This window comes from Cupressus sempervirens, chromosome 10 (assembly GCF_028749045.1).
Source record: "Cupressus sempervirens isolate cs-2001-9-10 chromosome 10, ASM2874904v1, whole genome shotgun sequence".
NCBI classification, from domain to species: Eukaryota; Viridiplantae; Streptophyta; class Pinopsida; order Cupressales; family Cupressaceae; genus Cupressus; species Cupressus sempervirens.
The window spans coordinates 887,923,193-887,995,281 of NC_143127.1; the positions used below are offsets into that span (position 1 = coordinate 887,923,193).

Genomic DNA, 72,089 nt, shown 5'->3' on the forward strand with positions numbered 1-72,089 from the left:
TATGTCCTTGAGAATTGAACATCAAGTTTGTATTGTTGTTTTGGTACCTTTGTTTATTAGATGTTTCTCCTTGGGACATCATATTGACTTGACAATGAGACATGTTCCTTTTGGGAATGGATGTAATGACAATAAGACTTTTATTTTGTATATTGATAGGGATGGTTGCAATTGATGTTTCACATGTTGTACTCATGAGAGGCTCCATATTATTTGACATCATAACATTTGGAAGAGTTAGGAGCAAAGGTGTACTTTGTTGATTTTCATCTAAAGGAGGTATGTTTGGCATACCTAGAGTAAAAGTACCTTTAGGCACATATTGTTGTTTCATCATGTGATTAAGATCAAGTCTTAACATCCTTTCAGGATATTTAGGAAGAGTCTTGTTTACCTTTATTGGTGGTGGTTCATCAAACAAGGGATTAATGTTGATGTGTTCAAATGTACTTTGGAGGATTTCGATGGTTGATTCTTGACGAGACCTTAGAGGTGTCATTATTGTGTTTGAAAACTCCAAATGTTGTTTGCCCTTATCTAGGTCCAAATTGATCATGGGTTGTATGTTTTTAGTTGTTGTGTTGGTTTGATGTTTGGACTTAGGTCCCTTTAAATGTGGATTAAACTTGACAATTTATTGGGCTACCAAAAGTTTGAAATTTTTGCAAAATTTTTTGTCTTGACATGCCCTAGCCATTTGCTCATCAATGATATTGTAATTAGTGTCAAATTCATCACTTAGGTGTATAATACCTTGTTGTGTGTTTGATGTATTAGGGTTAGAGGTACTTGTGTTGGGTTTACTAAATTCGAAGGAGTGTGTTTATTCATCTTCTTGTGTGTTGGTACACTTCCACCTCCGAGTGGTATCAACATGAATATAGGTTCACATTTAGGACTCCATTGAACCATCCCATGTGTAGGGTAAGTTTTTGAAGGAAACCTCATATTAGGTGCATTGCTTAGGGTTTGTTGCACCATCTCTTGATTATGGTGATCTTGCGAATACATCTTTAAGGGGTTCGCAAGTAAAGGTTGTGATGCCTTGATTTGGTCTTTGTCAAATGGTTGTTGGGTCTTCTTACTTTTCTTTTGTCTTGGATGAGGTTTTGATTTTTTTGACACCTCAGAAAATAAGGCTTGATAAAGTTCTTTGGGTCTTTCAGCTGATTGTGTCCTAGTGAGTGCTAGCATGATACCTAAGGATGTAGATGCAGTGAAGGAAAACCTAAATGGACTCCTTGCCTCCCAAGTGTGTACTTAAACTACCAACTATGTTTAGATAGCACCAAGTGCACTCTTGGTACACTTGGGGCCCTAAAGTTAAGAAAAAGGTAAGCAGAAGGTGTGCAGTTGGTAAACAGAGGTGCTAAGGTGACTAAAATGTAGAATATGGATGATTTTCAGTGTTTTCCAAGGTTTAAGGATGCAATGCAAGCTATGGAAGTTCATATTAGGGTTCTAGAACCTAAGGAAAAAAATACCTAATTACCAAATGTGCTCTAAAAATATCAACTACACACTGAAACTACCAACTACACACCTGAAGTGTGCAGTTGGTAAAACAAGGGTGTAAAATAGGTCAAATTTTGATAATTAGGATGGGGGTATACAAGATATGAGTATTTTTTTGGATTTTTAGGTGCTTAGGGATGTGATGAAACCTAAGGAGATGCCAAATGAACTATGTTTTTGATATGAAAGGTGCAAATGTCCTAGGGAAACTATGCAAATGCAAATGTGAATAATGTTGTGAAATCTTGACTAAAGGGTATGAAAAATGAAGATTAGGGTATGCAAAATGAAGGTTAGGGTTGGATTTTTTAGCTTGTTAATGATGCTAGAGGTCGATGTATGCAAGGTGGACTATGAAAGGGATGGTGTGCTAAGGTTGATAATGATATTTGGGTTATGCAAAAAGAGGATAAGTGACCAAGGAGATAAGTTCGTTGATAGACAAGTTGATAGGGTTTGATAGTGGGAATGATGTTAAGGTTTTGAGAAATGCATGATGAGGTTGGATATACCACTAGGGTAAGTAAAAATGATGTTTAAGGACACTATGAATATGATTATGCTAATGATAAGCGTATGTGCAAGGTTTTGAACTTAGGCAAAATCTTTGGAAAGTATTTTTCTAGGAGTTTAACCTTGTGAAGATGGACTTTGAATCTTGACCAAAAAGTGATAAAGGACAAAAAGATCAAGTTGATAAAGAAAAAAAGGTCAAATATTTCAAGAAATAGAGATATTTTGACCAAATAATATGATAAAAAAGACAAAAGTACTTGTCAAGATCCATCATCCATCAATGTTGGGATACCCCAGGACTCATACTTTGTTCAGATTTTTTACTAAATTCAAAGGTTTTGGGTTCAAAATGGTGCTTAAGGGGCTCAAAATGATGGTGATTTTGAGTGAATATGAAATATTCAAAGTTCCTAAGATGCAAAATGAGATTTTGGGTGCAGGGTGTCATTTTGGGTGAGATGTAGAATGAGGACCTACAGTGGCATCTAAATATAGTTTTAGGGTCCCAAAATGTAGTTTGGAGGCCCAAAATAGTCATATAGGTGCCCAAATATGCTTTGAAAGAACCAATTGTGCTCTAATAGTACCAACTAGACCTATGGTGAGTTGGGGCTAGTTTGGGCATAATTGGTAGTTTCATGGCGTATTTGGGAAGCTAGGTTGAATGGTTGTTGATTTTGAGTTGTGTGGTTGCCAAGTTATTCTACCAGGGAGTTAGTATGTTGGGGATGATGTTATGATGGGATAAATGATGTAGAATGAAGGTTACAACCTAAGGAATGATTTCTTAAGTGAAGAAAATGAAGGTTAGGAGGTGCAAAATGAAGATCAGGGCATGTTAATATAGGAGGACTTATCCAGGTACCTAAGGACACCTCTAAAGCCTCTGAATGTTGTCTGGAAGCCCAAACTAGGTACTCAAACCACCAAGTGTGCTCAAAAAATACCAACTATCCCTATGGTGTAGTTGGGGCCAATTTGGTTGCAGTTGGTAGTTTTAGGGTGGAGTTGGTAAACTAGGCTAAAACTAAGGCAATTTTAAGTGCTAGGCTTTCCAGATTGATGTCACAGTGAGCTAAATAGCACAGGACAGTGCTAAGACCAAGATGAAGGAGTAGAATGAAGGTTAAGACACTTGGAATGATGGTTAAAGTGTACAAGATGAAGGTTGGGTATGCAAAGATGCAAGATGGAAAATGCGAAGTGCAATTTTGAGGTTGAAATGCAAAGACTATGGGATGCACACTAAACCCTAATGAATGAAATATCAAAGATAAGGGATGCTAAGTGAGGACTAAAAGATGCAATATGAAGCCTATATGATGCAAGTATGAGGTTCAAACTAAGGTAAATGAAATTGGGTTCTATACAAGGATGAAATCTATGTTATGCCAAGCACATTTAAGATCACAAGTTGCCACGTTTTCCAAGTCTTGAATGTATTGGACCAAAGGTTGCAAAGTTTTGACCAAGGTTGTAATGTCTTTATAGTGTTTGATATTTTGAGAAGGTTTTAGAAATTTCTAGTGTGTAAATTTGCAAATTTTATTTTATCTTGATTAATGTTTTACACACATGCAAGATACATTAAGATAAGAATAGTTGTTGTTAAAAGTGAACAGTCACACCACAACCTAGGCTTTAGGACTATATCCACTGAATTCCTACTTGAACTAAAGTTTATTCATGCTTATCTAGAGTGGAAAACTTAGGATCTTGGCACCATAGGCTCCCCCTTATAGCATACTCACTTCTTAGGGCTACCAAGATCTACTTCCTAAGGGGTGTGACTTCCCAAGGGACTATTATCTCTACTAAGACTACAAGAATGTAGGATGTCTTCATAGGCATGGGTGACACCTTGATCTAGTGGATAGAAAGTATTTTGGCCAATAAAAAAAGGTTTTTAGTAAGGGCATTCTATTTGGAAACTGAATGATAAACTTCCTCAAAAGGTCTCCCAGCCCCAAGAACTAGGGTTTGATGCACCACAAGGGTACTGGAGGAGAGCTATCACGATGTAATACCATTGACATAGCTTTCACCATAATCAACTTTTATATAATGGTTGGAATGTTGACCTAGCTTTTGGCCTATTACTACTCTGAAGTCATACCCTATCATATCCAATATTAGGTATCTTCGTCCAAGGCAGGCTTCCTATAAAAGTCAGACAAAATTATCTTACACCCAAGATCCATGAATGGCAAGGGGAGAGGATACATCCATGTAACCCCTAGGGTTTTAAACACCATAGACACACCAAGAAAAATATAAAAAGTTCATTTTATGCACCAAACGAAGTGATCTCTAATCTAGGAAATCCACACACATGGTTTTGACAAACACATAGGGTCTTCGACAATGTCCTACAAACAAGAATTAGTAGTTTTTAATGATTATGTCTTCATCCAAAAATTTCCACATGCTACAAATAGACCATCAATAACACAAAAAAAACTACTCTAGGTCCTAGAAAGAAATAGAAACCCTAGATGTAGATTATGAGTTATGTATGCTCTTTCTGCGAACCAAGTGCATTCTGACAGAGCAAATTACACGCTAGAAGGTCAAAATGAACTAGAATATCCCCAAGTGCATTTAGATAGTGATAAATATAGCCATGGTGCACTTGGGGAAAAGAAGGGAATAGTTGGTAGTTTATGGGCACAGTTGGGAGACCAATTGCAAAGTGTGGGAAAATAGGCCAAAAATAATACCCAAAAAGTGAAATTTTGAAACCTCCCCTCCCAAGTGCACACAAATAGTGCATACTATTCCCATGGTGTAGTTGGGGCCTAGAAGGTCATATTTGGTGGTTTCTAAGTGTATTTGGTAAGCTAGGAATAGCAGACAGGGGTTATGGTGGCTCCTAGGCTCCTAAAATTGCCTCCTAAGGGTCCCAAGTGCGCCCTGACAGAGAAGAGTGCACCCTAGGATAGCAAGCTAATAGAATGTATTAAAAAAGAGCATAAAATCATATTCTTGAGCCCCCTAATTATATTAGGTGTGATAAAGGAGAGAGAACAAGTCATATACCCCTCTAAGTGAGCTCTTTCCTTGCACCTACAAGTACAAACACAAGAAACCCAAATTAGTTAAGCATGTTCATGTCGAGTTCACCAATTATAAAACTCGAGAATGGGTTGATGTCTAACATACTATGAGTGAATCACAAACTCAATAAACATTCATCAACACCCTCTAGTCTACCATGAAAGCCAAATAAACAAAAACAAAGCAACACAAAGTTAGAAACCCCCTCTTTCATTTATAGCTCCCATGTCCTTCTTTCTTCTCCATGTGATGTAGCTACAAATTGCCTATAATGGATACAATTATGAACCAAAAGCCTATTATAGTGATAATGCTATGAGAATACTAGAAGATGTGATTTAAGCTTGAGAGATAGATCCAAAGACTAAGAAACTAGGGACCTGAAGGACTCAAGGATTTAAGAATTAGGACCAGAAATGAGAGGAAGAATTCTCATTTTATAATCAATTCACTAGATGAGAGCATTGGAATTTTCACCTTGGATATGTGACTTGGAAAGAGATTCTTTTGAGAATCCATGACACATATGACAAAATATGCCAAATGTAGGATTGTATGATGCTTTGGAAGTCAAACGTGGTTATAAATGGAAGAGAATCTATGATGCATCATATGACACCTCAAACCCACTTAAAGCCAGGAATCTATGACAATGGAAACCAAATATAAACATACATAAGGGAATAAGAATATATGGATTATGACATATCATAGCCAAGTGTAAATGGAGAATCCATGATGTGTCATGGCCATGTGTCATGATGATGTCAATATCATGTGAAATATTTGAATTAAAAATCTATTATTCCACACAAAAAGAAATTAGTAAAAAATGGAATTAATGGTAGAAAACATGACTTAGGAAATTAAGAATTTCCATGGTTTATGAATGATGGATCAATTAATTATTAAAATTAATTAATTTAGAAGGTTAGTTAGGAAGAATAATTAGTGAAATGACATAGGATTAAATTATGGGTCATTTAATCCTATAGAGAAAATTAGTAGATGATTGGCCAATTTGATTAAATAAGTGCGACAGTATCCTTTGACAAAATGTGACAATGATGGAGATTGACTAAGATGATGATAGGTAGACCAAATCCATGGTCAAATTTATCGATTGATTGAAATTGATAACATGCCAAGGACACTGGACATGAATTAAAGACATGTAACATTTAACTAACATTGTAAATGCTATAGGATCGAGATTGGTTGATAGGATTGATCATAATAACATCGATGGACACTATCATTGTTATTAAATGGTTGATAATTCCATGATCTGACATTGAGACTCAACAATGTTAAAAATTGGATGACGTGAATGATAGTTTGAACTAGCACTGAGAGCCATGATAGTACTAAGGTCAGATTGATAAGATTTGATAGATTGATAAGTTTCCAAGGCACTGAAAGTAGCAACAATGCCTAGGATTGAATAGATGATGATTGATTTGGGATGTTTGACATGTTTTGGGTTGACTAAGACTAATTTTGAGTGATTTTGGGTTGATTTGGTGTGATTTTGAGTTGATTTGATATGATTTTGAGTTGGTTTGATATGATTATGAGTTGATTTGATATTGATGTGAAAGAGGATATGAATGATAATAGACACTGTTGAGATATGATCAATTTGGCCAAAAGATCAAAGTTAGTGGAATGAGAAAATGGAATGAGTTAATATGAAAATGTGATGAAATCGTAGATGTGAATTATTTTTTAGCATCTACGGTTGGTACTATGGAAAAATAGGTCATAAGAAGAAAGATTTAAGGAGACAAATAAGAAGGAAATAAGGAGGAGAATATTGTAAGTAATAAATCTAAAGAGGATTCTTTGTTTCTTTCCTTAAAAAATGTTGATGATTCATGGGTTCCAAATTTAGGGGCTTCATTTCATGCTACACCCCATAGAAGTTATTTTCTTGAATATGTCCGAGGGGAACTTGGTCTAGGCCATTTGGGAGATAATGAACCTCTTTAGATCATTCAAACTGGAAAAATTAAGATAAAGTTGTAGAATAGGAATCATTGGCTACTACAAGAGGTAAGACATGTTCCAAGGTTGAGTAGGAATTTAATTTTAGCAGGAAAATTGAGTGATGAGGGTTGCAAGATTACTTTTAATAAAAAAATTATAAGGTTCCTTAGTAGTAGAAAAAGGTGGGAAAGTAGGCACCTTGTATCTTTGTATAGGTCATACTCTTCCTTCTACTTTAATTATTACATAAAAAAACTAGTGTACAAGAATAGTTGTTGCAATTGAGCAGGAAGAACATCAAATAGTTGTTGTAGATTCTAAAATAGTACTATGACACAATAGACTTGGGTACATGAGTGAAAAATTTATGAAATTACTTCATTCAAATAAAGTTTAACTAAGTCTTAAATGTGCCAATATAGATTTTTGTGAACTTTGTGTATATGGAAAGAAAAAGAGAGTATTTTTTGTGAAGAGTGGGAAAGAAAAGAAAAATAAGAAATTAGAGTTTGTGCATATAGATGAATGGGGATAATATCAGGTATCTTCTCTTAGTAGCTCTTTGTATTATGCTACATTTATTGATGATGCAACTAGAAAATTATGGATTTCTTTCCTTATAAAAAAATCTGATCTATTTCAAACTTTTAAGAAATAAAAATTCTTGTTTGAGAATGAGACTAATAAAAGGCTAACATGTCTCAGATCTGATAATCCTCTAATGGTATCTATAGGTAGAAAATTGTTCCAAGGACTCCATAATAAAATGTAGTGGCTAAACGCATGAAGAGGACAATAATTAATACTATTGTATATTTAATTAATTGAGGTCCCTCTACTCCTTTGTGTTGTGGTATTCCAAAGGAAGAATGGACAGGTAAGATGGTGAGTTAATATTTTCTCAGAATGTTTGGTTGTGCATTTGCATATATAGATTCTAAAAATAGAACCAAGCTCTAAGAGCTAAATCTAAGAGATGTGTATTCGTTGGACATGGCATTGATGAATTTGGTTATAAAATTTAAGATTTTGAAAATCATAAAAATTTAAGAAGAAAGGATTTCATATAAAGTGAGAAAGTATTGTACAAAAAAATTTTGTTGCGACATATGATTATGTAATACTGGGTGATACTCCAAAAGACAATGCTCTAGTAGTCCCTCATTCTTTGCAAAAATAGAAACAAAAAATACCACACACCCCAGTAAATGTTAGATAGTCAACAAGGCTAAGTAGGCCTCTAGAAATATTTTCTCCCTCTTTGTAATCTATTTAATTACCACATGTAGGTGAACTAGAAAGTTATGATGAAGCTATGTAGCTAGAAGAAATGCACTCCTTTCTAGAAAATCAGAATTGGGATTTATGTAAGTTACCTTGAAGAAAGTAATTGCTTGAGGATCAGATTAAAAATTGAGTGGAAGCATGGGTGATGTGGACAATAGATTTGATGTGGACCAGCCCTAGCCTTAGACTCATGATGGAGTAAAGAGTAAGAGTGGGACTTTGAAAATAAGGATTGGCTACTAGACCATCAAGCAAGATTGGAAGCTTTGGAGAATTCCAACATAGAGGAAAGGTTGGAAGATAGATGGACTAAAGAACTTCCTAAACTGGGTGATCAGATGCACTCTTTTTAGGAAGGAGTTTATTTTCTCAAAGAGGATCGATAGATCTATCATGCATTGTCTCAAGGGGGTGGGAAGACTTCCAAGACAACATGAATTAGTTCCTCTGATGGTGAATGCAATGAAAAAACATTGGATAACTTCTTCTAGGATGTAGAAGAGAATCTAGCATGCACACCAAAATTAAGTGATGGGCTCAAGTCAATGAGATTGCAACTCATTTGAATAGAAACGAAAATATTTGGTGGAAAACTCATTGAGTAGAGAAGCGTACATGAAAACCAGTGAAGTCAATAAAGAAATGGGAAGAGTTGAAGAAAGCATTGTATGATCAATTTAGGACAGGTAATTTGGATTGGATCATCCAATCTCGCTTTGATGACTTGAAGCACACTAGCACCATTTGAAAATATGTGAAGACATTCCAAGTTTTGGACCTGGAGTGCACTAAGCTTAGATACTCTAAGAAGTTTTTCCTTTTTACCAAGGGTTTGCAACCCTAGGCCAAAGATGAATTGAGGTGTCAAAAGGTAAAAACCCTTGCCAAAGCTATCATAGATCCATATGGATTTCTTGAGTATAAGGGTGACACAGCAAAAGGCTTGGGTGTTGTTTGATTTGAGAACCATAGGAAGAAGTTTCACTATAATGACAAGGGTGGCACCTCTTTGAATCAAGGTGATGATCAAATGGGTAAGAAGACTAAAATATCAAATGGTGGAAATGAGAAGAAGGATCAAGCTTTTGTTGAGATGAATAAATATTGTGATCCTTGTTATTTTATTTATGGAAAGAATGACCATTGGGTACATGAATGTCCATATTGAAGTAGTCTCAATGCACTTTTGGTTGAGGAAAAGAAGATGCCTAGGATGAGCCACCTTGCAACTCCTTAACTCAATGCATAGTTCCCCAAGTACATATGTTTCCAATAAGAATGAACTTTTTTATGTTGAGATATTCTTTGGGGGAAAGAAAGTGATGGCGATGGTCAATTCAGGGGTGACCCATAACTACATATTGATAGGGTGAGCTAGAAAGCTTGGCCAAAAAATAGAACCAACCTCAACTCATTTCCAAGTTATTACAATAGCTCCACATAAGGTGAGAGGAGAAATATGGAAGGAGATCATCCTAGTTGGACCTTGGTAGGGTATCATGGACATTGTTTCCATTGAGATGAGTGTGTTTGATCTCATGCTTGGACAGGAGTTCCTAAGGACTATAGTAGTAGTAGTTGTGCCTCACATTGGATGTGTTTTGGTACTCAATCTAGTTAGACCTTGTATGATCCCTATAGTAAAGTGAAAGGATTCTAAATGGGTACTTAGTACACTGAGTGTAAAGCATATCTATAAGACTAGAAATGATGAATTATACTTAGCTATATTGCTTAGAGGATGGAATGAAGGACAATGGTCTAGGACCTCTAGCACCTTAGTTATCCAAAATGTTTACTAAAGTACACAGTTCTCGTGTCTAACAAGCTTCTTGCATTACTTCCATTACAGAGACATGTAGATCATAGGATAGAGCTAGAACATGGAGCAAAACCACCTACAACGGTCCCTTGTCATTTTTCAGGACTGGAGATGGTTGAACTAAAGAGACAGTTGATAGATCTAATTGAGGCTTGATAATTACATCAATCTAGATCTCCCTATTTTTCCTCAGTGTTGTTTCGATGCAAGAAGAAAGGGACACTTAAATTGTGTTTCAATTATCAGGCATTGAACAAGTTGACAATCAAGAAAAAATATCCACTCCCCTCACTACAGATAGTTTCAACTAGTTGGTGGATGCACATGTATTCAGTAAGTTAGACTTCAGACAAGGATGCTACCAAATCAAAATCACACAAGGTTATGAAGAGAAAATAGTCATAACAACTAGGAATGAGAGTTATGATTTTTTGGTTATGCCCTTTGGTCTTACTAATGTCATTGCTACATTCAATACCTTGGTGTACAATGTATTTAGATTTTTTTTGAATAAGTGTGTGGTTGTGTATCTAGATGATATTGATGAAGGGTACTCCCCTTAATATCATAAACCCATAACAGAAACAAAGAAACAACAACAAATGTGAGAACAAAATATGAACTTCTTATTATCGCCGCAAATGTGAAATTACAAAATTCACAACTAGAATATGCTAACACACATGGGCACCTTCATTACAATAATCTACAAGACTAAGTTGTGAACTACCACCTAGAGTTGTCCTAGACAATGTTCAGGCCTTCCTTATAGAGGCAATTTTATGCTACCAAAGAAGGTTCTAGACATTCAAACTTAATACCTATGGCTGAGAGACATTAACAATACATATAGAGTCGGCCAAATACATCTTTGACAATTATTTTAGAAATTTCAAGTAGCCTAACTTTAGAAGGCCATAAGTCTCAAACTATTGCTCTTATTTGCTATTATAACCACTTTTTGGAAACATTAGCTCCTGATCTACATGCTTGGAATGGTGCAAGTGCCCTTCAATCGAGTTTTTGGACCTCATCTGGGCACTCTAAGACCTCCAACAGTGAGCTTGAAGATTTTTCTCCTCAATTTTCCACTGAAAATATGCAATAAATTCTCTGATACTTAAGCTAGAGCAATGAGATTTTTATGGGAGCCTTATAACTCTAAAATGAACCTTCATGTAGAAAATGAGAACATTTTGATCTCGTATGAAAAACTTACTAAAAATAGCAAGTTCCCAAAAATGGCAACCCGTTGTCTACTAGTCCTTATTAAAATAGAAAAAGCTGAAAATAAAAATATTTTTGGGTGATGCAAGATTTCTCATACACCCAGGATGCTCTTGCATTAGATATACTTATGTACAATAGAGCCTTGAATGTACACAAGGGACACCTCAAGAAAGTGTTCAAATTACTCAAAATACATTATTTGTATCTAAAAAGAGAGAAGTGCATATTTTCACAAGAGGAAGTGTCATTTTTGGGTCGCATTATGGGACGTAGTCAAATCCACCTACATCCAAAGAAGTTGGTAGCAATTCATGATTGAGAGACACTTCATAATGTTCATGAGGTGAGGCAATTCTTGGTCTAGCCAACTACTATAGGAATTTTGTAGGTCAGGATATTCCAAGATAACAGGACCCCTTAGTGATTTTCTAAAGAAGGACAAAAGTTGGAGATGGGGACAAAAATAACAACATATATTTGACACCTTGAAGGAGAAGTTGACTAAGGAGCCAGTCTTAGCCTTGCAAAAATATGGTGAATGGTTCAAAGTCCAAACTGATGCATCTGATTATGCCATGGGAGGAATCCTTATGTAGGAGGGACATCTGATTACCTTTGATTCTAGGAAACTCAATGATAGAGAGTAAAACTACTTGACACATGACAAAGGAATGATTGTTATTGTGCATTAACTAAGAATTTGGAGACATTATTTTTTGGGCATCCTATTTGTGTTCAAAATGGATATTATCATCTCGACAAACTACAAGCTATAGTCTAGCTCACCCCAAAGAATGTAAAGTGGAAAGAATTACTAGTGGAGATTAATTTTGAGTTGGTGTACAACCCAGGATGACATAATTTTGTTTCCAACACACTTAGCAAAAAGGAACAACTTGGACAATTGGAGGTGTTGGGCCAAGGCCAAGTTATGTTGTCTAATGAGATGATTGAGAAGATCAAGGGAGGCTTATAGAATGACTCCCAAGTATGGAATTTTTTTTTACAAGCTTGAGCAAGATAAACAAGGTGATTCACAATCCAAGATGGTACTTGAATTATGTCAGCAGTCAATTCTACCTTCTACAATGGGAATATGTTCATAGAGAGGTGCTACATGAGTGCCATGATTCTATTTGGGCAAATCATCTAGGTCAAAGCCAAACAATTCCATTTTTGGAGAGAGGTTTCTACTGGCTCACCACGTGGTATGATGTTGATAGATATGTGAGGACTTGCCTCACTTGCCAGCAAGCCAAAGTAGTGATGATGCAACTTGTAGGAGTGCTACAGCCTCTTCCAGTATTAGTTTGATCTTTAACAAGTGTGAGTATGGACTTCATCAGATAATTTCCTAATGTTGATGGATTTTCTAGCATAATAGTTCTTGTAGACCACTTTAGTAAATATGACATCTTTATTGCATGCAAGATGCCATGTAAAACTGAGGATGTAGCTAAATTATTTTTCAATAATGTGGTCAAGTCTTGGGGCATCCATTTGAACATCGTAAGTGACCGAGACCCACAGTCCACTTCATCTTTTTGGCAAGATTTGTTCAAGATAATCAGAACTCACTTGTTGATGAGTTATGGGTTTTATCCTCAGATTGATGGGTTGACTAAGTGGATAAATAGTATCCTTGAAGACTACTTGAGGCATTTTTTTGAATGATATTAGAGAAATTGTTTGAGGTTTCTTTATGTGGCCCATTTTCCTTACAATTTTCAAATTAGTGAGCCTTCCAAGCTTATTCCTTTTGAGTTGACAATGAGACAATACTCACACCCTATACTATGATGGTCAGATATCAAGGTGTAGATAAGAATGCCATTGAACTATTCCAATCTTGGTTTGAAAGAGTTGATTTGACATGGTATCATTTGACACATGCTTCTAATTGGATGAAGAAGTTTAATGACAACCATAGGAAAAAACTTGAGTTCAATGTTGTTGATAAGGTATTGCTACATAGGGATCCAAATCAGTTCAAAGTGCCCAAGGGATTGAGTGGTTCACTGAATAGATGGTTTGAAGGTCCTTTTGAGGTGGTTGAGAAGATAAGCCCAGTAGCATACAAGATCAACTTGCCTTCTCACTTGGGGACCCATCTTGTCTTTCATGTTTCTCAACTAAGGCAAATCATGTTGATGAGGAGGAATTAATGAGAAACATTGCACACAAGGGGCTAGCCAGTGCAGTTGATAATTCATATCATCATGTAATACATGTGCTTGCAATGAGAACCCAAGGTGGAGGAAAATGGATGTTCATGGTTGTGTTCAATGGACAAGGCAAAGAGACAACCACTTGGGAGCATTGTGAAACATTATGGTGTGATGAGGAAATCATCATGCAATAATTGAGGCAAGGAACCTTTCTACACCTAAGTAATTAGTTCATAGTTGACCACTTGGTGCAAAATAGACTTGCATAGGCATTTAGGGCACCACCACTAGTTTAGTGAGGATGATGTTAGGGGTTCGTTGGTGTTTCAAAACTACCAGGTTGTACAAACCCAATACCAAGATACAAAAGATAAAACTCAGTCTAGGATTAGCTATTTCTTATATTCAACCAATTTTTTCTTAGATCTAAACCAACTTCAATAAAGCACAAAGACTCTTTACACTTTAGGCTCTATAGGGCCAAGATGGGTGTAGCTTAGGGGTTGAAATTATTGGTTATTTGATATTATTCAAAAATAATTCACTCACACTCTTCTTTCACATCTATCCCCTATAGCAGAAAATGGTCAACAATCTTTGTGGATTTTTAATTAACTCCTTGATTATAATAGCCAACTACAACTCAAAGGAAAGCTATTACAAATAAGTAATGACCAACAATTTAATTCTTCATTATAGAAAGTAATATTGATTTTTATTTTAAATGTATTTTTTGTAACCAAATAATTGCATCAGTTTGCATCACAACTTGTGACAAATTCCTTATCCATTGCTATAAATAGTTATACCAATAAATAATTGACCTATTTAATTGACTTGTAATTAGAATTATTAGTTGTTAACCCTTTCAATTTATGGAAGCATTTACTTAATTCCTTGAATTAAAAGCAACAATAAATTGGCATACAACCTATCCTAGCTACATTAAATTGTATGAAATTTTCTCATTCAATTCCAAAATTACAAGCATATGAAAATAGAGACAGAACTCAAAGACATGGACATTTAGAACTCCCTCTTCATATTAATATTCTTTGAAAATAATACATCACTGGTGTAAACTCAAAATATAACTCAAAATATGACAAATTTTGTCATTCACTTTTCATTATGTATATGGTATACAAATTTGAAACAACATATCATTGACACAAAAACTAGACCAACTACAAATAGCATAAACACTAAAAATTATACAAAATTTGGACCCTCACTCCACATCTTGGAAATCCTTTTATAGAAGGATTGCAACAAGCTTCAGATGGGAGAACAAATGTCAAAATTCTACTAGAAAGAAAATATAAATATATTTCACATGTTATTTTTACAAAAATTCTTTGTATTTTAATCAAAACTGATATGTAGTTGCAAAATTGGTAGGTGGCACTTTCTATAGACGTCTTCAGCATATTTCTATTTGTCTTTAACTATCTATTTCTTTCATTGCCCCTTTGTCTCTTCTGCCATTCTGTTGAAATTCTTCAACTGTTCCCTATTAGCAAAGCCTTAATTTCCCCCACCACTTCCCATACTTAAATCTTCCTTTTGGTGGGCCATTCAGTGCCTTCAACTTCATCTAAATCTTTTGTTTCCTTTTTCCACCTGGAAACTATGATGGCTTTTACTTCTATTGAAAATTCATTGAAGTCTATTTCAACTTTGAACAATGAATCAATCTGATTATTAAAAGGGATGTCACTATCATCTTCAAAAACTAATGTTGTCCAAGCTTGAGTTAACATTCAACCAAAATAATCTGACCACTCTTGCTAGTCCTTCAGTTTACTATCAGCATATAAAATTGATGGGATACAAGGTGCAATATGTTGTGACATGATTCTCATTTTGCCTTGTATTGTCTGCAACTTATCAGTAAAGAATCCTATTGATTCTTTAACTATCTCCAGGCCTTCTTTTACCATGATGATATTATCTGGTAAATATGGCTTCTTTTCCATTAACATGATTAGCCTCTCTAAGAATTGTGTATATGGATCCCATAGACTAAAAGTGGGTGATAGCCATGCAAGTGCTTCATTGCAAAGCTTCTTAGCATCTTCCAAAGAAATATAGAGAGCATGAGCCTTTTGAGAAATCTTCTTTAGAGTTTCTACACTATGGCCTATCGTGCTTTTTAAGAAAGTTGTCCTTAACTCGCCACCTTGATATGGAGAGGGAGCATCGATGCTCATCCTTCTAGGTTTTGCTTCTTCTTTCTCTAGCTCTGCAATTTGAGTGGACATTTCCATTGTGACCATGGCTAGTTGTTCCTAGATGCCTTGTACCCTATGTTGCTCTACATTAGCTAGTTTCTCTTTCAAAGATGCAACTTCTACCTCTAGCCCCTAAGCTTTAACCTCTAGTTCTTCTATCCTATATATATAAACATGGCTCTTCCTGAGCTCTTCTTCATAGATTTTCCTAACATCTATATAGTCATGGAATGCTCTAAGTATTCTTGTCTCTATTTCCTCCACTTTAGCCTCATTCATGAATGAGAAGTGTTTCATTGCCTTGGAAATATATGTACCTGAAGTACCCTACACAGTCCAAACTATCATGTTTCCTTGGTCATTACTCTTTACATCCATTAAATTAGGCTTATTTTTTGTAGGAGCCATGCTCCATGCTAGAAACTTGGAATCAATATTGAATCTTGATCCCTTCTGAAGTCCATCAACTCCATATGCTTCATAAGATATAGCATTTTCTTGTCTTCTTATCTAGTCAAGCATGACAGCTTGCTCCAAACCCTAGCCAAGCACTAGAAGCATACCACTTCTATTTACTAGGTCTCTAGCCTCTACAGGAGTCATCACCTCACTCTCTAGGTCATAGGCATGAAGCTTATCAACCAATTCTTGTTTCTTCCATTAGATTCTCCTAGTTTAAGTTCCAATACCAATTCACTCTACTTTACTTTGTAGAGGAAAATTTTAAACTTAGTAGAGTTTATAAACTCATCATCCTCTATAAATTGCTAAGCTTGAATGACCCTTTCATCCAATCTTGTAGTGTCCAGCACTAGATCAATCAGATAATTCTCTACTGCATTCACTCTGTCTTGTACATAACTCTACCTCAGATCAAAAAAATACTAATTTCTTCTAGGCATGATTTGAAGTGTCCTTTGTTTTACCTTTTTAGGTATATGGACCACTTTATATCTTTTGTTACCCTTGGTAACCCATGATACTTCAGCAGGCTCATCCTCTTAAACTTCCAAAGTTACATCTGGCTCTAGGTTATCAAGATTTACTCTTTCCTCCTCTCCAATTGGCCATATAGGCATTTGTGCCATGATCTTAGCATGATCATCCACCATCTTCCTTATTCTTTTTGGATAAGGGATATCCTTATAAAAACCCTTGAAATTTTGATCTACTTTCTTCATCTCACTCTCTACCCTTAAAACATCATCAAATTTAACTAATATTTCAACAACTTCCCCCTTAGCTATAATGTTTGGAATTAGGTCCTCATGTGGTAATTCCTTTCTACTTGGTAACAAATAATTCCTAATTTCTTTCAAGATGTTCCTCATGTAGCCATCTGGGTCATACATCCTATAGGGAATAAGTGACAAATAATAGTGGTAGAGGAAAGAATGGATTTGGTCCAAGGATTCTTTTCCAATTGAAAAGTCTCCTATTTTTAAACACCTACAAATAAATGTGACTTTATGCAACTTAGGACCTAAGTATTCCTTATTTACCAAAATCAATTGCCACATGAATTCAATGATGGCCAATCTGGGAGGGATATATTTGGGCAATATGTGGGGTGGTTGAAGACAACCATATACTCTCATGAGTGAAAAAGTTGGAAACAAGAAAATGTCATCCCAATTATGATCTAGCCTTTTTCTTTTAGGTAGAAGGGTTGGTCTCAATAAACTCTTCAAGATCTCAGGAGCCCTAAAGAAACTAGGGTCTAGCATTCTCATAATCACAGAACTAAAGTTATTGAAAAAAGAAACATGATCAAAGCAGTGATAGAATCTATCCTATAACCATGTTCACAATTGAAGTGGTATCTCTCCATTTCCATCTCATGTTTAATCAATGAAATATGGGCTGATATACCCCACATTCTTATATAGAATCAAAAGCATAAGTAATGAGTAATGGTTGAATCCAAAATTCCTCATTTCTCCTTTCCATGCCAGTTCAATATTACCTTTGATTTTCTCTAGGATAAAATCTACATAATCATATTTTTCACTATGATATGCATCCTGTACATCTCTATAAATAATGTATATTGATCCATATGTTGATCTCAAATTAGTTTTGACAAGTGAGAGTCAACACACTTAAGTCATTACTTAGTTCATGCCAAACTAGCAATACATGTTGAGTATAACATATAAATGTTAGACCATGCTGAGTTGCAATGAGTGTCGAGTCACTCGAGTGTTGAGCAGATAGACCATGCTGAGTGATTCAAGTGTCAAGTAAATAGTGCATGTTGAGCAATTCAGATGTCGAGTCAAAAGTAGAAATACAATGTATGCCAAGCATCAGAGACTTCATATGCCAAGTGACATAGTTTGGACATTTTTTTTGTAATGGCACAAACAACTATGTAAACCATTTTCAAGTTGACTTAAGGATAGACATTGATCTTTGGGAGATAAGGACAAATCTATATGTAGATTCCCTACGTAATTACATGTAGACAATTAGAAATGGGAAGGTTTAAGTAGCGAAATGGATGAATCTCATTCGTAGATTCATACCTAACCCTAAGCCACCAGAGTTTTCTTAAGGAGAACGAAGCCCTAAATCTTAACAATGATGAGAGAATAGTGTACAAGGGGTGAATGATCACATATAGTTTGTAGAGTATTCAAGGTGACTTAGCAATAAGATTGAATTACAAAATTAGCTAAGTGAAGAACAGAGGATAGAGAAGGATACAACATCGATACATCAAATCATGAAGGATCAATCAAAGATTGTGTAGAGGTGATCTATTATTAGGCAAGCAAGTACCAACCTCAGGATCTATGCTAAGACATTTTAACTATTGATTTTAGTTAAATCTCTTAACAGAGTAGTCCCAATAGGCTATATGAAATCCTTTGATAGGGTGCTTACTTAATTGAAAGTTGAAGTCCTCTAACCAGGAACTCTTCTAACAGGGTGTTGAAATCCTCTAACAAGGTGGGACTTAATAGTCTTTGTGAGCCTTTCACAGGGTAGGCCTTTCATAGGGAAAACCATGATTCATGGTCAAACCATTACAACCTTAATTAGATACACTTTATTGATGTAGTAGTGAAAATTTGTGGGTGTCATCCCCACCCCAGTTTTACCTTCTCATTTGGAGGATTTCTGGGTAATCATATCTGGTGTTATGTGTGTGTTTGATTACATTTTTACATGATTGATGCATATATGTTATTTTAGTATATTAATTCATGTAATGTATGAATGGTGAAAGTTTTATGGGTCCAAGTTTAAACTCCTGATTCACCCCCCCTCTCAAAAGTTTACTCTCTTCCCACTTGTAATTCCAACACCATATACCATATCAAAAGCATCTATGTCTAATACTTTTTGGAAACCATACACAGTCTTCACAAAGTAATTCTTGAATTTGTCTAGGGGCATCATCTTATCTACCTTCTTTGGATAATCCCCAACCTTCTTGAGGTCCATTAGGATGTGTTGCATCATAACTTTTCCAATGTAGGCTTTTTTATTTCTCTCAAACTTCTCCTGCAGTTCTTCTAAGTACAGTGGTTTTTCCATTATGCCATCTAACCCAAAAGCTTCAATGAAAGAAGCATGATTCAATCTACACAAAATAGTCCCATCATACATATGAAAAGATTTAGTGGTTGGGTTGTAAGATCTGATTAGGGATTTTACAAGATTAGCATCTACAAATACCTCTAGGAAAATGAGCTTAGCTAGATTCTTCTTTCATGGATTACACATAGAAATCTTATCAAATCTATTATTCTAGAAATATCTAAACATTTCATAACCACCAACACTAGGGAAAATAGAATCCTTGCAAAATACATACAAATCTCTAAAATCATGGTCATATGTAGAGATAGCGTTTGATGGGTTTGGGAACAACTTTATCCATTTATCTACAAATCTATTTGGTTTCCTCTACCTATTTTGCCCTCCTTTAGAAGTAGAATTCTCAATAACTTCCATATATGCAACTTGAATCTCTTTTACTTCTTTATCAAATATCTTGTTTGTGAATTAAAACTCTAGAAACTCTATAATTAGCACTAAAAACTATAAATCCTTTGCATTGAAAACTCTACAACTATTGGAAACCTTTTATTTCTATAAACGATAACCTATTGTTGGCCTGGAGAATGTCTTTATGTTGTGTATACTTCATCAACCATTTCTATGCATTAAACTCCTACATGCATGAGCTTTAAACTTTGTGTTTTCTATCACCTCAATGGACCGTTGACATAACTATCTAGCTCAAAATTTCTTGTACTTTGCTCAAACTTCATTGGCCAAGAACCATGTCACATTTCTAGCTTAGAAAAAAGGCAAAAAGTGTTTTCATGTCTTATTTGAGGGCTTGCAATCTTACAATACACTTTAAAATTAAAACCCTTCATATCCTCGTAAGTAATGAATTCGACCTTTACAATCTTACGATTAAGTCTTCATTATATCGGCGAGGAACCCTTTCAAGTGTCTTATGATCTTACAATTGACATTTATATTGCAAGATTAGAACACTGAACATAATACCTTATCCACAGCTATGATATTATGAAAAGAATTTTACAAACCTTCTCATAGCTTCATTCCCTTACATATAAACCTTTACGATCATACAATCACAACTTTGCATAGCATCAGGCCTTGTCTTTTCTTTTCTTATGATCTCTCAATCACAGTCAACTAACACTCGTCATGACTTCAAAAGCTTTCCTTTAACTGTTGTCTTTAACTCCTGATCATATGTTTGGTGTTATATCCCCTTAGTTGTAACTTCGAAACTCTTGAATTCACTTTATAAATTATCCCTTGTGACCATACACTCACCTGTATTTTATGGCTTCAGAAACCCTCAAAGCTTGCTCCTGTGATTTTAAGCTTTATTGCTCTTTGTATCTTTGAAAGATTCAATTTCCATGTGCTTCAATTTCTTTATGCTTATGTGCCTAGCCCCACCTCTTACCAACATATCACTTAACTTTGACATTTCCCTGCTTATGATCTTACAATCTCCTTACTTTCATATCTTCAAAAGTCTCTTTTAAAACCTTTATGCTTATATGATCTTGCATTCATCGTAAGATCATAACCCTCCATAACCTTAGCATTTCATGTCCTATTATCTTATGATCCTTTTTCTCTTGTATGGTTGAGGATTACCTTTTGAGCCTTTATGCTTATATGCTTTTCATCTTATCCTAACATTGTATCACTTGTTATTTACCATAAGATGCTTATGATGACATAGTATGGGATGATTGTTAGATTGAAAACTTCAAGACACACACCCGTGATGTTGTGATTAAATGGGATACCATAACATTGAGAGACCCAACACCTACCTTTATGACCTTCTGCTAGCCTTTACTTTGTAACATCGGAAGAGGGAAAACTTAGGCTTACGACTAGAGCTTAAAACCCCAATCATAAGATCATAATGTAAGATGTAAAATATGAAAATCACATGTGATCTCCCACTTGAACACAAAACCTATGGTAAAGGTCATGCCTAATCATGGATTTTAGGAAATTTCTCAATGACAGGGTCAAAACATAATCCTTAGGACATCAAAATATCCTACTAGAGAAAAAATTTCAAACTGGGCTAGGGCACAATGGTATTAGGTTAAGGGTTTCACTAAGAAAAGACAACAATATAGAACAAACCCTAATCAATACAACATATTTCAAGATATTTTCATAATAAAATTCCAAAAATGTTGGCATAGTGAAAATAAGGGCTATCAGGGCCTACACTTTGAGTCATCCATGTCAACTCATTTTCCTTGTTTGCACATCTAACTTGGTATCTTTCTTTCATGGAATCCAACTAGCTCCTTCATGTCTTGACTTGGTGTCATCAATATGAGGCTGACCTACATGATTTTGAAGCAAGGTTAATTTTGTCTCATGGTGGGGTTCCCATTCATCCTAGCATCAAAATTTGGTAGCGCTTCACAGAATCATTAAACTTTTTTTACCTTGGAGATTTTTCTTTTGGAGCCAACTGGTGTAGCTTTTATGGCTTCTTAATTAATATAATGTGTGGGATGCATTGATTGAGGAGATGGGACATTTGGGTCGTACCTCATTTTGGCAATGACTAGTTTTTGATGCATACTCAAGGCTTCTCTTTTAAAGATGTCTTTCTCATTCATTTGGGACATGGAAGAGAATTCACATTTAAGAAATGAAGGATTTTGGTAATGGGATTTGGAGCAAAGGACAAAACTGGGTACTCCTAGTAGGCAAGTCTTTTTGTAGCCATTATGTGTATTTGAGCTGAGGCCTCATTTCATTGTAATAAGATTTATGTCAATATTGTCTTGGCAAGACCAAACCTTGGCAAAAATTTATATTTTTGAATACATTATCCTATCCTTGTTATTGCAATATTGGATTGCATGTAACAAAGAAAAAAGGGCATTTTACTCCCCCAAATCTTGGTCCATGTTATTGCAATATTGGATTGCATATAATAAAGACAACTAGGTATTTTTCTCCACCCAAATCTTGTTATGTGTTACTACATCTCTTATTTTGGCATTGTTTTGTCATGCACTACATTGTTTAAGCTTTTGTCTACTTGGGAGCATCCAGTCTGATTAATTGTGCATTCTACATAGGTGCATAAGAGATGTGTACTTTGGTATCTTATTTTGTAAGGTAACCTCTTGCAAATAATGTACATGATAGTCGATGTTGCATAGGCAACTCCCAAAGCCCATGCCAAATATAGTATTGGAATGGATGACCTTTCAAGAAGACTCAAATCTTCACCTTTTGTCTAGATATACTATTTGTTCTCATGAGAGACTAATAATGAAACACATAGTCAATAAGTTTGACTCCAAAACTACACATTTGAACTAAATGATGTTTAGTATTTTTCTTTTTTCTTGTAAACAATAACTGAAAAATTATTAACTAACAATAATATTAGGCAAAAAGAGGGCAAAAATAGAACTTTCTCAATGTTAACTAGTAGGAACAAATAAAAGTGTTAGCGGTGATGGAATATTAAGTGGCATTATCTTTTATATGATTTATATGTTGATACAATGTTAGTGGTAATGAAATATTAAGTGGCATTCTACCTTTCATAATTTATAATGTTGATTCAATTGATATTATTTGTGTATTGATCACCACTTTATCTTTGTCATCATTTGAGAATATAGTTGAACAATATTGAAATTAACAATATAATAAAAAAATTAAATAATTGTATAAATAATTAAATATAAAAATATTAACAAATGACAAAATAAATATATAATATATAAAATATTTGTAAACTATTAAAGATTGACATACACAACAAATTGTTCCTATAAATTGTGATTTTTTATATATTAAAAAGATATTAAAATTATTCATTTATATTACAGGTGACATTTTATAATCCATGAGAATGAAATTCATATAACATGATCTATCTCTATGATAAATTTTAAATTACATTATAGACTTAAATAATTTAACATATAGTAAAATCAAATCATTTGAGATCCTTATCATGAATAATTAAAATATAATATCTTTTAACACTATAAACTATTCATGACCATAATGAAAAATATCCTACCCAAATCTACTTTAAACTATATTTTCAACTACACAGAGAAGTTCATAAAATCCCAACTCTCTCCAAGTTAAAAACCTTAATGGATCATTAAGTAATCAATTCCCCTATGTTGATTGAGATTATTCATTGGATTATAAGATATGTTCATGGATTTAAATGACGTATATAATAGGTGTATTAAGTTGAGTGCTTGACATTTATTTTTGCTTTTCCAAAACAAAAAGGCCCCATACGCACTCACTCAAGTTGCATTGGCAATAAAGGTTGAGGATGTGAAGAAGGTACTTGAGAATATATTCTCATTGTACACCAAATTTTGTGACCCTACACTCTTCATCCAAGAGTCCAGACATCATATTTTGAGCCTGGAGAGAAATCTCAATATATCAGGTACAAGGTTACCTCAAAACCCTGCTCAGAGTTAGAAGCATTTTCATACATTTCTTTAGTCACAAAGTCAATTGGTTGTGTTAATAGTAGAAGAGGTTAGTATAAGAGCCAAATTGACATGTATATGGCATCCCTCACCCCATACATGGAAATATTGCACAAGGAACTAGGTTATGTAGAAACTCTACTGAAGAAAGACCCTAATCTTTCTACTCTAGATGGCCTAGTACACCTTGTTGCCGAGCTTGCTATCCAAATCAAGTCATTGGATGTTGCATGTGACAACTAGAATGCAGCTCTTAAAATCATAATGGAAGTTCATAAATCCTTTTTGAACAAAAACACTATATGTGTATAGCCCATTTGACATGAGTGTCAAAAGCGGGGAGAGATAAACCATTGGGGAGAGATAAATGGGGAGTGATAAAGCATAGATAAACCATGGGGGAGAGAATAAAGAAAAGGGGGGGCCAGAAACAAAGAAATATAGAAAAGGAGTATGAACAAAGGGAGAGCAATGAATAAAAGAAAGGTAGACAATAAAATAAGGTTATATATCATTGGGGTGATATACATATACATTTTTGGAGACACATTTTTGAGGAAAATAGTAAACTAGATATAGATATCAGATCAAATGAAAGAGTATCGAATACAACACATTGAAGTCAGGACAGAAGCATAGATTTTGGATACAAAACAGACACATTAACTCAAGGGGAGTTGTCAAGTTTGAGGTATATAGGTTATTGCAAAATTTTGAAAATTTTAAAGTTTTGTATATAAGTTAAGTCATGGATATGTTATGCTTGAGAAGTTAAGTAGAATATTGTATATTTAAGTGTTTTTGACACTCATGTCAAAAGTGGAGATTGTTGATCTCAGATTGGTTTTGACAAGTGAGTGTCAACACACTTAGGGCATTTACTTAGTTCATGCCAAACTAGTAATACATGCCAAGCACAACATATAAATGCTAGACCATGATGAGTTACAATGAGTGTCGAGTCACTCAAGTGCTGAGAAGATAGACCATGTCAAGTGATTCAAGTGCCAAGTAAAGAGTGGATGTCGAGCAATTCAGGTGTCAAGTCAAAAGCATAAATACAATGTATGTTGAGCATCAGAGACTTCATATACCAAATGACATAGTTTGGACATATTTGTCTGTAATGGCACAAACAACTATGTAAATCATTTTCAAGCCGACTTAAGGATAGATCTCGATCTTTTGGAGATAAGGACGAATCTATATGTGGATTCCTTATGTAATTACATGCAGCCAATTAAAAAATGGGAATGTTTAAGTGGAAAAATGGATGAATCTTAGCCATAGATTCATACCTAACCCTAAGCCACTAAAGTCTTCTTAAGGAGGACGAAGCCCTAAATCTTAACAATGATGAGAGAATAGTGTACAAGGGGTGAATGATCAAATATAGTTTGCAAAGTATTCAAGGTGACTTAGCAGTAAGAGTGAATTGCAAAATCAGTTAAGTAAAGAATAGAGGATAGAGAAGGATACAACATTGAAACATCATATCGTGAAGGATCAATCAAAGATTGTGTAGAGGTGATTTATTGCCAGGCAAGCAAGTGCCAACCACAGGATCTATGCTGAGACATTTTAATAGGTGATTTTAGTTAAATCTCTTAACAGAGTAGTCCTAACAGGCTATATGAAATCCTTTAATAGGGTGCTTACTTAATTGTAAGTTGAAGTCCTCTAACCAAGCACACTTCTAACTGTATATGAGCAATGTTAGTATGCTAATAGAAACCAAATTTAAATAAAGCTTCTACAAACTAAACAAAATTCATAAACTTCAAGATAGACTAAGATGAGCTCTCAATTGAAAATATGAGCCATTAATGGGCTCTCTCAATGAGAAGCTCTCTTGTTGAGTAGCTTTGTCTAAAAAGATAGGATGTATGCTCAATATGCTTCCAAAGGCTTCAATGGATGATTGTGGATTTTTGGTGTGGATAGATGGCTTTAGTATGGATTTGGCTCTCAAAATAGCATTATAACTTTACTTCATGGATTGTGTTCTTTTGTAAAGAGGAAGGATCCAATTTATAGGCAAGAGGCTTGAGGAATTGAGGGCTAAGATGCAAGGATGGGAAAAAGCTTATGGAAGGCTCAGATTGCATGAGAGGAGAGCACATGGATTGTGCTTCCTTAAAGCCAATCAAGGAGTGACACATGTCACATGGTGAGAGGATGGAGGAAAAGGAAAGGATGAGTCAACAAAGGAGGCTCAAGAGATAAAATCTTCATAAAGACCCTCATAATGACTTGTAAGAGCAATAAAAGGGCTTGTAAGAGTCATTTATGACCTAGTGGACTTCATAAAGTTTTATGGTTGAGATATTTTGAGGGTGATGAGAGAAAATTAGACTTGGACTTGATTAGGAAGGTTTTAAGCTTGCTTAAGCTTGTACAAATGATTAGAGGATGGATTAGGATGGTTTAGGATTAGCTTAGGGATAGGCAAGTGGATGGCATTTAATGAGGGTGGGTGAAGGAGGAGATATTTGTTAACTTTGGCTTGGGTTAGTAAGTCTTAACCCATGTTTAGGGAATGTGACAAGGTTAGGAGGGGATTAGGATTAGGTTTAAAGACATCTTCTAGAAGAGTCTAGATTTTGGAGGAGGATAAAGACTTTCTAGAATAGTCTAGAATTTCCTAGGATGAGGATGAAGACTTTCTAGAAGAGTCTAGAACTTCTTAGGATGAGGATAAATTAGATTTTTAGGAAATAAATAAAGTTTTATTTATTTCAAGGGTTTGGGTTGAGGAGATATTTAATAAAACTTTTTTAATAAACATGAGGATTAATATTTAATTTTAATTAAATATTTTGAGTTGGGATTAGGGGTAGGAAATGATGGGATTAGCCTTTAATCAAAATTAAAGAAGGATTAGAAGATTTTGGAAGAGGTTATTGGTCATAAGGAAATTGGCCAACTTTTGGGAAAAAAATAAATTTTTTATTTATTTTAGGATTTTTGGTCAATTTATTAATTAAATAATTAATAAATAAGAAAATAATGTTTAAATAAGATTTAAACATTTTTGGGAGGGATTCCTTAATTAAATATTTTTAATTAAGATAAAAGGATTTAATGGCATAAAAATTAATTAATTAATTAATTAAATAATTAATTAATTAATTAATGATGATGTCATCGAGAATTTTTCAGAAAATAAAAATACTTTATTTTCTAAAGGATTTTTAGGTGTCTACATTTTGCCCCTCTTTGATGTGATGCCGCAAGTGGCATGACATCAAAGATAAGAAAATAAGATGCCCAAGGCTAGAGCAGAAGAGGAGAGAATGGACTATGAGATGCCCCCTCAAGAAGGCAGCGGGGAGAGAAAGCGAGGCTTGGTGGCTTCTTGAAAAATACAAGAATCTGGGATGAGCAAGGAGACTCAAATTGGATTAAGAGAAGAGGTTTAGTTAGCTCAAACTCTTACTATGGGAGAATGATAAAGGGAGAATCAGAGGCACAAGAGGAAGCAAGCTTAAGATCTCAGGGATTGCAGAGGATGAAGGAGCGGAGCGCTATAAAAAAGAATCCAGGATAGGGAGATGGATGAGGGGATTATAAGGATGATGCAACAGGATTTCAAAGAGTTAGATTGGCGGAAGATGGGTTTCGGAGATCCCTAGGACTAGGATTGTGGATCTCGAAAGATGAGGCTTGGTGGGTTGATTTGGATTGGTGGATCCCTAAGACTAGGATTGTGGATCCCTAAAGCTAAGAGTGATGAGTGATTCAAAGAGATACTGATGCATCAGCTGGGGTAGGAGAGACGGATGCTGGATATGGATGGGGGATAATGGAGATGAAGGAAAACCATTGAAGCTTTTTGAGCGAGGGGATACTTCAAAGAGAAGTACCACCATGTAGTTGAGCACTAGATTTGCTATAGGACTATTGGTTAATTGCCAAGGTTACCAAGAACATCAAGGCCTTTTCACCAACCGTCCAAAGGACTGACAAACTAACTCAAAACAAACACACAAGGATTGCCCCAGCATCACACATGAATCCTAAAGGAAGCAGCGTGGAAACGACACTGGAGAACCCACAAGCAGAAAAGAAAAACAAACGAAAGACCTGATCAAGACCTTACGCTCTAATTGCCCCATTCGCAGCATACCATGATATGGAAGATCGTGGCAACCTTGAGGAGGGAACAAGGAGATTGCTTGGAAAAGATACTTCAAGACCCAAAAGGGAAGATCCCAAATCAAAAGAAAGTGAAAATCCAAAAGAGAGCCATTTGCCAACGAGATGGGTAGGACAAGGCACTAACGGACCAAGATCAGACATGAGGAAAGCTATATGATGCAAGGACCTATTAGAGAGCATCGAAGCTGGTGGATTTGGATGAGTGATGCATCTGGCAAGCTGAACTAAGAAAGATAACACTTTGGTGACAGGAAATCTAGCTAAAGGATGCGTTGGAATAGCTAACCAAGATGTGTGATGGGTGCAAGATGCTGATCAAGGACGAACTGACATGAACGCTGGATAGATACAATGGTACCAAGTTAAAGAGGATGTACAAGCTGATGGACCAAGATATGTTACAAATGTACAAGTTTGTTCATGTTTTGGTTTTTGTGAGATGGAAATGTTTGTGAAGGATGGGATGTCTATAATAGGTGATAGGTGGATAGGTAGATGGTTTGCGAAAAGCTTAAGGAAAATGGAATTCTTTGGGTGCATGTGATAGGATACAAGCTAGGATACAAGATTATCTACAATTTGGAGTATGGTACAAGCTTTGGACAAGATTTGGATATACAAGGTATGGTACAAGATTTACAAGCTATAATACAAGCTTTGGTACAAGATTTACAAGCTGTACAGGAGGTATTTACAAGCTTCATCAGATTTTGGATATTTGGTTGGAACACCAAGGGAACAAGCAAGTGTGTCTTATGGGATGGTGGGTAAATGGATGAGGGATAGGATAGTGATAGATAATGGATTAGTCTTTAGTACACAAGGCGCCTGAATTACCAGGTTTTCACCAAGGTGCTTGAATTGCCAAGTTTTCACCATTGGACGCTTGTTTCTCTTTACTATTTTTTTTTCTTTTGTATTTTTCAAAAGCCTGGTATACCAAGGATCTTCAAGCATAGAACTTCTTGAGATGAATGATGTTAGTAGGATCATTCAAGAGTTCTCCTTCTGGTGTAGATAGCTGATAAGCTCCAGAGCCAAAGGAAGCAGTGACAACATAAGGACCAAGCCATGTAGGTTCAAACTTGCCTTTCTTTTCTCGATCTGCTTGGACTTTCATGTTTTCTTTAAGGACCATGTCACCTGGCTGAAAGTGTCGTGGAAGCACCTTCTTGTTGAAATTCCTTTTGAGACGAGTTTTATAGACTATGAGATGATCATAGGCTTGTTTTCGCTTCTTGTCTAAGAGATCTAGCTGGGTGAGCCGAGCTACTCTATATTCTTCATCTGATATTTGCCCTTGCAAAGATATGCGCAAGGAGGGAAGTTCAACCTCTATAGGTAGTACTGCTTCGGCACCATAGACTAGGGAGTATGGAGTTGTGCCTGTGGATGTACGGAAGGAAGTTCGATAGGCCCATAGGGCTGGATTTATTTGTAGGTGCCAATCACGGCCGGAATCATTGACAACTTTCTTTAGAATTTTGAGGAGGGTTTTGTTAGTTGCCTCTTCCTGGCCATTACCTTGTGGGAAATATGGGCTAGAAAAGCGGTGATGGATGCGGAGGGAAGTGCATAATTCTTCCATGTTGAGATTTTCAAAGTTACCTCTGTGGTCAGTGAAGATGGTGGATGGGATGCCGAAGCGGCAAACAATGTGGTACAAGATGAACTTGGAGACCTGAACTCCTGTAGCTGAGACTAGGGGGACTGCTTCCACCCATTTAGTGAAATAGTCTGTAGCTGTTATTATCCATTTATGTCCATCAGATGAGAGGGGTGTGATAGTTCCAACTAGATCAAGGCCCCAACAAGCGAAAGGCCAAGGTGGTGCAATAGGTTGTAGATCCTGTGCTGGAGCGTGCACAAGATTTGCATGTTGTTGACATGGGAGACACTTTCTAACAAAGTCACAGGAGTCTTCTTCAATGGTAGGCCAATAGTAGCCTGCTCTAAGGATTTGTCGCGCTAGGACAATACCACTCGTGTGGGCACCGCAAAGTCCAGAGTGTACTTCCTTTAACACCATCGCGGCCTCATTTTGGTCTAAACATCGAGAGAGAGTATCGTGATAACCCCGACGATATAGGGTATTGGCTATGATAACATAGCGGGATGATTTTCGGATGAGGTTCTGGCGTTGGGTACGTGTGAGGTGAGGGAATATGATACCATCGTTAAGGTAAGCGTGAATCTCATGGTACCAAGGGGATTGGGGACCAACCAAGATACAAACATAGTTTGAATCCTCATTCGCATAGGTGGGTGTGAGGAGCTGCTCCACTAAAAACTCATACTGTGTAGCTGCTTGGGGAATTTCCAAGAGCGAGCCTATAGTAGCCATAGCATCTGTTGCTTTGTTCTGTATTCGAGGCACTTGTGTAAACTGAAGCTTTGTAAAATGTTGGGTTAGCTGATCAACCAGCTCTTTGTAGGGTAATAGCTTTTCATCTTTGGTTTGATATTCATTTAGGGCTTGCTTGATGATGAGCTGAGAATCGCCAAAGATTTGTAGCTCAACAATGTTCCATTCTACAGCTATCTTTAATCCTGCTATGAGGGCCTCATATTCAGCTATATTGTTGGTGCTAGGGAATTGTAGCTTGAAGGCTTTTGGAATGTAATCTCCTTGAGGTGTGACCAACAATATTCCTGCCCCTGATCCATGAGATGTGTATGAGCCATCAAAATAAAGTTTCCATGGGGGTTGTTCTTCAATTAGACAGATATGCTCATCTGGAAATTCTGTGATCAACGGATAAGCATCTATTAGAGGTGCATCAGCTAGGTGATCTGCTATAGCTTGCCCTTTGATTGCCTTTCTATCCACAGACTGGATGTCAAATTCACTAAGGAGCATAACCCATTTGGCCAAACGGCCTGTAAGTGTTGTTCTAGAGAGCATATACTTGAGAGGGTCAATCTTGGAGACTAGTTGGATGGTATGACTTAGCATGTAATGGCGAAGCTTTTGAGTTGAGAAGACAACTGCCAAACAAGCTTTTTCCATAGGAGTGTAATTGAGTTCATAACCAACTAGGGTTCTACTGATGTAGTAGATGGCTCTTTCTCTTTTGTAGTCATCAAGCTGTGCTAGAAGTGCCCCTAGAGCAGTAGGTGTTGCTGATATGTACAAAATTAGGGGACGACCAGGAATTGGTGGAACCAAGATAGGGGGATTGATGAGATACTGCTTGAGATGGTCAAAGCTGCGCTGACATAAAGGATCCCACTTGAAGTTCTCATCCTTCTTTAGTAAATGTGAAAATGGTGTACACTTATCTGCAAGCTGGGAGATGAAGCGCCGAACAGATTGGAGCTTTCCTTGAAGAGAGCGAAGTTGTCGCAGTGTCTGGGGAGGAGGCATGTCTAAGATAGCCTTGACCTTCTTGGGGTCGATCTCTATACCTCGTTTAGAAACTATGAAGCCTAGAAGCTTGCCAGATGTGACCCCAAAGACACATTTCTTGGGATTCAGCATGAGATGATATTTGGCTAACCTATCAAAGACTTTCTCCAAGTCAGCAAGATGATCCATGAAGGTATGAGACTTGACCAAGATATCATCCACATAATCCTCCAAAATGCTATGGATGAGATCATGAAAAATGGCTATCATAGCTCTTTGATAGGTAGCCCCAGCATTCTTTAGGCCAAAAGGCATCATGTTGTAGCAAAAGGTTCCCCAAGGGGTAGTGAATGTTGTCTTATGCTGATCCTCTTCTGCAATCTTGATTTGATTATACCCAGAAAATCCATCCATGAGGGACAAAATTTCATGTCCAGCTGTAAGATCTACAATCATATCTATGTTGGGCAAGGGAAAATCATCTTTTGGACAAGCTTTGTTAAGATCTCTAAAATCAGTGCAGATTCTGATGTCACCGGAAGGTTTAGTGACAGGGACCATGTTGGAGATCCACTCTGAGTAGTCGATAGGTCGGATAACCTTAGCAGCTAACATTCTTTCTAATTCAGCTTTGACCAATAATGCCACCTTGGGGTGCATTTTTCTAAGCTTTTGTCTAATGGGCTTGATCTTTGGATCAACTGCAAGATGATGAACTACAAGCTTTGGATCAAGTCCTAGCATGTCCTGATATGACCATGCAAATCGGCCAATATTCTCTCTTAAGACCTCAAAGAGGAGGTCAGCTTGGTCTTGTGATAGGGATGCAGCAATGTGAACAAGTCTGGGGATCTTTGAAGAACCAATGTTGACTTCTCGAGTATCCTCAATTAGAATAGAAGACACCTCTGGTCGATTATCTTGAGGAGGCAATGCTAAATCCTCATGTTCTTCTTGTGGCTCTAGATTTTCTTGCTGAGGGGTTCTCTTCGTTGCCTTAGCTAGTCTCAGATTCACCTTAGTTCCAGTTTTGGGTGTATCGGAACTAGGTTGGGGATTTTCTCCAAAATACCCCTTGGGATCTAGCTTGTAGATATAGGCAGAATCTGGCTTTGTTTTCTTGTGAGGAGTTTCAGCTCCCATGAATCTTAGAAGTGCCTCCTCTGATGTGAACTCATCGATGTGTATGACACTTGGTTGGTCCCAATCTATGAGTTGTGGATGGGCGAGTGGTAGGTCAATGAGGTGGATGGATAGTTCTTGGAGAACAGAGTCTCCGAGGGAGATTTGGTCTAGGATATCGTCGTAGGCTCTCTTTTCAACTTCCTCAGGAATGTCTTCAATTTCAACAAGGTCGCAGTGAATGTTTGAAAAAGCGTGACCGTTCTCATTGGTGCCCCCAGTTGTGGGTATGCCAAAGCCAAGACCTGACTTCGATTCCCACTTGTGTGCGTCGATGGGGCACTGCATGCCTCTTTCTTCTGGTCCTAGACCACCACCTTGATAGTTCCATTTGTCAGTGATGAGCTTATGTTCTTGGGGATACTTTTGGCTGAAGTGATCAAGGCGTGCTTGATTTCTTTGAGGTGCATCCTTATGTAACCATTTGTTGATATCTGGAGTGAGCTCCTCATGAAGAGGGATTTTCGAGGATACAAAGGTTGTTGGGCCAAACTGTTTGTATCGAGGAGGTGGAATTTCCTTCGCTTTGTGATATGTCGGTCGTCCATGGGCATGTGGATCAAGTGGGAGTGCCCCGACAGCAAATGCATCTGACAGACTATACTCTCCACAACCTTTGTTATTGATCTTCACGGTAGACAGGGTAGAGGCAAGGATGGGAAAAAGCTTATGGAAGGCTCAGATTGCATGAGAGGAGAGCACATGGATTGTGCTTCCTTAAAGCCAATCAAGGAGTGACACATGTCACATGGTGAGAGGATGGAGGAAAGGGCAAGGATGAGTCAACAAAGGAGGCTCAAGAGATAAAATCTTCATAAAGACCCTCATAATGACTTGTAAGAGCAATAAAAGGGCTTGTAAGAGTCATTTATGACCTAGTGGACTTCATAAAGTTTTATGGTTGAGATATTTTGAGGGTGATGAGAGCAAATTCGACTTGGACTTGATTAGGAAGGTTTTAAGCTTGCTTAGGCTTGTACAAATGATTAGAGGATGGATTAGGATGGTTTAGGATTAGCTTAGGGATAGGCAAGTGGATGGCATTTAATGAGGGTGGGTGAAGGAGGAGATATTTGTTAACTTTGGCTTGGGTTAGTAAGTCTTAACCCATGTTTAGGGAATGTGACAAGGTTAGGAGGGGATTAGGATTAGGTTTAAAGACATCTTCTAGAAGAGTCTAGATTTTGGAGGAGGATAAAGACTTTCTAGAATAGTCTAGAATTTCCTAGGATGAGGATGAAGACTTTCTAGAAGAGTCTAGAACTTCTTAGGATGAGGATAAATTAGATTTTTAGGAAATAAATAAAGTTTTATTTATTTCAAGGGTTTGGGTTGAGGAGATATTTATTAAAACTTTTTTAATAAACATGAGGATTAATATTTAATTTTAATTAAATATTTTGAGTTGGGATTAGGGGTAGGAAATGATGGGATTAGCCTTTAATCAAAATTAAAGAAGGATTAGAAGATTTTGGAAGAGGTTATTGGTCATAAGGAAATTGGCCAACTTTTGGGAAAAAAATAAATTTTTTATTTATTTTAGGATTTTTGGTCAATTTATTAATTAAATAATTAATAAATAAGGAAATAATGTTTAAATAAGATTTAAACATTTTTGGGAGGGATTCCTTAATTAAATATTTTTAATTAAGATAAAAGGATTTAATGGCATAAAAATTAATTAATTAATTAATTAAATAATTAATTAATTAATTAATGATGATGTCATCGAGAATTTTTCAGAAAATAAAAATACTTTATTTTCTAAAGGATTTTTAGGTGTCTACACTAACAGGGTGTTGAAATCCTCTAACAAGGTGGGACTTAATGGTCTTTGTAAGCCTTTAACAGGGCAGATCATGATTCATGGTCAAACCATTGTAACCTTAATTAGATACACTTTATTGGTACAGTAGTGAAGATTTGTGGGTGTCATCCCCACCCCAATTTTACCTTCTCATTTGGAGGGTTTCTAGGTAATCATATCTGGTGTTATGTGTGTGTTTGATTACATGTTTACATGATTGATGCATATATGTTATTTCAATATATTAATGCATGTAATGTATGGATGGTGAAATTTTTATGGATCCAAGTTTAAACTCCCGATTCACCCCCCGCCCCGCCCCAACCCTGCCTCTTAGAAGTTTACTCTCTTCCCACTTGTAATTCCAACACCATATACCATATCAGAACTAGAACCATCTCTATCTACTACTTTGTGGACACCATACACAGTCTTCACAAAGTAAATCTTGAATTTTTCCAGGGGCATCATCTTATCTACCTTCTTTGGATAATCCCCAACCTTCTTGAGGTCCATTGGGATGTGTTGCATCATAGATTTTCTAGTATAGGCTTTCGTATTTCTCTCAAACTTCTCTTAGAGTTTTTCTAAGTATAGTGGTTCGCCCATTGCACCATCTAACCCAAAAGCTTTAATGAAAGAAGCATGATGTAGTCTACATAGAATAGTCCCATCATGCATATGAAAAGATTTAGTGGTTGGGTTGTAAGATCTAATTAGGGATTTTACAAGATCAACATCTACAAATACCTCCAGGAAAATGAGCTTAGCCAGATTCTTCTTCCATGGATTACACATAGAAATCTTATCGAATATGTTGTTGTAGAAATATTTGAACAATTCATAACCATCAACACTAGGGCAAATAACATCCCTATAGAATGCATACAAATCTCTGAAATCATTGTCATTTACAGAGATAACATTTGATTAGTCTGGGAACAACTTTATCCATTCATCTGCAAATCTATTTGGTTTTCTCTACCTATTTTGTCCTCATTTAGAAGTAGAAGTATTAATAACTTCCATATATGCAACTTGAATCTCTTTTACTTCTTTATCAAACATCTTGGTTGTGAATTAAAACTCTAAAAACTCTATAATTAGCACTGAAAACTATGAATTGTTCGCATTGAAAACTCTGCAACTGTTGGAAACCTTTTCTTTCTATAATCGGTAACCTATTATTGGCCTAGAGAATGTCTTTATGTTGTGTGTACTTGATCAACCATTTCTATGCAGTGACTTCTTGCATGCATGAGCTTTAAATGTAGTATTTTCTATCACCTCAATGGAGCATCGACATAACTATCCAGCTCAAAATTCCTTGTACTTTACTCAAACTTCATTGATCGAGAACCATGTCACTTTTCTAGCTTAGGGAAAGGGAAAAAGTGCTTTCATGTCTTATTTGAGGGCTTGCAATCTTACAATTCACTTTAAAATTCAAACCCTTTGTATCCTAATAAGTGAGGATTTTGACCTTTATAATCTTACGATGAAGTCTTCATTGTATTGGCGACGAACCCTTTCAAGTCTCTTATGATCTTATGATTGAAATTTATATCATAAGATCATAACACTGAACATAATACCTTATCCACAACTACGATATTATGCAAAGTAATTTACAAACCTTTTTGTATCTTTGTTCCCTTACATATAAACCTTTACGATCATACAATTGCAACTTTGCATAACATTAGGCCTTGTCTTTTCTTTTCTTATGATCTCTTGATCACAGTCACCTAACACTTGTCATGAATTCAAAAGCTTTCCTTCAACTATTGTCTTTAACTCCTAATCATACATTGGGTGTTATCTCCCCTTAGTTGTAACTTTGAAACTCTTGAATTCACTTTATAAATTATCCCTTGTGACATTACGCTCACTTGTATTAAATTGTGGCTTTGGAAACCATCACAGCTTGCTCCTACGATCTTACGCTTTACTGCTCTTTGTATCTTTGAAAGATTCAATTGCCATGTGCTTCAATTTCTTTATGCTTATGTGCCTAGCCCCACCTTATAGCAACGTATCACTTGACTTTGACATTTCCTTGCTTATGATCTTACTATATCCTCTCTTTTGTAGCTTTGAAAGTCTCTTTTAAAACCTTTACACTTATATGATCTTGCATTCATTGTAAGATCATAACCATACATAACCTTAGCATTTCATATCCTATGATCTTATGATCCTTTTTCTCTTGTATGGTCGAGGATTCCCTTTTGAGCCTTTACGCTTATATGTTTTTCATCTTATCCTAACATTGTATCACTTGTTATTTACCATAAGACACTTGCAATGACACAATATGGGATGATTGTAAGATTGAAAACTTCAAGACACACACCCACGATGTTATAATTAAATGGGATATCGTAACATTGAGAGACCAACACTTATCTTTATGACCTTTTGCTAGCCTTTACTTTGTAACATCAAAAGAGGGAAAACTTAGGCTTACGACTAGAGCTTAAAACCCTAATCGTAAGATTGTAATGTAAGATGGAAAATATGAAAATTGCATGTGATCTCCCACTTGAACACAAAACCTAAGGTAAAGTTCATGTCTAATTGTGGATTCTAAGAAATTTCTCAATGACAGGGTCAAAACATAATCCTTAGAACATCAAAATATCCTACTAGGGAAAAAATTTCAAACTAGGCTAAGGCACAATGGTATCGGGTTAAGGTTTTCACCAAAGAAAGACAACAATATAGAACAAACCCTAATCAGTACAACATATTTCAAGATATTTTCACAATAAAATTCCAAAAATTTTGGCACAGTGAAATACAGGGCTATCAGGGTCTACACTTTGAGTCATCCATGCCAACTCATTTTCCTTGTTTGCACGTCTAACTTGGTATCTTTTTTGCATGGAATCCAACTAGCTCCTTCATATCTTGACTTGGTGGCATGAATATGAGGCCGACCTGCATGATTTTGGAGCAAGGGTAATTTGGTCTCATGGTGGGGTTCCCATTCTTCACCTAGCATCAGAATTTGGTAGCACTTAACAAAGTCATGTAACTTTTTTTTACCTTGAAGATTATTCTTTTGGAGCCAACCGGTATAGCTATTATGGATTCTTAATTAATATAATGTGTGGGACGCATTGATTGAGGAGATGGGACAATTGGGTCCTACCTCATTTTGGCAACGACTAGTTTTGGATGCATGCTCAAGGCATCTCTATTTAAAGAGATCTTTCTCATTCATTTGGGACATGGAAGAGAATTCACATTTAAGCAGTGAAGGATTTTGGTAATGGGATTTGGAGCAGAGAAGAAAACTGGGTACTCCTACTAGGCAAGTCTTTGTAGCTATTTTGTGTATTTGAGCCAGGGCCTCATTTCATTGTAATAAGATTTGTGTCAAGATTGTCTTGGCAAGACCAAACCTTGGTGGCAATCTATATATTTGAATACATTATCCTATCCTTGTTATTGCAATATTGGATTGCATGTAATAAAGAAAAATGGGCATTTTGCTCCCCCAAATCTTGGTCTGTGTTATTGCAATATTGGATTGCATATAATAAAGACAACTGGGTATTTTGCTTCACTCAAACCCGGGTTTGTGTTACTACATCTTTTATTTTGGCACTGTTTTGTCATGCACCACACTATTTAAGCTTTTGCATACTTGGGAGCATCCAATCTGATTAATTGTGCATTTCACATAGGCGCATAAGAGAGGTGTATTTTGGTATCTTATTTTGTAAGGTAACCGCTTGCAAATTATGTACATGATAGTCAGTACTGAATAGGCAATTCCCAAAGCCCATGCCAAATATAGTATTGGAATGGATGACCTTTCAAGAAGACTCAATTCTTCACCTCTTGTCTAGATATACTATTCATTCTCATGAGAGACTAATAATGAAACACATAGTCAATAAGTCTGACTCCAAAACTACACATTTGAACTGAATAATGTTTAGTATTTTTCATTTTTCTTGTAAATAATAACTAAAAAATTATTATCTAACAATAATATTAGGCAAAAGAATGGCAAAAATAGAACTTTCTCAATGTTAACTACTAGGAATAAACAAAAGTGTTAGCGGTGATTGAATATTAAGTGGCATTATCTTTTATATGATTTATATGTTGATACAATGTTAGTGGTAATGAAATATTAAGTGGCATTCTACCTTTCATAATTTATATTGTTGATTCAATTGATATTATTTTTGTATTGATCACCACTTTATCTTTGTCATCATTTGAGAATATAGTTGAACAATATTGAAATTAACAATATAATTTTTTTTTAAAAAAAAATTGTATAAACTATTAAATATAAAAATGTTAACAAATGACAAAATAAATATATAATATATAATATATTTGTAAACTATTAAAAAATTGACATACACAACAAACTATTCCTATAAATTACATTTTTATATATATTAAAATTATTTATAAGTGACATTTTATAATTCATGAGAATGAAATTCATATAACATCATCTATCTCATATAACATGATCTATCTCCATGATAAATTATAAATTATATTATAAACTTCAATAATTTAACATAGTCAAATCAAATCATTTGAGATCCTTATCATGAATAATTAAAATATAATATCTTTTAACACTATAAACTATTCATGACCATAATGAAAAATATCCTACCCAAATCTACTTTAAACTATATTTTCAACTACACAGAGAAGTTCATAAAATCCCAACTCTCTCGAAGTTAAAAACCTTAATGGATCATTAAGTAATCAATTCCCCTATGTTGATTAAGATTATTCATTGGATTATAAGACATGTTCATGGATTTAAATGACGTATGTAATAGGTGTATTAAGTTGGGTGCTTGACATTTATTTTTGCTTTTCCAAAACAAAAAGGCCCCACAAGCAAAACTGGTTCCTTTGTTTGCACACCAGATACTCAACAATTCTCTAAGTCTATTGATTCTCCTCTTATATTTCAGTTTCTCTACAATTTGTTAAACGTTATTTGTCTTGTCAAGCTTTGAATGGAAGGCCAAGAAATCTTGTCAGACGGGCTTCATTTTTCAAGAATTTCTAGAACAATCCATTAATATAACCAAACAACTATTGATTTAACAATATTTAATTATATCATAAATACCTTACAGTCATGTCAAATTATATAATTCAAGTAACAAATTATATAATTCAAGTAATAGTAAAGGTTACTAAAAGTACATTTGAAATCTTTTGCAGTTATATTTTTACACATTGTATGTTAGAATAAATTGTTAAATAATTAAAGGAGACAATTATAAAAAGCCTTAAAAAATAATCGTACATGTACTAATAGTTGATCATTTTTTAACTGTCATGGTTGTTGATTAGTCCATTTGTGCAAAAAGTACTATCTTTTTGGTGAACAGCTAGTGGGGATGAACATAAGAGGTTATACTCACCTACACAGGTTCACCAAAACATTCGTAAATTTGGTGTGTGAATTTAGTGTGGGCGACTACTAGGTCGTCTCTCCTATTTCTATAGATGAACTCCAATGTGTGAACTTAAAAGGTACATTTGAAATGTTTTGTAGCTACATTTGTACAACTTGTATATTAGAATAAATTGCTAAATGCATTATTTCTTTAAATAAACCCTATGTGTGAACTTAAAATAATTATAATTAGTTTCTACAACTTCTAAAACTCCACCCACTAAAAGTTTGATTAGATTGCCTTAGACAATTAATAGTTTTGATTGTTTCGGTTCATCAATCTCATCCTTAATATATTTGTTTCTAGATTTGATTGTGTAGAGATTTTTACCATCAACGTTTCGAATCACACTACGTGATCCATCATCAGAATGAAAAGAGAGCAAGAGATGCAAAACAAAAAATGATGGATCACGTAATGTGATTTGAAATGTTGATGGTAAAAATCTCTACACAATCAAATCCAGAAACAAATATATTATGCAATAGATTGTGGAAGTCTGATCTCTTTAATCTCATCCTTGTTAAAATATAGAATAGCTTATCTAAGTTAAAAATAAATAAAAGAACTTCTGCTGTAAAAATGTCTTTCCCTACTTTGCTCTAACTTTTTTTTTGCTCTCACTTTTTTTTTTCCTTATTTTTTCTTTATTTTTTCCTTAGGGATGGTGAGGATAGAATAATAGCAGCATGGAGACATTAATTGGAAAATCAGCATATGCATATATTTTAATGACTTCTGTGCTCTCTGAACTGCGTTTTTGTTTCTTTTGTTTTCTCTCTTCTGAGTAGCCTTAATGAACAAAACTCCAAATCATTGTCTGCTTTATTTCCGTTCTTGGTATTGTTGATTTCATTAGGACTGGGTTGGTCATTATGACAAGAAAATATTTTGAGATGGGCTTCATTTGTCAAGTTTGACCGTAACTACCATTAATTTTTTATTATATAATATTAAAATACTATATTATATTTTTCAACTGCAGGGCAAAAGGGGACAGGGGAATTACAGTTATTACAGTGTTGCAGGATTTTCAGATTGCAAACGTGAGAAATGTGTAAAAATGTGACTCGGCCCCTTGCTATGCTCAACTATATATTAGTAGCATTTTGTCAATAAGGAATTCTCATCTTAAAATCACTGCAATAGGACTATTTTAAATTTTCTTCTTTTGCAACTCTATATGAGCTGCAATCTTTCTTTTGATCAGTAAATTGTTCAAATAAATAAATAAAAATTCTTTCCTTCTCATTTTATTCTAACTAAAAATGTAATAGCCATATCAATGTGTAATAATAGTATATGCAAGTTATAAGACTTTTTTGTATAGGTATATTTAAGGTTATGTTGGAGACCTTATTATGGTCTAATGTCATCAATCTTAGCATCAATGGTAATTGGTGTTATAAATGAAGCTGTTTTTAATGAAGAATGTTTTTTTAAGTATTTGAAAACAAATAAATGAAGTTTTAATGGTGACTTTTTAGATAAGAGTGGCATTTTAGATAAGAGTGACTTTTTAGAAGTTCTTTATTATATATATGCTACATTCTTAGTTAAACATATTTTTTGGTAAACAATGTATACATGTTTTTATATTAAAAGCAGCAAAAGTAGGGTGTTGAACTTTTAACACAAATAGATCCAAGGAAACTTAAGCACTCAATCAACCAAATATTAACACTCTATAGTTGACTAACATCAAATCAAAATATATAAAGAATATTATCTATAGAGATAAAAGTAAAATGATTATGAGTGTTTATTGTATATACCAAAAACTATAGGGACTAAAACTAGCCACCGAGTGGCTAAGTGAACACGTGGAAAGTTGTATAAGTTACAAGATATGGAAATGTTAATAAGCAATAGAGTGTAATTTGGGTGTATTTGGTCATGAGATCAAGATCAAAGAAATTAAAAATATAGATAATATACATAGGCTAAATTGAGAAAATCTCCTTTTTTGCATGGAGGATATATGCCCCTACAATGTCTATTAGCAAAGGTAGGACTAAAATGATATTTTCTCTTTAACAATTTGTCCTGAAAATTCAATTTATATGTGTATTGCATTTTTTTTCAATATCAACTTGCCTTTAAATTGGTGCTAAATCTTTTTGATATCTTAGAGATCTTCCTCTCCCTTAAAACATAGATAGATGCAATTCTTTCATTTGTGAAAAAATGATTTCCATTTAATTTTGAAAGAATACAAATAGCCAACAAAAAGAATTTCTACACAACTATAAGAAATTGTTAGCAATTGCTCATTTTGTACAAAACAAGACCATTTTTAGCAAGCTAATAGTTCATCATTTGAATCTAAAGAAGATAAATTTTTTATTGAATCTTTGAATAATATTTAAGGAAACAAGATGCCAAAGTAGGAAAATTAGAATGTGTTCATTATAGATGAGGAAGATACCCATTATTCATTTATTTGAGTTACCTATATTGCATGTGATATTTGCGGAAGAAAAGGAATGCCATCCATAACATTCTCCATAATAATTATTATTTTTAATAAAAAAATCTCAAAGCTCTCACATCAAACTTAAATAATTATTTATTTAAAATTTATTTGATCATTCTTAAATTTATCTATGACATTATAATGGGGTCTTATAAATGATAAAGTAATATCCATTGGAAAACAATCATTAAGAATTTAAGAAAATAAGATGAGAATTTATAATTTAAGAAGCAACTACAATATATTTAGTACAATACATGAATGATGTTAAATTGCATGGATGTTATTTACATGAACATTGTACTTTTACCTATGAATGTTTCAAAAATGAAAATACTCCACAAGCTTCATTTTCTAGTAATATATATCCATATTAGTGATCTAGCAGCTAGCACTACCTTGCCAATCCAATATGATAGTTCAAAGGGCCTAACATTTTAGGGTTTTGTCAATATTGTCATTCTAATCTTGGCAAATGATATTGTAATGAGATCAATTACAAGGGCCAAAATGAGTATCCAATTTTGCATTAAATTGTGAGGAGAACACAATTTAGGACACTACAAAGGATAATGGAAAAGCAGAAAACTATATAGTGTGTCCTTATCAAGTCACTCAGTATAGCTCTTAATAAATAAACATTGGTATATAAATATTTGAATCAACATAATAAATATTGGTATAAAAAAGATTGTATTTTATTATGTTTTAGACACAAGTTCCAACAAGAAGTTGAGTCTACTTTTTTGTCTAAAAGTAAAAATGTTTACTATTTTTCATAAGTCATCCTAATTGACCTAAAAAAAAATTTTGCCTAAATGAAAGTATTTTTTTGTGTACCATCTACAGGTGATTTTAAAACATAAGATTGATGAGCATATTATTTTTTAAATGTTTTTAATAAATTTTTCTACTATTTTTTTTCCGATGTAATTTCTATTTTCAAGATCCCTTGTGTATGAAAAACATGAGTTGACCTAAAATCATCATTTTTCTTCTTCTTTTTCAAAGTTAAAAAACTTGTCTTTTGTTTGATGTCATATAATTAATTTTTCTAAAAAATGTGAAATTTTTTTTTTAAAAATTATAAAAAACAAGAAGAGCTTTTATTTCACGCTTATGTACCTATATTATTAGATATTATTTTAAAATAGAAAAATCAATCTGACTAAATAAAAATATTATATTCTAAATTTGGAAAATCATATCTATAATGGGTTTTAATTTTGTGAAAAAAAAACCTACAAAACATCTTCCACCAAGAATGGGTTTCATACACAAAAGTTCCCCTAGAAGTGGACTCAACTTCTTGCACTCACCCATAACATCGAGATTCTCATTTATAATACATTCAACACATAATAAGGTTGTTGCATTATTAGATGAGATGTAATCAAGACTTGTAAAACTACTCAATCTTGCAGCCTTTACATATCAACCCACCAACAACAAAAAATATAACAAGAAAGTTTGAATCATATATTCATTACAAAATTCTTAAAGAATAATCACACAAATTCTTCAAGTTTGATTATGTGGAAAATGTCTCCTACTTATCAATTGATAAGCTAAATGGGCTCTATAATGAGTGGTTCATAAAGACAACAAGTTTTTAAGGTTTTGTAAATAGGGTAGCAAGCTAAGAGGGCTTAACCTTAGATGACACTCCATGGTTAAACATGTCCCCGCATTAGAGTAGTATTAGCATGGGTTATCTCCTAGGAAGGCTCAATGCTTCACCTCCATGAGCATCATCTAGATGTAAGATTGCTAACTAGACCATTCACTCTCATAAAAGATGAGTTCTTTCATGAAATATTGATCAATGAGTTTGATTCAAAAACTATATAGTTGAATCTTGGCATTAATATCACATTTATATGAAAAATTATAGTAAAATAAAACATGTAAATTAGATTTTTTTACAAAATTTGAAGCACCTCATGACTTCAAATATTTGAATCCCCTTCAACTTTCTTAGTTACACTCCTATTTAGAAATATCATTTTCCCTTCATTATACAACGCATGGCCTCCTTGAACACCTCCAACACACCTACAAATTTTTCTTCTTCTATGTTTCTCCTCTTGAAAAACTAATTGCCTACACTCTTCATTGCACAATTCTCTAGAAAAGAATACAAGCTTTTTCTCCAACCTTTTTGTTGATGATTTCTACATCTAAACACCATTAAAGGTTGCAATTTATAGCTAGTGTAATACTTTTGAAGAATCAAAAAGAGATATGCAAATTTTCCCTTTCATTTCCCACTAGTCATCTTATGATATTTGATTTGCTTGAAATTCCTTATTGAATGATTTGAAAAGCTTGATAAAATATTTCCACTGACTTGATGTTGTTAATACCTATAAAAATAAATTAAAACAAGAACCAAGTTGTGCTTGTCAACAAATTAAAGATTCTTTAATTATTTTATCAAAAATCACTAGTGTTCCCTTCATTTTAAGCTCTTGAAATCAAAGAATAAAACAAGAAAGGATTTCCAAAGGTCACTTTCCTTCTACAAACATGTATTAACACTAAATTTGAGAAAATGACTAATTTTCATTTCTATAATATGTCAATGTATACATTCAACCCTTAAAACTTTGAAATTCTAAATCATAATACTCTTGAAACCATATCAATCACCCTCATTGTCTCTAATTTTTGAAATGGAAGCTAAGTCTTGAGAAAAGTAATATCTTATTATTCAACACTCTAAAATATGCTCTTGAAGCTCCAATATACACCAATATAGAAAAATCTAAACATAAGGAATTATCTTTTTGTAATATAGAATTGCTTGTGAGCCTAGATGTGCATCTGAATGCCAAATCAACAATATTAAAATCACCACAAAAAACTTTGAAGCAATTCAAGACAATTCTATGAACCAACACCACATGTTAGATCTTTCAATGGTTTCAATTAAAACATAAATATTTATAATAATAATAAAAAATAAAATGTGGTTATCAATATTTGAAAGGGTCTATAAAACATGATAATGGGGTCATAGTCTTAATTAACAAAATTATGTTTTTATCTCGAAGAAATGATAATAGGAACATCATCGTAACTTGATTCATGATCACCACGAATACCATAGTTAGTAGACCATAAATGGTACAACATATACCAAAAAAATTAAAAAGATTGAAAAGCTTGATTCTTTTAAAATTAAAAATGTTGAGGTTGAGAATTTATGATTATAAGGTGCATTAGACCATAAACATTTCATTAAAGAAAACACATGGAGGATATAACTCAAATGACATGTCAACACTCCTTGCTAGCTCATCTAGAGTTTCATGACTATTATTAAAAAAAAAATCTATACTTCTTTTACACAACTTATAGCTTCTCATAGATCAATTTTTGAGCCTTTGGGCTAACACTTATCTAGCAAAATCTTGCTTTCCTCCATCTCATGATTTCGATTGCAAGACCTAATATTTGATTGAACAGAAACTACTAAAGTAGTAGTTTGATAGTAATATTTGATTAAGTTACCCACCTCTTTGGAGGATTGACCCAAACAAGAATTGGAACTTATAGCCCAACAACTTAGTTTTGAAGTCTACTAGAAACTATACCAATTTTATAATGTCACTCACATGTTTGGAGGATGGACCCAAAGAAGTCGTAACACCCTCTTTTTCTTTGCTAAATAGGCTTTGAAAGTTATGAACTAGTAACGTAGTTTTGAGGTCCACTAGAAACTACATTCTTTAAATTGAATTGTTGCAACTACTCTTCCTAATTTCAACTTTGACCTAGCTACCTTTTCACTCTTTTGAGGAACTCCCCTGAAATGCTCACAAATTGGTTTGTGGACCTGTTTTTTAATTTTGAGGTCCACTAGAAACTAGACCCTTCATTCAATTGTTGCAACTACTCTTCCTAAGTCTAATTGTGATCTAGCTACTTATTCACTTTTTTAAGGAGCTTTCCTAAAAGGCCCACGATTTGGTTCATGGATCAACAACTTACTTTTGAGCTCTTGAAGAAACTAGACCACTCTCATTCAATTGTTGCAATTATTCATCTTAATTGTAATTGTGGTCTAGCTAGCTTTTTAATCTTTTTAGGAATTTCCTCACTAAAAGGCTCATAAATTGGCTTAGTTCATTAAATGATGTGGGGACAATCCCTAGTTTTTTGTGCATATAATTCACAATTGCAATACATGCTATGTAAGCTAAGATAACTCTTTGAATAAGATTGAGCTCACCATCTAGGTGTCAACATAATCTATGACTTGTCTTTAGACAAATTGACCTCAATATGTAAAACCTTTCTTAGGAACAAATAAAAAAAATATTTGACCAACATAAACAACATGACTTAGGAGGCAAAAGATAGTGTGGAAAATTCAACATATATTCTATCTTGGAAGGTATAACCCTTGGAGACTAAGAACAAATTGAGGTTATAGGAAATCTAAAGAGCCATGTTTATAACCATTCTGTGCAAATTTTACCTATTCACCTAGGATAACTCAACATATATTCTATCTTGGAGGGTAAACCCTTGGAGACTAAGAAAAAATTGAGATTATAGGAAATTTAAAGAGTCATATTTAAAAACTAGAAATTTAAAGAGTCATGTTTAAAAACATTCTTTGCAAATTTTACTTATTCACCTAGAAAAATTCAACATATATTCTATCTTGGAGGGTATAACTCTTGGAGACTAAGAAAAAATTGAGGTTATAGGAAATCTAAAGAGCCAAGTTTAAAACCATCATGTGCAAATTTTACCTATTCACTTAGGAAAACTCAACAAACATTCTATCTTGGAGGGTATAACCCACAGAGACTACGAAAAAATTGAGATTATAGGAAATTTAAAGAGCCATGTTTAAAACCATTCTTTGCAAATTTTGCCTATTCACCTAGGGAAATTCAACATTTATTCTATATTGGAGGGTGTAACCCTTGGAGACTAAGAAAAAATTGAGATTATAGGAAATCTAAGGAGCCATGTTTAAAAACATTTTGTGCAAATTTTACCTATTCACCTAGGAAAACTTAACACATATTCTATCTTGGAGGGTTTAACCCTTGGAGACGAAGAAAAATTTGAAATTATAGGAAATTTAAAGAGCCCTGTTTAAAACCATTCTTTGCAAATTTTACCTATTCACCTAGGAAAATTCAACATATATTATTCTATCTTGGAGGGTATAACCCTTAGAGAATAAGAAAATTTTGAGGTTATAGGAAAATCTAAAGAGGCATGTTTAAAACTATTCTTTGCAAATTTAATCTATTCTTCACCTAGGCATAATCTTGGCATCATCGCTTATGATCTTGAAGCCTTGCTCTCAACAAGAGTTGATTACTCATGGATTCTTTGCAAATTTAATCTATTCACCTAGGCATAATCTTGGGCATCATCGCTTATGATCTTGAAGCCTTGTTCTCAACAAGAGTTGATTACTCATGGATTCTTTGCAAATTTAATCTATTCACCTAGGCATAATCTTGGCATCATCGCTTATGATCTTGAAGCCTTGCTCTCAACAAGAGTTGATTACTCGTGGACTCACTTGGAACCATTCAACTTCACCAATAAGGCCCATTGATAGTCAACATCTTTTTCATGAAAATGCTATCAATAAATTAATGTTTTCAACTCTACATTTTGTCTTGAAAGTTTAAATATAACGTATGCAAAGAATTAGAAAGAATAATTCTATGCATCAAATAATAATACTATAAAATAAGTTAAAATAACAATAATAAAAATAAAATTTTATAGTAAAATTAATATTTAATTTAATAGATTATGATATATTAAGATTCAACTAAATAACTTTTTAGTCAAAATTTATTAATCTAATTATATAAATGGTGAATCATATGAATAATTATAAGGATTAGATAAGAATAAAACCATGCATCCATAATAAAATACTTAAGAATTAATTATAGAAGTAATATTTAATTTAATAAATGAAGATGTTGTTATCAATATTCAACTACATAACTTTTAGTCAAAATTTGTTGACGTAATTTTATACATGGTGATTCATATGATTTTATCTCTGTCATGAAAATCAATAATCCGTGAACTTCTCATAGTGATCTGATTCAACTTTATAGTCAATTTAACTTTTCCAACTACTACTTCCCATTTCAACAAGAAACGAACAAATTCTACTCATAGTTAATTCAGCTACTTCCAATTTCAACGAGAAATAAACATGAACAAATTCTAATCATTGTCAATTACACTAATACAATTGAAATAGAAACCGATTTTTTCAATTAAAAGAAGCAAAGTAATTACAGATTTAGAAGCCTACAAGAGCCAACACAAGATCACAAGCAAGACTCTGCTGTTTACTCAAAGGGATCTCTAACTTTCAATTAAACATAGACAATAATCTTACACATTCTCTGTTACCAACAACAAAAAATTGGACATACTGACTGAAGCAACAAAAGTGGCTTTTAACAACAGAAAACCAAAGCAAGAAAACTGTTTTATTCACAATTTTTTCTGTGTGGCTCAGAAGACAAACATAGCTTAGAAAAGCAAGCTCCAAAACATTTAGACCGCCGTGTTGCTGATGAAGGATCCCAAGGCCTTCAAATGTGATGCCCTTAAAATGTACTCGTGGTATGCTGTTGCTGCAATTGCTCCAGCAAATGGGCCTACCCAGAATATCCACTGCATTCACATGAACCCACAACTATATTAACAGTTTGTCTTACAAAGTTAAATCTCCTTGCATAATAGGCACTCGGCAACAGGAGGAGGTTTTGGATTTGAGTTTACTTTATATTAATTAATTGCAACACATAATAATTAATCTTAACTTCGACCTTTTACCTGATCATCCCAGGGCTGTTGGTGGCCATAAATGACGGCTAATTGCAACACATAATAATTAATCTTAACTTCGAGCTTTTACCTGATCATCCCAGGGCTGTTGGTGGCCATAGATGACGGCTGCTCCAAAGCTCCTTGCAGGGTTGATGCCAGTCCCTGTGATGGGGATTGTTGCCAAATGCACCATGAACACAGCAAACCCTATTGGCAAGGGAGCCAAAACCTGAACATTTTAAAAACAAATCAGTCAATTTCTAGTCATGAGGGCTTAACTACAAGTAAATGTATGAGGGGAAAACAATACTTCAATGAATCTCCATGGCTGCCCTACGGAATTAGATGAAAGCAAATGTATGAGGAGAAAGGGAACTTACAGGAACATGGGAGTCCCTTGCGCTACGCTTGGGATCTGTGGCAGATAAGACTGTGTAAACAAGTACAAATGTCCCAATAATCTCGGCACCTAGGCCCACACCCTTTGAGTAGCCAGGAGCAACAGTGTTGGCACCACCTCCATATCTGTCATAGAAGGACTTCTGAAAGGCCTTCACCAGTCCACACCCACATATGGCTCCCAAGCATTGGGCTACCATGTAAAGCACAGCCCTTGGAAACGATACCTTCCTAGCTAAAAACAGCCCAAATGTCACTGCTGGATTGATATGCCCACCTGCACAGATCCATCAAAGAAAAGCTTTATCATCAATCATGATTCAACCAAACCGTGATAAAATTTCTACTTCTTAATGTTTCAAAATATTGAAAAGAACAAATCATAGAGTCAAAACCAGAATCAATGCTTACGATATTATAATTGTTAAAGAAACAGATTATTCGATTGAAACAAGAATCAATGCATACTAACATCATAGACTGTTGAAATCATGTCTGTGGTAACAGAATTCCTAATGCTACAAACAAAAACATGGGCATGATTTCTATGGAGTGTGATCCTTAAGAATGAATTGAAACAACCCAATATCTTCAATCACAATTCCTACTTTTTCATGATGAATCATGGAGTTTGATTCATATCATTAAAGAAAACCAGTTGAAATGAGAAATAGATACTAACATCATAAACTGTTGAAATCGTGTCTGTATAATGCTATAAACGAAAAAGTAGGGGTATAACTAATAATTTCTACATGAAAGTAGTAGAATTCCTACCTTCTGATTATAGGGTTACTAATGATAGAAACAAAAATATGGGTATGATTTCTACATAACAGTAGTAGAATTGTGATATTGTTATTAGGATTCAAGTGCGTAGTTTTTAAATCAAATTCATTGACTCATGATTCATGATTCTATAAATCTATTTTTTAGGAGAATAAAAGGAGCATTTCACAAGGCCACCTATCCTAGCACTACTTCAGTTTGAACACTAAATTTCCTCCATGGTTAAACCCACTCTACTTGCAATCCCATTTGCAAAACCTTCACCAAGTGTTATAGACTGCAGAGTGTGATCCAAAACATAAAAGAAACCAACTTATAATATCAAAACTACAAGCAATCCATACTAACACCATAAACTGTAGAAACCATATGTCTCTGCAGCAATAGAATTCCTAATGCTAGAAACAAAAACAGGGGCAAAACTTCTATGGAAACAAAAACAGGGCATGAATTCTATGGAGCTTCCTATGGAGAGGGTTCCTTGATGTTGAGGAAAAAACTCGCACAACCCATATATCTTCCATTATAGCTCACAATAGCAGTAGAATTTTTATTCTTTCATTACAGAACATATATGTTGAGGAAAACAAATCATACAGTCCAAACCAAACCAGAAACCAGAAGTAATGCATACTGTGGACTGTTTAGTTGTGTTTCTGGGTTATAATTGTGTGCAAATTTTTAACCACCAATGCCTCGGATTATACTCCATGAGTGATTTTGCATTCTTACACTCTCATGGTGATAGATCATAGAATATGATCCAAAATGTTGGTGGTTAAAAATTTACACACTTACACAGAAACACAACTGAACGATTCATGAATTATGGAAATCTTCTATCTTCGATACAGAACATGGATAGTTCTCACCTGAGATTCCTGCAGTGCAATAAACAAGGACAAAGATCATTCCCCCAAAAGACCAAGCAATTCCCAAGAGCCCAACACTACCACAGCCAGCGCTGTTTCTCTTGTGCCCAATTACAGTTGCAACTGTTATGTACAAAAACAACAATGTTGCAATGAACTCTGCAATGAGTGCACGGTAGAAAGACCAGAGCTTGAACTCATTCATATCAAAGAAAGTAGCAGGTGGGGGATCTTTGTAATCCTTTGCCACAACACCCCCCTGCTCCACTGCTTCTTCCTTCGCCATTTCCTTTATCTAGATAACCACTTCTACACGATCTTACAACGTGGTTTGTTTATAGAGAGAAACTTCTGGATGAAGAAGCGAAAATGTTTTGTGTGATGAAGAAAGGCAAGACTAGGTGTGATGATGAAAAAGGTATGGCATGTGAGCTATTTATGGCCAGAGGAAGGGGCATTTCTATTCCAAGTGTACCCTACTGACCACCGTCTCTGTCAAATCTGCATTGCAAAGCCCACTCAGAGCTCACCAACGGGCAATTTTCTATTGTAGATCAGGACAAGAATTGGACTGTAGCCGACCATTCTCATGCTGCTTACCTATCTTTTTGTACGTTGGAAACGGTAATTGAGATATTACAGTTTACCCACCCATTGAATTGAAACCCTAATGTTTCCGTGAGAGCAAAAAGATTTCACAGCTTGGATAGCTGCAGCCACACCTACCTGCTAGCTGGCCGGTGTGGATGCATTTTGCTAGAAATCTCTAGGGGAACGCCAATCTGATGGTGATGTCACTGGCAATATCTATAGGGTTTCAAGGCCATCCCATAGGTTTGAATAATGTGTGATAATATCAGATCTGCAATTCTGAACTAACCAAGAGTGTGAAGCTACATATTTTGATTGAGACTCTAATTGATACTTCCTGCCATCCATTTGATATGATTTATAACTATTTTCTCCTTAGAATTGATATGCAACTGTCAATATTCGGTTGTTTGGTTATATGTTATTTATGTGTTCTCTTTGTGAATTTAGATTGAGATCCATCTTGTCATCATTTTTGTTAGTATATGAGAGTCTTAGTTAATGATATTATTACATAGTTTGAAAATATAGCATTTAGAAGGTTCAAATAAGGTGAAAAAAAATGTTGGAGAAATCAATTCTATATTGAGTAGGAAATGGGAAGTCAATGCTTAGAGTCTAAATCATTTGCATTTGAGGTCTCTGAAATTAAATAAATGGAATTTCTTATGTTGGGGTTAAAGAGGCGAAAGCCAACCACTTTTTGGACCTTTATCAATTTTGTGGGTATTGAAATTTCTTTGTCACAAGTCAATTCCTATAAGCTACACAATAATGCTCTCTTAACTTGTGAGTACTTATCTTCTTTTAGGCAAAAAAAAAACCCCTTCAGTGAGGTTGGTAGCATTGAGGCTTGAGAAGTTAGAAAATACACATAATGACAACCATCACAATATGGATGAAGCAAGCTTAATTTTGATGGAGCCTCTCGGGGCAATCCTAGCCCATTGAGTGTTGGTTTCTACATTAGAAATTAGAAATGAGATGAGGTGGCACATCTTTTTGAGCCCCTACCAAAGGGATCAAACAACACAATGAAATAAAAAGTGCTTATGTGGGGTTTAAAATTGGCTTGACAACTTAAAATTTCAAAATTAGGGATTGTTGGCAACTAAATGTTTGCAATTAATGCCCTTCAAAAGGGACTATGCGAGATGCAAGCTTGATGCATTTCTAGATGCACTTCTCGAGATTTTGTGAGGTTTCTTTGTTTATGCAGTAAGCCATGTTTATAGGGAGGCCAATAAGCATATTGATCAACTAGAAAACTCTACTCCAAATTGGACAAATGAAAAAATCATACACAACTTTCTTGGCACCAACATCACATTACCTAACTTATTAATACTGCCCACATTTCCAATAAATAATTAGTTCACACATTGGAGTGAGAATTCAATCGTTATAAACAAGTAGATCAATGATGTGATTGTCACTTTGAGGATACCACAACTTTGGCAAGGACTGCTTATTACTAAGGTCATGTTACTTAGGAGGACCTTCCTTGTATTTCATAAGTGTACCCCCCATTATTAACATGTTTGGCTCTATAAAATGAGGTTGTTGAGAGGTCTAAATAATGAAATGCAATTTAAAAGGATGCAATATTGGAGGGTGGATATGCTAGAGCTTGATATGCCAATAATGCTTACCATCTCGAAGAGGTGGATTTCCAATTTAGGAGAGCTAATGACACATGAGCTTAAGGTGGTCTTCTTGACCAACAAAATTCTAATGATGGCAACCATCCTTGCATGGTTTTGGGTGTATGTCTTCCATTTGTAGACATTGTTTTAATTATCATATTTGTTCTTGGTTTGTTACTTCACTACTTGACTTTGGTCTTAGCTCTAATGTAGGTATTGGTTCATCCTATGTTGTTAATGTATTTGAAAGATGCTATCTTATTTCTTATTGGTTTAAATTTCATTCATATAAATAAAAAGTTATAATTTCAACTCATATAAATTTGTATTATGTAATAATTATTTTCAATATTCAAATGCCATATTTACAAAGCATTTAGTAATATCAAATTTGTAAATAAAATTAAATAAAAATAAAATAGATTCAGTATTATAATAATTTATATGTGTAAATCATTTGCCCTTGAAGAAATATAATAAAGCGTAATATATTTTAGTGTATTACTCCATTTAATTTTTTCATTCTAAGGAAAACATATTTTTTAAATAATACTTGGTTAAATTAATTAATTAACATTATTAATTAAAAACTATTCTAAATTCTATTGGAGTCTTTTAACAAAATGGTGCTACTCCTCATGGCTAATGCCTCGGGAATAATTGGAATTAATAGTTCAAGATCATAATCCTTCCCTCTCTCAAGGTCAGTCAGACAAGGTTGTCCCCTTGCCCCTTCATTATTTGTCGTTGTTGTTGATAGTCTACACTAGATATACTTAGGGATGACTCTCTTTCATCAAGGGTCAAAGGTATTACCCTAACTAATAAAGAATAGTTGAATAAAGTTCAATTTGCTGATGACACCTCTCTTCTTATTGAACTGTCAGAAAGCAACACCAATAACCTTACCAACAATTTAGATCTCTTTTGTAAAGCATTTGGAAGCAAAGTGTTTATTGCCAAGTCAATCACGCTTGGCTACGAGGAACATCCCCCTAGTATAATAGATTTGGCTTTTCCTAGGGTGGTCACTCTCTGTTGTACCAAATATCAATTTCATGTGGGAGTGGGTCAAAGGTAGAATTGAAAAGAAACTGAACAAATGCAATAACAACTACCTATCATTGGCAGGAAGAATACAAGTGTGTCAAAAATGTCTAACAGCCTACACAGTATATTATTCTTCAGCTTGGCTCTTCAATCAAGCTCTTATCAATTATGTGCAAATAACTATTAGAGAATTTTTGTGGTTTGACATAAGAGGGCATAGGAAAAGACATATTGTCAAGTGGAAGTGGTGTGCAATGAGAAAGGAAATTGGGGTCCTTAGAATTAAAGACCATAGATGACAAGGTATTGCATTGGAAACTAAATGGATAGCCATAGCAACTAACAGGAATGAACCATGGAAAGTGCTTATCAGGAATAACATTGCTAGGGGATCCCCAAGTAAAGGAAAATCTTGGAAGAACCTGCATCTTAATAAACTCCTCTTAGGTAAATGGAAAATTGGAGTAAAAGGATCAGTATCATTTAAAACCATATGGAAATCACAATAATGTGTGAAGGTATGGATATCAGGGGTAGGAATAATAGACAACAAATCCAAGATCTACAGAGAGAGATCCCCATTGTGGAATGTCGAAAGAAAAGGGAAACCCCTTGCTCTTATTCAGTGTTGCTCAACCTAAGCTTGGGCTAGAGTGGGAATCAATAAGTTTAGTGACCTTATAAGAAATGGGAAGTTGATTCTTTGGGAAGACCTTGTTGCTAAATTCAACCTCCCTACCACTCAAAAGAGAACCTTTGCCATGATCAAAGATGCATGACATGCTGCTAGACTCCCTAGTGTCTATGAAGATGTTGCTAACCAACTTCCATCCTTAGCCTAGTTTGATGATACCCCTTTCTTCTCCACCAAAGCCAAATATCTCTATTGCCTCCTTTCTGACAATGATGAAGTTTTTGAACACCTCAATGCCAGGTGGACCATGGACATAGAAACTAAAGACTAACCCAAATACCTTCCCTCAATATTGCAATCATGAACCCAAGATCTAGTGCTTCCTTTGGTAGGCCCTATTGCACAAGTTCCCTCTTTCTAAACCAGATGGTGAACCTTACCTCTATACTGTTTGCTCCCAGCTTGAAAATGTCTTCCACGTATTCTCTGATTGCCACTTTGTCAAAGAAGTTTCTCGTTGGTTTGGTATTGCTCTAAGTGTAGATATCCATATCCTCCAAGCCTTCATTGGTCATCTTCTGGGCTATTCTATCTGCTTATGTGCTTTGGTTTATTTGGTTAATTGGGAATGATGACATATTTAAAGGTAGGTCTAGAATCCTTACTGTGTCTCTTCAGAGGCTCACTATGCATAAACTTTGTGTGCAAGTCAATCTCAACTACAAGGTGAGCAGGAAGCAACCACTGAAAGTTACCAATGCATGCACCAGGATACTCATGGAAGAAGGGGTATTGTATAAGGTTAAAAGAAAGGACAACACACCCTTTGACTTTGACTGCACTTTGAAGAACATGCTTGAGAAGATCAAAATTAGAAGGGAGGTTAAAGAGTTGAATGATCAAGATAATGCAAGGAACCCGACCCTTGTTGCAGTTGCAAGACCAAGAGAGGCCAAAACAAGACTTGGCCACATTATCAATGGATTGGCTAACAACATCAATGTTCCTAATATGATAGTGGTTATTGAAAATGTTGCTGAAATCAATGACGATAAGCCCCCATGTCTTATGGTCAGTGTTGTTTCACATGCCCTTGGCTTACCTTGGATGGCTATGATGAACTCCCCAATATTTTTGGTTAGAGATGGTAAACTTAGGCTTGTATGGTTTAATGGCCCATGTACTTAGGCGACTTGGATTAAGGAAATAGTTTAGTAGCTTATAACTTGTTGCTTTTTGGGTCTTTTTTTTTATTGGCCCACTATTATATGGTGGATCTAAATGAACCACAGATCGAAATACATTGTTGGTTTCTGTAAATTGCGAGGTTTTATATGATGTAATGGACTTCTTTATTATCTCTAATTTAAAAAACTCTATACTAAATATATAAATTGAAATTAAGGCACTAAATGCTAAATTGAATGTGAAAAATAAATAATTTTAAAGATGATATTTAGCTAGATTTAAAGTGACCAATTATATAGGAATCATCTAATTAAAATATTGAAGTTTAGGGACTGTCTTTGATTGTTTGAACAAGAAACTCTTGTCATATTTCTTTTTTAAGACATTCTTCTAGAACTAGTGACAAGAGGCAAACAATATTGCTATCTAATAAATTTACTCTAATGATTCTTGAATTCTTTTTTTATTTTTTCAAGTAAATCCATCTAATAGATAAATGTTCTTAAGTACAAATGTGTGTTAAATGTATTTATGACAACTATTTTTTTAACTTAATATAAATATAAATAATAAAATTTAAATATCAAAAAATAAATTAAAAATAATGTAAACCAACTCCAAATTCACATATCTAAATGACAAGAGTTTATACAAATCTAAACATTATGATGTGTACAAATTAATTGTCACTTTAACTTTTAAGGATTCTCTTAGATTGGACAAAATTGACTTTGGCTAGACCAAGGGGATTACTCCATCAATTCTTAACACAGGCTTGAAAATATGATTTTGCTAATTATGAAGTAAATTAACATGACTGATTCTTAGATTTTGTTTATGTTCTCAAATGAATTCATCCAATAAATAAACATTCTTAAAAATTAACTAAATGTTAATTTACGTATTAAAATTCACATTGAAAATAATGTTTATCAAATCTTAACCCACAAATTTGAAGGGAAGAAATTGATACAAATCTAACATAAATAATGTATACAAATACACATAATCAAAGTACACTAACAACATTAAAGACTACTAAACTAAATCAGAAATATAAAATTAAAAATATTATGATTTGTCCCCTAATTATTAAAAAAAATAGTATTAACAATCATTAAAATTTTATTTTTAATAAATTGATATACAATTACTAAACATTGATTGCTCACCCTATCAGTTTTTTAATAATTTTAAAAATGATTGATTTTGATATTAACACTCTGCATACCTATATAACTATTAAAGAATAAATGTCTCAAATTATAAAAATTAAGTTGAATTTCAAAATACATTTATTACTAACAAAAATACATTATCTTATCCATGTCAACTTCTTTGTTAAATTTTATCTCAATCTTAATCTTTAAATTTTATATACATTCCAAAGATAAATGAACTCAATAGTGATCTCATATCATTAAACTTAATGAGCACATATCTCATAGAATCATAAAATATTTTAGTTTTTGCCCCTTCAACAATTGAAAAATAATATAAGTTTCCAAAATTATACGAAAATATTCAAATTTCCAGCTTCCTTGAGAACACACGCGATTAATATGGGTTTGTCCGTTCTCTGCAAAGAATCCCACGTTTAGGAGACCTTGACGGATGCTCCCGGTTACCACCTGCAATAATGTCCGCACACTGCCATGGTAAACCTACAACTGTCGGTTTTCGTGGCGGTTTACAGTGCCGCAAGATTCCAATCCGCCGACTAGTCCACGTGGCGGTAGGTTCCACCGACCAGCCAATCAGCGACGACCGTAGTGGCGGGACCCATATGACCAGCTCAATGCGTCCTGTGGGCCCACCACAAGGCAGCGTCATTATCTGTTCCCCATGATTGTGTATTTTAGACGCCTAAGTCGTCACCAAGCATTTATTAAGAGTTTTGCATTTCCATATCGAATATAGTCTGCGCTGAATGATGAGACTTCCATGTGTTGCCACGTGCTATGGTATCAACTCATTGCCTTTATGCTCCACAAGTTTTTCTCCTAATAAAATAGATAGACGCCCCTAGCTATGGGGCAATTAGAATGCAACTAGACACATTTATTCTTCACATCAAATATCATCATCATACAAAATCTCCATTTGGTATATTATTGTGGATTTTTGAGGGATTTTCATTGGTTTGTTTTTCATAATCTATTTTTATGATGCTATAAAAATTTGGAAAAATTGATAAAAACATGTTATGTGAATTTGTATTTTATACTTGTATCATTTTTGTATGGAGAATAGGGAGAGCTTCTTTATTATTATTATTCAAGAAAGCTAATGAAAATTGCAAAATTAGATCTAAATCTAAAAAAGGTTTGCAAAAGATGAACAAAATATCAGAATTATGTACATCACATAAGAGATTGCTCTTTCAAGAGTACATTCAACCACACATTATCAATGGCTGACACAAATATCAAGGTTGGAATGCAACACGCTATAGATCTATGTACAATTAGAAAGGAGAATATACTATGGTATAGGATTTTTGGTAGTTTTTGTTTCTCTATTATAAGATTTGTTTGACTAATCTTGATTGTTTTAGACTGACCATGTTTGAAAATATCTTTGAGGTTTGATGTCATGTTGAAATAGGACATGTTTGTTTAGGTCAATTTGGAGACATGTGGAAAAAGATTGAAGACAATAGATCAAGACAAGGGATCTAAATTGTACAAATATTCCTAGAGCGAACATGTGGATCTAAATTCATTGTAGAACATTGTAGTGTTTCCTTCCTTGCATGCAAATAATAATCCCTATAATAGTGAGAGAGGATATGGTATTCTAAGGTGTAGAGTGAATGTGAACAAATGATGTGATAGACATAACTTTGTTGAAATGTCCCTATAAATCAATGAGGGAATTTCATTATTTCATAGATTAGGAATGTACCTCTTTGAAGGTTAAGTTATTTTTTAAAGCTTTGTTTTGGTACTAATGAGCATTTAAAAATGTTTTTGAGTACTTATGAGATGTTGTTTCTAAATATATTGTGCAATCCTTAATAAAGTTAAAAATGTGAGACAAGAGTCTATAACACAATGGTAAACTATGAGCCTCTTATCTGGGAGGTCTTGGGTTCGGGTCTACTCGAGCTTAATAAATAATGATAATAATTAATCTTGGCGTGGGCCTCTTATTGATAAAAAAATGTCATAAAAATACAATAGATCTATGTAATATATAATTAGAAAGGTGAACAAATCACACTATATGATTTTTGATAGTTTTTGTTTCTCTACTATAGGATTTGTTTGACTGATCTTGATTGTTCTAAAGTGACCATGTTTGAAAATATTTTTGAGGTTTGATGTTAAGTTGCAATAGGACATGTTTACTTAGGTTAATTTTGGAATGCGTGGAGAAAGATTGGAGACAATAGATCAAGACAATGTATCTCAATTATACATACATTCCTGGAATAATCACATAGATTTAAATTCATTTTAGAGCATTGAAGTGAAGTGTTTCCTTCTTTATGTGCAAATAATAATCCTCATAATGGTGGGAGGGGATAAGGCATTCTAAGATGGGGGGTGAATGTGAATAAATGATGTGATAGGCATACCTCTGTTGAAATGTCCCTAGAAATCAGGAGGGGAATTCTATTATTTTATGGATTAGGAGTGTACCTCTTCAAAGGTTAAGTTATTTTTTATTTTTTTTGGGTACTAATGAGCCTTTTTAAATTTTTTTTTAGTACTTAAGAGATGTTATTTTTAAAATACATTGTGTAATCCTCAATGAAAGTCAACAAATATCACTCAAAAGTAAAAATTTGTCAAATGTGCCACATTGATGTGACATCACTCTTGTTTCCTATGTGAGTCCAAAAATACTGTCACATTCTTTTTAATAAAAAGAGCTGATGCTCTTGATTCTATTAAATCTTTGACATATAATCCTTTCATATTTCTTATTTATTTCCATATTTGATGAAAAATGTATGCTTGGGAATTTTCTTTTCCTTGCATTTGGATTCGACAATTTTGCTAGTTGGATGATTGCTATTGAATGTTCTTTGAATTGTTTCAAAACTTCTACTCAATTGCATGAAGAATTCCAAATTTGACTCAATCATATTGAGCATACTTATTTTGAGATCAATAAGTATCAATTTCACCTTAAAATGAATAAATTTCATAAAAAATGACAATAAGGTCTTAAAATTCTAATGTGGAAGTCCATAAGAAACAAGGGAGAAAAAGAAGAGACATAATCAACAAAACTCTTAGTATATAATTGAAATATTTTATATTAAAAAATTTCAATTGATTTAGAGTGGTTTTAAGTTGATAATGTATGTGAATTTGAAATTTATTAATCACATGTTAAAACCGTTTATATAAAACATAGAACCTACAATATAAACCTTAAATTCAAAACTTCGAGATGCAAATCTTGAACCCTAAAACCCTAAATTAAAAACTGTAAAACCTAAAATATAAATCCTAAAATATAAAGTCTAAAATATTCTCCAAGGGGTTGAACTTAATTAGTTAACATGTTGGGTGTTCATTATAGATACCTAAGTTGACTTCCCTAAAGGGACATCTAAAGTGGAATTCTAAGGTTTGACTCTTGTATTCAATATTTTATATCTAACATGAGAGTGGTTTCTAACTGGACATAAATTTCTAAGTAATGACTCTTGGTCCACCATAAGTTATTTCTAATGAGGAGCTTGTATTGGTCTCAGGTTGATTCTTATATAACTTAAGATGTAGTAATTTTGATGTCAAATTGAAATACTCAATGAGGTGGCCTTTTTTCACTTGTTTAGAATATGATAAAATTTATTTGGAATGTTAAGAAAATGAAATTTATCGGATGTAATTCCACCTAGATGCCTTTATACCCTAAGTAAAGAGTATGAGAAGTATCATGATTGAAAATGAATAGAATTTTGGTTCTCCACAAGGATGTGGGTAGTTTCTTACACACAAAGCCCCAATAAATCTTGCGAAAAATTCTACTTCAACATGGCTTAATAATATCACGTATCATAACATTATTATTTCTCCTTCATTAACATTTTAAGCTCCTTACCAATCAACAACTCATTTAGAAAAATACTCCACCACACCATTCTACTCCTGCAAGATGTATATGAAAGAGATAAAGTTTGAAAAACTATAGTACAATCTAAGAATCTACAACCAACTACCAATGAACTCCATCAAAATTGTGCTTGATCAAAAAATTGACTATAATTTGACAATTTAACTCAAAAATAATCTTATGCTATCCAAGAGAGCATCCCATTTCCAAAGCACAAAGGACATTAAGGGTCTTCTATTTATTGGAAAGGTCGAGTACTAGAAGGGGGATGGATCAATACTTACACTCTTTAATTAATTTTAACAATTAACATAATTCTATTACTAATATTTCTAACTGACAGCTATCTTAATGTTACCAATATGATTGAAAATCTAAATGCATAAAGCAAATAACATAAATGTATAAACAATTAGACATCCATAATACAAGTTTTTGGGTATTGCAAAAAACCCTTTGGTGTTTGACATCAATGACAAAACTATATTACTAACCTCATCATATGCCAACAATCTCCCCCTTTAGCATTGATGGCAAAACAAAAGTTGTATACATTCCTTGTACTCCTATATATATGCATCACTTCATCACTCTTTACTATATATTTCAACTCCCCCTTAGTATATACTTCTCCCCCATTTTATATGGGGAAATCAATGTCACTAAACATACTAATCATATGTACATAAGAAATTAGATAAATTATAATTTTCTCTTATAGATGTATACCTTGTACCTATGAGTAGAAATAGTGTCTCCCATGTTTGTTTTAATGTTGTCAGATTTGTAATATCTAATTTTATGTTCGATGCAAAATTCTCAAGATTCTCTACTATAAAGACATTTGGCATTTGAATAATTCATTGTGCTTCTACTAGTTTTGGTTTCATGATATTAATATGTGGTGTTATCATTCCTTGCAGTTCCAAAACTTATGCAATTATTTTCTCCTTTTTAGCTTTCAATTCTAGTTCTTGTGTATTGAGTGCTCCATGATATTGATTGTGGAGTCTAATTCTTTGATATGACTTATCCTTTCACTTTGTACACCAATAAGTCTCCTCTCAATCTCAGTAGTAAATATGCCAAAATTATATAGTTTAGTATACATAGTAGTTTCTTTAATCAAAATTCCTTGCAAAGAATCAATTGCTTGTTTTAACTCACTTTTCAATTCATATATATTATTTAATAATACCTACTTAACTCTCTCTCTCTCTCTCTCTCTCTCTCTCTCTCTCTCTCTCTCTCTCTCTCTCTCTCTCTCTCTCTCTCTTCAATTTTGTATACTACTTCTTTTGCTAGTTTTTCTTCAACATCTGTTCCAAATTCTTTCATTTTATCCAAATAAAGTTTTAGTTTCTTAGGCACAAAGTGATCTTTATTCAAAGTTACTTCTAGCATCAAATCTTCGAAGAAATATAATGTTTTGGTTAAAACCCGCTTCTTAAATCTTTTGGACCTTCTTCTATCAATTGTTGTCTTGATTTGCAGAACTCATTCAAATTCATCATGCTCTTTCTTCTTTAGTTTCAAAACATTCTACTGCAAGATGTCAAATTGGGGATCATTACTTGGTGGATCATTATCCTCTTCTTCTTCTTCTTCAATTTCTCTTTTTCTCTTCCCTTTGCCATAAAGTTGTTTCTTATTGTTGTCATGCTCTTTTATTTTTATCTTTATCTTTATCATCATCACTACCTCTATCTTTTCTTTCATCTCTCTTCTTCTTGGTGCTGATAGTAGTTAACCTAGATTATCTTTTTTTTTTTGTCTATGCATAGGTTGTTGAGAATCATCATGCTTATCTTGTTCTTTATCTCCTATTTCATGTGGTTGGTTGCTTGAATCTCCTCCATCTTTATGTTTCTTTGTTGTATCTTAGGTTGTTGTAGACATTAGTAGGATTGGGGGCATGTATTGTTGCTTAGCTGATAGGGGGTTCTTCTCTTATGTATTCAAGACTTCATCTTGTTTATTAATAACACTTAATACTTATTATGTCAGTAATTGAGTATGACTAGGACATTCTAGTCCTTTTACTATAGTAGAGCTGACCAATACAAGTGCTTGTTAGTCCTCCTTATCTTTTTTGGTTATTTCTGGTCTATGTCCCATACTAATAGTAGTGTCAACCTTATCATTTTTTTTTGCTTATCTTTTCTTGTGATGTATCCACTTGTTGAATCATTTCATCATCATATTTATCTTACATTTTTCTATGATATCCTCAGTAATGATTTTCTCCTTATCATATGTCTTACCAGATGCACCAGGTGTATTGCTTATCAATTCATTAACTGTGAACATATCATCTATATTAGAGGTACCTGCTTCTGTATAGGCTTGTTTTGGTCCTTTTGCAATTTCCCATTCCCTATTTCCTTAAGATTTTCTTGTAGAACATGTTCTTCATTGACTAATACCATGGATATTAATACTTTTGTCCTAAATTATTCAATGTGTCTATCCATACAGACTTCAATATCATTTTTGTCGATTGAGGCAATAATTTTTTTAGAATTTTCTTTCTTGACTCCTTAACTCTATGGTCTATCAAATTCCATCTTATTAATAATGTCTCATACAGTTCCTTAGGAACATTATCTCTTATATCTTTGGGGTGTTTACAATACTTTCTAAAATTTGATAATTGTGTCTTTGACCAGTTTCTTGTATATTTCTAGTAATTTGGCAAATGTTGTGGGATCCATTTTCCCAATGAATATGGTCTCAATAATGTACCATGCTAACTCCTTTGGTTAGTAGGGATATCATAAATTCTATTTCTTGATTTCTTTCTCCATGAACTTACTTCCTTCTCTAATACAATTTTTGATTTCTTGGTGGTCGATGGAGTCTTGATCTGACTCTTGGTAATTATTTGTTCAACGACATGTGCTTGTGTCTTTTTTTACTTGAATAACTTTCCCTTATTGGTCTTAATTACTCTCTCTTCTATCATCTCTTCTATGTTTCTCATATCAATGTCTTCTTCACTTTCCTCTTCATTTTGTCTTTGTATGCAGAGGGAGAGATTGAGGTCTCTTCTGACTTTTATGTATTTTTATTTTTATTCTTCTTCTTGGGTGTAACTATTTGTAGTGATGTCATAACCCGTCTAACTTCCTTCACAGATGAATTGTTGGCAATCACCATGATTTTCCAGTGATTTCTTTATTTTCTTCTCTTTCTTTGGTTCCTTTTCTTCCTGTGCAATACTATTGAAAACTTCTTCATATGTCCCCAATCTCTTAGTAGTGTCATCCTTTGGTAGGATCAATATGTAATGATCATATTTGATGATTTCTTGTTCTATGACCTCATAATAAAGTATTAGGACCAAATGGGTTTTGGGTTCTACAAGTTGTAACTTACAAAGATCACTATCAACTAAAAACATATGTTGTATTTTTCCATAGTTAATGTATGTCCACTAGCGCTCCTACATTTTGAGCTAGAATTCCTTGAAGTATCCCCACATATCTTTTTAAAAGTCTCCTCCTAACTATTTTACATACTCATTAATTTGGTAAATAATGGGCCTATTTTCATCCCACACATCATCTCCATTGCTAGGGAGAAAGCTCTTAACATACATATAAACATAAACAAGTAATGAACCATATTTGATGTCTTATTTATGATCCTTTTTTAATTGCTTCATATTAATAGATAATTAGGTAACAAATATACCTGATAAATCATATATTTTACCTAATGTAGCTATCTCATGGGTTGTCTAGATAGCTGTAACAAACATGCTATTGGGGTGGTTGGACTGGTACACCTTATATTTAATAATCACTATTGAAAAGTTAGTACCCAATCCCTTGATTTTTCAATTCTCATTGCCCTCTTGTCTAAAGTGGTTTCATAATCTTCTTCAGCCCATTCATGTTTCTTATTCGTAAAAGACATTCTTTTCCTTGCACTGATAGTTCTGTGGCTTCATGAATGATTTCCTTGGTGATTGTTATAAACTTTTCCTCATCAATCCATAGTGACCCATCATGTATACGGCTTAAAACATACCTTATCCACTCTTTATTAAAGACTTTGGACATACAAACCATGTGGGTAAGACCTTGAGCTTCAAGGTGCTTGAATTTTCCCTTCAATATTCTATTGTTGCATAACATCTTATCATACATTTTATTGATATCTGTATCTTCAAAGAAAAAAATCTTGTTATGAATAAAGGTTCTAAAGTCTTCTATCAACAATACCCTTGGTGGTAGAGAAGACACGACTCTTGCTTCATCTTTTATAATGGATTCCAAAGGGGAGCTATTGTACTTTGGTTCTGGGGCCTCGTTGATGCTCACAATGAATGGAGTTTGTACTTTTGCTTCCATTTTGCCCAAAATATTTTGTGCAGCTTTAAAAAATTGATTTACTCTCTAAATAGTGATTTCCTTGGCTTCTACAAACTAGAGAATATTTTTTTTCTAATTGATGTTGGAAATCAGTCACTCTTAGCTCTTTTAGATTTCTTCACTCAAATGTTAGCTTCATAAAAGTAAGGTACCGGATGAGCTGACTTAACACATATTTATTGACTTAAAAGTAAGAAAATAGATAACCAGACAATAAATTCTCTTACAATAGTAACTTTTCTCTAATAGTTATTTTCTTTGATTGATAGAATTTTTCCCTTTTTACCAATAGTTCTACTCATCTTTTGATAGTCATTATTTTATATCGATAAATGTTTACTTTTAAACTTAACAAAACTATCCGATCAATAATCCAATTTTCAATCTAAATTTCATCTTATTCATCTCATAAGGGACAAAAGTAATTTTTTTTGTTCTTCATGAGTTGCTAAGTAGTACTTTACCAACATAGTTTGATGACATACCTTCTTGAATTAAGTGTGATGAGCTTCTCTTGGATGTGTTCCCATATTCTTTCTTAACCCAAATATTCTTCATGTTGTTCTTGATTACTGTCCTTTTCATTTCTTTCTTTCCTTCATTGTTTCCATCTTTGATTTGTCAGTATCTAGAGTTCTGTGCTATGTGTCCATACCCATGATAGATGTAACATGTCATTCCTTTTGATCTCTATGATCTCGTATTATCTCTTAGGTTTATAAATATGCAATCATTTTCCATGTGTACAAAGTATCTATAGTTGTTTCATATTGTGCTTCTTAGTTTCCTTTTCGGTGACGTTATGTTTCTACAATATTTAGCTTTGTGACCCAATAAATTGCATGCATAACAATATCCTGTGAATTTTTCTTCTTTTGAGGTGTTGTTCGATCTTGTCCCACACTCTCTCACTCTATTTCCAAATTTGTTGCACTTATGGTAATAACTATTAAAAGGCATTCTTATTGGAGTGTTCATTGATTTGCTTCTACACACATTTTTTGTATTAGCAAACTTTCCATAGTTGTAACAAGTGGGTTTCTTGTTTTGAATATTGATTGGTTTGATAATTTTCTATGGTGGATTCTCTACTACTATTTTATATAATTCACTGATTTCAAACTTGTCATTTTCAGTATAGCCAAGACTAGTTGTGTCATGTGGCCTTCTCTAAAATTTTAACCATTCATCTATCTTCTTCATACTTAGATCAAAATTTGTAAGCTTCTCATTGACTTCTTTTTATCTGTCAAATATTCAACTTCTTTTCTTAGTTTTTCATTATTGGCAAGGATCTATTTATTTATTTTTGTATATTTCATGTATCCATTCAATGTGTTGTTTTCATCCTATACCTGAAGAATGATGGTGTCTTTATCGCTGATCATTTTTTCCAGATCTCTTTTTTCAATCTTAAGTCTTCCTTTTACTTCTTTGGTAATTTTAATTTTTTTTTAGTATTTCAGTCATCCCTAGGGCTTGGATTTTAAATTCATTTTTGGTTTATTCTAGGCTTTCCTCTAGGATGGTGTTTCTTTCCATAATTATATCTATGAGTATTGCATAAACTTTTTCCAAACTTGTACTATTTTGAGAAAGTTCCTTGAGATCTTCAAGACTTCCCTATAATCATTTTGATAGTTCCTTTTGTTTTCCAAATGAGGCTTTCAAATTTTTCTTTAGCTATTCATTTTGGGACATAGCTTCATCCAAGGATTCTTCTAATTTTTTTTCCTTCATTTTGGGAAATAGCTTTGAAATATTTGCTTCCCTTAGACAAAGATGCTTAAGCTATAGAGAAGCATTGCATAAAATGTGCTGACCATACTATCTTACGCATTGATGAAGACAATTTTACTTTAAGAGTTGCCTAAGGTAGTAGTGAAGAAGAAGGATAGTATAATAGATCAGTCATATGAAGATGATAGATGGAGAATTCAAAACTAACATGCAATTATCTACATAATCAAGATGTATGAGAAAGAGATAGTGTCTTTGGCATTATTTTCAAAGAGGGAGAAATTTCATATTGCATAAAATGTTAAAGGAGGTATTATCCAAGAATCAAAGAGAGTGTGAATCTAGTGGGGGAGAATATCCCACAAGGAGAAAGTGGATGCTGGCAAAGACATGCTAAGTAAGAGGGAGTGTTTACGTATAGGGTGTTCATAAAATTATAAGAGGTGTTTCCAGAGTAGAGATATGCATCAGAATGAAACTAAGGATATTAATAATTGATCCGATACATTTAGACTATTATTCGAAGACTGTACAAATTTTGATCTATATTTTCTCATACTTCCAAGACTTGAACATTACTATCTTCTACACTAGCAACATGATTTAAATAATCACTTTATCTTGTCAAAGTCTAACTAATCAAATGTCCATTTGTAGTTTCCTCTTGATAACTCAACCTTTCCTCTAGATGCTTTTGTTATAAAGAACTTCTCAAATCCTCTTCATCAATCAAATAGATATGACATTTAGATCAAATAGAAAACTATCTCACCAATAGATTTGACATCAATGACAACACAACAATTGTTCCAATTATAGTTTCTAACACTTATACCTTTCCATGTTCCTAGATCCATTATCAAGCTTTCATGATTCCTCTTAGAGAACTAGAACTCTAATACCAATTATTAATTAGATAGGTTAAGTAGTGAGAAGAAAGGGGGAGATGAATAAGTACTTACACTCTTTAGTTATTTTTAACAATTTAACATAAATCCATTATTGATCTGTCTAATAGACAACTATCTCAATGTCACCAATATGCTCAAAAATATAAATGCATAAAGTAAATAATAGAAATGTATAGACAATTAGACATCCATAAAATAAAATTTTTGGTATCGCAAAAGCCCTTGGGTGTTTGACATCAATGTAAAAACTACATTTTCTAACCTTGTCATATGTCAAGACCTTCATGAGATTATTTATTCTATTTCTATTACGAATGGAAAAAAAAGAAAAAGCACATTATCAAAATGATCTATCCCAACTCCTCAATCCCTACTTTTGGTACTAAGTGATTAGATTATTGAGAGGGGAGTGAATTAGTAATCAACAAATAAAATAACTTTTATACATTTTAAACCACTAATTGATAATTATTCTTAAAGCATCAAATGAGATATCCAATACATGAAATCATTCACAAATTTGACAAGATATTCTACTTATGTGGAAGCCCAAATTGGATCAAAACCACAATGGGGATTAGTACCCACAAATAACTTACACTGTTCAAAAGTACACCTCATAATTAGGAGTCTAACCCTGTTAGTAGTTTACAAAGTTGTAGGTAAGTGACACCCTATTATGGGATTTACCTCTAGCATATTAGGAGATTTATCCTACTAGGTGTAGCTCTATTAAAGGACTTCAAACACTAGTTAAAGTATCACGTTGTTAAAGGATTTATAACAATGACTTGTTAGGATCCACATAATTAAGGGATTTCACCTATTGTAACTATTAGGGAAAAATATAAAGATTGATCTATGAAATAACACTACCTATGCCTATTCAGATCCACTTAATCTCTCCAACTCTTCTTGTCTCACTTCTCTTCTTTCCAGCTATATCACACCTTCCACTTCTTATCACACTAACCAGATCATGATCAACAACATCAAACTTGTCCTTCTTTCACCTGTTATACTAGTTTTTGCAACTTCTACTGACTTAACTAGACCCTAAATGTATTGAAATTAGGAAATTCAAATATCTCACTCAGATCCAACTAGGTCATAAGATGTTATCTTATGTTACAAGTGACTTTTTATGACCACACTAACTAATTCATGTTATTTTGTGCTAGAGGTAAAACCCATTTTGAATTGTCATGAATATCCTCTAAAATATTCTCCACAAACTCAATCTTAATCACTATTATGCTAGTATACCATCTCTACAAGTATATCCACATCACTTGATTATAACTAACTCATCCCAAGTTATTTCAACCTTGACACATGTCATTGCTTCTAGTTAACTAATCATTACTCAAGAACTCATTCATTGTTAACTGCTATCACAAAAGCTTGCACCCTTCTCCAAAGTCTTACCTAAGGATAGCCTCGTGAAACATGGAAACAACCTTCAAGCTATGAGACTTGAACTATGAGGTTGAATCTCCATATAAAGCTGACTTCCTCTACTATTAGGATGCACTTAACTATTCTTGAAGATAAAATGGAGAAGGAATACATGAAAGTAACTATTTAATCTATTCTAAAGAGGTGATGGACCAAAATAAGGTGTCCAGACTAGTCTTTTCCCATACATGCACAATACTATTATTATGACAGTCCAAAGATATACGGATTCAAACTTTGCTTTAATCTATAAACTAAACAAAGATCAGACAACCATATGAGTGACACAAGGAAAATGCTTCACTTCTTATCATTCATGGGCTAAAGAGATATAGAGAATGTAGATTAAAGATATTTGTAGTATATCAAAGTGAGGCAAACAAGCTTACATAATATGATGACAGTTGAAAAAGCTAAGACAGAAAGTCATATAACTCAAAGGCAAAAGGGAATTTACAGTAGCATGCCAAGGTAGCACTAGAGAAAATAGAGAAGATCCAACCCTAAGAAAGAGTACAATATTTGCCTTTATAGTGCTAGCATAACTTGGATGACTTCCCTCATAAGAAAAAAATCAACCACTACAATCAAATCACTAGAGAATAATCATTACAAAATCTAAAAGATCTGACTATTGCATAAATCCATGCATGAAAGGATCACTTCCTCACCAAAAAATTCTTTGAGAGGTCAGGAATGGTGGTCATTTAATCTTTGACTGAATGAATGGATCAAAAAATGATGGTGGAGTATTTTTTTTACATTTATCAAGCCTAGGGATCGATGAGAGTAGTTACCAGAGATCGAAAAGATTAGATTCATCATTCAAGGAACTTCTTCTACTGCCATCAACTTCCAACTCGACCCTTGGTCAACTAAGGTTTAACCATTAAGTCCTACTATGTGGACCAAACATTTCTCACCATTATGTCACCATGTAAGTGGTCCAATCTTTATGCCTTGCATTCAATCATCCATAGTCGCAACCTCACCATCACCTTCCCTTAACAACTATTATTGCTTATGAAACTATAATCCACTGACCATCACTACCTCGCAACCTAAACTTGGCATTCTTTACTAACTACCATGACCTTGAAAAAGTTGAGGTTAGATCATATTTGCACCCTCACCTTCTTAGACTAATGTTACTATCTGACCCTTGTGATCCAATGAAACAAAAGAAATCGCTACTTCACAACTCAAACCTTAACCATTTTTTGACTTGTGGAGATTATGTGCTGGCTGTAGATCTGGATGAGCTAATGGTGCATGATATGTCTTGAAACACTGAAGATCTTCCTTTTCTGCAGCGTCGTAACCTAAACCATAGCATCTCAATATAACCATGTGATCAGACAAAATCAAAACAAACCACACCTTCACCGTCTTGACCTTAGTCAACACTTAACCAACCACAACCATGCAAATCACATGATTGTAACTTAAAATATCTTAAGGCATAATATTAAATAAGAATATGACCAATACTAAATCATTTCATAAGAAGCCCTAGGTGACCATTGGATGAATTATCATTTAAATTTGATTTTCTAGCGAGAGGGCATAAATGTTAACATTTTTGATGACTCAAGGGGAATGCAAGCCCACTTAGCACATGACCAGTGACCATCAAAAGATCCATTGGGATATGGAGTCTCTAAAACCATAAAACTCATCAAATTTATCATCCCCACTACATTTTGAACCATAACATACCTTTTTCCTCCGCAACTTGCAAAAAACTTAAAACCATACCCCTTTCTTATGAGAAAAAACATGTTCACATGCACTTCTTTGAAAATAGGAAAGAACAAGAAAGTAAAACTACTTTGACTATGTACATGAATATTGATTTTCGTCAAAAATAGGGCTTACGATATATCCCATTGACTAGAATAGGCAAGACTTCGCCATTAGGCCTGCTCAACTAAAAGGCATTAGATTAATTTTAACTGATGATTACATAGGGGCAACTCCATAAGGCATCAAACTTTGAGTGTCTCCCTTCCTTTGCTCTGTTTGCATCCCATTTCAACACAAGATCACTGTACTTGAAGCTTCTAGCCTTAGCCTTCTTATCAAAACTCTTCTTCATCTGTTATTGATGTATTTCTAAGGTCTATATTACCTGACCTCTTTTCTCTTCTAGTTCCATTAGGTCTGCCATTGCTATAGACATAGCTTCATCTTCAATTAATTCCAACCGATGAGCCAACTCAAGGGTAGGAAAC

The 72,089-nt window shown here is 34.1% G+C and overlaps 1 protein-coding gene across 2 annotated transcripts; it reads right to left on the reverse strand.

The window, feature by feature from the left end:
* Positions 1 to 48,535: 48,535 nt before the first annotated feature.
* LOC149536840 (putative aquaporin PIP2-8) lies at positions 48,536 to 51,593 on the reverse strand. 2 transcript variants are annotated; one of them, XR_016357135.1, is made up of 4 exons: positions 51,183 to 51,593; positions 49,503 to 49,798; positions 49,129 to 49,351; positions 48,536 to 48,966 (listed from the first exon to the last, which is right to left on the reverse strand). XR_016357135.1 is itself a non-coding variant. In XM_089804967.1 (4 exons), the coding sequence occupies exons 1-4, from the start codon at positions 51,466 to 51,468 to the stop codon at positions 48,847 to 48,849; spliced, it is 843 nt and encodes a 280-aa protein (XP_089661093.1). In that variant the 5' UTR covers positions 51,469 to 51,593; the 3' UTR covers positions 48,536 to 48,846. The 2 variants fall into 2 exon arrangements, 1 of the variants encoding a protein (XP_089661093.1); XM_089804967.1 differs by having other exon boundaries at positions 49,211 to 49,351.
* Between the last annotated feature and the right edge of the window lie 20,496 nt (positions 51,594 to 72,089).

Bases quoted from the DNA above. Each gene is read 5' to 3' on its own strand.
- LOC149536840 (XM_089804967.1), bottom strand. From the start codon at position 51,468: ATGGCGAAGGAAGAAGCAGTGGAGCAGGGGGGTGTTGTGGCAAAGGAT. The intron at 49,799-51,182 runs GTGAGAACTATC...GGATCTGTGCAG, and splicing joins TTGCACTGCAGGAATCTCAG to GTGGGCATATCAATCCAGCA. The intron at 48,967-49,210 runs GTAAAAGCTCGA...ATGTGAATGCAG, and splicing joins AACAGCCCTGGGATGATCAG to TGGATATTCTGGGTAGGCCC.